Source organism: Macaca thibetana, chromosome 3 (assembly GCF_024542745.1).
Source record: "Macaca thibetana thibetana isolate TM-01 chromosome 3, ASM2454274v1, whole genome shotgun sequence".
NCBI lineage: Eukaryota > Metazoa > Chordata > Mammalia > Primates > Cercopithecidae > Macaca > Macaca thibetana.
The window spans coordinates 45,279,952-45,352,040 of record NC_065580.1 but is presented as its reverse complement, the minus strand read 5'-3'; the positions used below and the strand labels follow the sequence as shown (position 1 = coordinate 45,352,040).

Sequence of the window (72,089 nt, the reverse complement as noted above, 5' to 3'; positions counted from 1 at the left end):
GAATGTTAGACCTTCTGATTTGATGCTGATGCTCTAATTTTTCTTGTTTTTTCTTTCTTTTATTTTCCATATCTTTTTCATTTCATTCTCATTTGTGAGAAGTTTCCTCAATTTTCTTTTTTGACACTTTCCAATTTTTTATTCTCACAATTATTTAATTGTTTTGTTCATTGGCTAGTCTTTGTAATCGTGTGTGTGTGTCTATGGGTGTTTCTGCAATATTTTCTTCTATCTCTTTTGAGGATACCAGTTATAATTGTTATGATTTTCTTTTCTGCTCCCAAGGTTTGTTTGGTTTTTTTTTTTTTTTTTTGAGTTTATTGGTCCACTTCTTTCTTTTGGTTTCTGTTTTTATGTTAAAGATTTTCTTCCAATGGCTGTATTGGCTTTCTAATAATATTTAGGAGTGAACAAGTACTAAAAAGCTAATTGGAGGTTATGTGTGCTTACCTATCTTAGGGAGAGGCAGGGAGATGTGTTGACTGATGGATCTCATAATAGGATGGTGAAACAGCTATTTCAATGATAGATCTTCACATGATGCACCTCCAAATTTTGCCGTCCCTGAAGGCTATTTTACCCTTCTATTTATAGGTTTACCAGTTTACTCAGAAAATAAACTTGTGGTCCTGCTAGGGTGAAGGAAATACAGTTGACTGGCTACGTAAGAAGGGCAAAGAGATCTAGGGGTCTAAATGCATCTTACACAATCTTTCAACTATTCCTTATGTTTTCAAGACTCTAACTGCATTACCAGTTTAGAGGCATTTCCTGACATTTTTTGTGTTGTGTGGTACAATTGGATTGATTCTGAACTTCTGCATATGCTAGAATAAATTTCAGCCTTATTTGGTATTTTAAGTAAATTATCCTCATCAATATGTGTTATAGCTTCCAAAAATTTGTTGTTATGACATCTTTCCTCAGTATTTTTATATTATTTTATAGTTTTTTATATTATTTTGTCCTTTTGATCTCATTTTTGTAAAGTTTTAAGAAGCAGAAAAATTAACAATTATTCTGACTCTACCATGTTCATCTAAAGGGAAAAACCTTAAAAGCTTCCCAAGAGGAAGCATAAATTATCTACTCAGATGCCAGAAGATGATGGAATATCTTCAAAGTGCTAAGAAAAAATAAGTATCCACATCAAATGCCACACTCACAAAAGAATCATCACCCGAGAAGGCATTTTTAGGTTTACAAAGACTAAGAAATATTCGTAAACAGACCCTCAGTAAAAGAATGGTAATTGGATGCACTTCCACAGGAAAAAGAGGAAACCACACAAATGGCATGAGATACAAGAAACAAGAGTTAACACCAAGCTGGACAGGGTTTTTGTACATTTAATGATTGATTTTAAATATAGAAACTGTATTTGTGTCACAATGGTTTAAAAACCTCCAGAAAACAATAGCAATATGGGGTAATCAAGACACACTGCGGCTTCATTTTTGTTACTTTTTTTTTTTTGGACAGAACAGAAAATATACATGACTTTGTTAAAGAAAAATCATTAAGCATAAATTTTAAAAATTAAGAGTGACTACTAACAGAATTGAAAGAAAATATGCAGGTTGAGTATATCCTTTGTTGCAAACATTTGGAAACAGAATTATTTCAGATTTTAGAATTTTTTGGATTTTAGGATATTTGCATTATACTTACCAGTTCAGCATCTCTAATCCAAAAATCTGAAATCTGAAATGCCCCAGCGAGCATTTCCTTTGAGCACCATGTCAGCACTTTAAAAGTTTCAGATTTTGGAGTATTTCACATTTTGGAATTTTTGATTAGTGATACTCAACCTGTGTCACTTCTAAAACCCTGCACAAAGCACTTCTAAAGCAGCAGAGAAAATAAAGCAAAAATTTTAAGTTTTTACTCCCTAAAGCACTAATAAATAGAGAAAAATCATGTACAAAGATGACTAACAGAAAATTCAAAATAATATGATAAAAATAAGTTCAAACATAGTAGCTAATCAAAATAGTGTAAATTGCTCAAACTTGTCTACTAAAAGATTACAGATTGGATTTTTATTATTATAGTTATAAATTCTTGGCAAGAACCATGATAAAATGATGATGAAAGCTATGATATATGAATAGTAACCATAAGAAAACTAATGCAGCAATATTAATATCAGATGGCATAGAATTTAAGGCAAAACATTAATAAGCATATTATGTACAATAATAAAAGGGAAAAATTGCTAAGAAATGCTAATAATCATGACTTTGTTTGCAACTATGAACTAAGAGCCTTGGAATATACAAAGTAAAACTGGCACAACTGCAAAGAGAAATGGGTACCTCAATAATATTAGTAAGAGACTTTAAATGACCAACGTGAACTATATATTATTATATATTATATGCTACTTGCAATATTGTTTTGAACAACAAACTTAAAAAGTTTTAGCTAATAAATATGTATAGAATTGTGTGTCCAAATAAAATAGGTACACATGGAATAATAATCAAATTAACAATGCAGTAGGTCACAAAGGCAGTATTATCACATTACAAATAATTGCCTATAAGCAATAGTCTATGATAACATCCTAATCTAAATGGACATCAATAATAAAATAAATTTTAAAAAGGAATATCCTATTAAAAAAACACATATTATATCACAGTAGGAATCAGGAAATACTCTGTGACTGGCAAGATGGCCAAATAGGAACAGCTCCAGTCTGCAGCTCCCAGCAAGATCAACACAGAAGGTGGGTGATTTCTGCATTTCCAACTCAAGTACCCAGCTCATCTCATTGGGACTGGATAGACAGTGGATGCAGCCCATGGAGGGCAAGCCGAAGCATGGTGGGGCGTTGACTCACCTGGAAGTGCAAGGGGTTGGGGAACTCCCTCCCCTAGCCAAGGGAAGCCCTGAGGGACTGTGCATGAGGAACAGTGCACTCCAGCCCAGATACTATGCTTTTTCCCATGGTCTTCGCAACCCATAGACCAGATTCCCTACGTTGCCTATGACACCAGGGCCCTGGGTTTCAAGCACAAAACTGGGCAGCTGTTTGGGCAGACACCGAGCTAGCTGCAGGAGTGTTTCATATCCCAGTGGCACCTGGAACACCAGCAGGACAGAACCATTCACTCCCCTGTAAAGGGGGCTGAAGCCAGGGAGCCAAGTTGTCTAGCTCAGCGGATCCCACCCCAACAGAGTCCAGCAAGCGAAGATCTACTGGCTTGAAATTCTTGCTGCCAGCACAGCAGTCTGAAGTCAACCTGGGATGCTCGAACTTGGTGGGGGAAGGGGCGTCCACCATTACTGAGGCTTGAGTAGGCAGTTTTCCCCTTACAGTGTAAACAAAGCCGCCAGGACGTTCAAACTGGGCAGAGCCCACCTCAGCTCTGCAAAGCTGCTGTAGTCGGACTGCCTCTCTAGAGTCTTCCTCTCTGGGGATGGCATTTCTGATAGAAAGGCAGCAACCCCAGTCAGAGGCTTATCGATAAAACTCCCACCTCCCTGGGACAGAATACCTGGAGGAGGGAGTGACTGTGGGTGCAGCTTCAGCAGTTAAATATTTCTTGCTGCCAGCTCTGAAGAGAACAGTGGATCTCCCAGCACAGTGCTTGAGCTCTGCTAAGGGACAGACTGCCTCCTCAAGTGGGTCCCTGACCCCCATGCCTCCTAACTGAGTGACACCTCCCAGCAGGAGTTGATAAACACCTCATATAGGAGAGCTCCTACTGGCATCTGGCAGGTGCCACTCTGGGATGAAGCTTCCAGAAGAAGGAACAGGGCAATCTTTGCTGTTCTGCAGCCTCCGCTGGTGATACCCAGGCAAACAGGGTCTGGAGTGGACCTCCAGCAAACTCCAGAAGACCTGCAGCAGAGGGGCCTGTTAGAAGGAAAACTAACAAACAAAAGGAATAGTATTAACATCAACCAAAAGGACATCCACACCAAAACCCCATCCGAAGGTCATCAACCTCAAAGACCAAAGATAGATAAATCCATGAAAATGAGGAAAAACCTGCACAAAAGAGGCTGAAAATTCCAAAATCTAGAATGACTCTTCTCCTTCAAAGGATCACAACTCCTCACCAGCAAGAGAACAAAACTGGACAGAGAATGAGTTTGACGAATTTATAGAAGTAGGCTTCAGAAGGTGGGTATAAGCAAACTCCTCTGAGCTAAAGAAGCATGTTCTAACCCAATGCAAGGAAGCTAAGAACCTTGATAAAAGGTTATAGGAACTGCTAACTAGAATAACCAGTTTAGAGAAGAACATAAATGACCTGATGGAGCTGAAAAACACAGCATGAGAACTTCGTGAAGCATACACAAGTATCAATAGCCTAATTGATCAAGGGGAAGAAAGGATATCAGAGATTGAAGATTAAGTTAATAAAATAAAGCATGAAGACAAGATTAGAGAAAAAAGAATGAAAAGGAACAAACAAAGCCTCCAAGAAATATGGGACTATGTGAAAAGAGCAAACCTACATTTGATTGGTGTACCTGAAAGTGATGGGGAAAATGGAACCAAGTTGGGAAACACACTTCAGGTTATTATCCATAGAAATTCCCCAACCTAGAAAAACAGGCCAACATGCAAATTCAGTAAATGCAGAGAACACCACAAAGATACTCCTTGAGAAGAGCAACCCCAAGACATATAATCATCAGATTCACCAAGGTTGAAATGAAAGAAAAAATGTTAAGGGCAGCCAGAGAGAAAGGTCAGGTTACCCACAAAGGGAATCCCATCAGATTAACAGCAGATCTCTCTGCAGAAACCCTACAAGCCAGAAGATAGTAGGGGCCAATAATCAACATTCTTAAGGAAAAGAATTTTCAACCCGGAATTTCATATCCAGCCAAACTAAGCTTCATAAGCAAAGGAGAAACAAAATCCTTTACAGACAAGCAAATGCTGAGAGATTTTGTCACCATGAGGCCTGCCTTACAAGAGCTCCTGAAGAAAGCACTAAACATGGAAAGGAAAAACTGGTAGCAGCCACTGCAATAAAATACCAAATTGTAAAGACCATCGACACTATGAAGAAATTGTATTAACTAACTGGAAAAATAAACAGCTAGCATTGTAATGACAGGATAAAATTCACAAATAACAATATTAACCTTAAATGTAAATAGGCTACATACCCCAATTAAGAGACACAGACTGGCAAATCGGATAAAGAATCAAGACCCATCAGTGTGCCGTATTCAGGAGACCCATCTAACATCCAAAGACACACGTAGGCTCAAAATAAAGGGATGTAGGAATGTTTATCAAACAAATGGAAAGCTTAAAAAAAGCAGGGATTGCAATCCTAGTCTCTGATAAAACAGACTTTACACCAACAAAGATCAAAAAAAAGACAAAGAAGGGCATTACATAATGGTAAAGGGATCAATGCAACAAGAAGATCTAACTATCGTAAATATATATGCACCTAGTACAGGAGCACCCAGATTCATAAAGCAGTTCTTAGAGACTTACAAAGAGACTTAGACTCCCACACAATAATAGTGGAAGACTATAACACCCCACTGTCAATATTAGATCAATGAGACAGAAAATTAACAAGGATATTCAGGACTTGAACTCAAGTCTGGACCGAGCAGACCTAATAGACATCTACAGAACTCTCCACCACAAATCAACAGGATATACATTCTTCTCAGCACCACAACGCACTTATTCTAAAATTGATGACATAATTGGAAGTAAAACACTCATCAGCAAATGCAAAAGAACAGAAATCGTAACAAACCATCTCTCAGACCACAGTGCAATCAAATTAGAACTCAGGATTAAGAAACTTATTCATAACCACACAACTACATGGAAACTGAACAGCCTGCTTCTGAATGACTACTGGGTAAATAACGAAATTAAAGCAGAAAAGTTCTTTGAAACCGGTAAGAACAAAGATACAACATATTAAAATCTTTGGGACACAGCTAAAGTAGTGTTTAGAGGGAAATTTATTGCACTAAAAATACCTATTTAGTGCTATAAATAGGAAAGATCTAAAATCGACACCCTAACATCACAATTTAAAAAACTAGGGAAGCAAGAGCAAACAAATTCAAAAACTAGCAGAAGACGAGAAATAACTAAGATCATAAAGACATGAAAAACCCTTCAAAAAAAATCAGTGAATGCAGGAGGTAGTTTTTTGAAAAGATCAAAAAATAGATAGAGCACTAGCCAGACTAATAAAGAAGAAAAGAGAGAAGAATCAAATAGACACAATATAAAATGATAAAGGGGATATCACCACTGATACCACAGAAATACAAACTACCATCAGAGAATACTATACACCTCTATGCAAATAAACTAGAAATTCTAGAAGAAATGGTTAAGTTCCTGGACACATATACCCTCCGAAGACTAAATCAGGAAGAAGTCAAATCCCTGAATAGACCAATAACATGTTCTGAAATTGAGGCAGTAATTAATAGCCTAACAACTAAAAAAAGCCCAGGACCAGACAGTTTCACAGCTGAATCCTACCAGAGGTACAAGGAGGAGATGGTACCATTCCTTCTGAGACTATTCCAAACAATAGAAAAAGATTGCCTCCTCCCTAACTCATTTTATGAGGCCAGCATCATCTTGATACCAAAACCTGGCAGGGAAACACAAAAAAAGAAAATTTCAGGCCAATATCCCTGAAGGAACATCAATGCAATAATCTTCAATAAAATACTGGCAAATCAAATCCAGCAGCACATCGAAAAGCTTATTCACCACAATCAAGTTGGCTTCATCCCTGGGATGCAAGGCTAGTTCAACACACACAAATCAATAAATGTAATCCATCATATAAACAGAACCAGTGACCAAAAAAACACATGATTATTTCACTAGATGCAGAAAAGACATTCGATAAAATTCAATACCCTATCCATCCTTATTAAAAACTCTCAATAAACTAGGTATTCATGGAAAGTATCTCAAAATAATAAAAGCTATTTATGACAAACCCACAGCCAATATCATACTGAATGGGCAAAAGCCGGAAGCTTTACCTTTGAAAAGTGGCACAAGACAAGGGTACCCTCTCTCACCACTCCTATTCAACATAGTATTGGAAGTTCTGGCCAGGGCAGTCAGGCAAGAGAAAGAAATAAAGGGTATTCGAATAGGAAGAAAGGAAGTCAAATTGCCTCTGTTTGCAGATGACATGATTGTGTATTTAGAAAACCCCATTGTCTCAGCCCAAAATCTCCTGAAGCTGATAAGCAACTTCAGCCAAGTCTCAGGATACAAAATCAATGTGCAAAAATCACAAGCATTCCTAAACACTAAATAACAGACAAACAGAGAGCCAAATCATAAGTGAACTCCCATTCACAATTGCTACAAAGAGAATAAAATACCTAGGCATGCAACTTACAAGGGACGTGAAGGACCTCTTCAAGGAGAACTACACACCACTGCTCAAGAAAAGAAGAGAGGCCAGGCGCGGTGGCTCACGCCTGTAATCCCAGCACTTTGGGAGGCCGAGGCAGGCGGATCACGAGGTCAGGAGATCGAGACCATCCTGGCTAACACAGTGAAACCCTGTCTCTACTAAAAATACAAAAAATTAGCCGGGTGCTGTGGCGGGTGCCTGTAGTCCCAGCTACTCGGGAGGCTGAGGCAGGAGAATGGCGTGAACCCGGGAGGCGGAGCTTGCAGTGAGCCGAGATCGCGCTACTGCACTCCAGCCTGGGCGACAGAGCGAGACTCCATCTCAAAAAAAAAAAAATAAAAAATAAAAGAGGACACAAACAAATGCAAAAACATTCCATGCTAACGGATAGGAAGAATCAGTATGGTGAAAATGGCCATACTGCCCAAAGTAATTTATAGATTCAATGCTATCCCCATCAAACTACCATTGACTTTCTTCACAGAATTAGAAAAAATCTACTTCAAATTGCACATGGAACCAAAAAAGAGCTCACGTAGCCACAACAATCCTAAGCAAAAAGAACAAAACTGGAGGCATCATGCTACCAGACTTCAAACTAAACTACAAGGCTAAAGTAACCAAAACAGCATGGTACTGGTACCAAAACAGATATATAGACCAATGGAACAAAACAGAGTTCTCAGAAGCAACACCACATATCTACAACATCTGATCTTCGACAAACCTGACAAAAACAAGCAATGGGAAAAGGATTCCCTATTTAATGAATGGTGTTGGGAAAACTGGCTAAACATATGCAGGAAACTGAAACTGGATCCCTTTCTTATACCTTACACAAAATTTAACTCAAAATGGATTAAATACTTAAATGTAAGACCTACAACCATAAAAACCCTAGAAGAAAACCTAGGCAATACCCTTCAGGACATAGGTATGGGCAAAGACTTCAAGACTAAAACACCAAAAGTAATGTCAACAAAAGCCAAAGTTGACAAATGGGATCTAATTAAACTAAAGAGCTTCTGCACAGCAAAAGAAAATATCATCAGAGTGAACAGGCAACCTACAGAATAGGAGAAAATTTCTGCAATCTATCCATCTGACAAAGGGCTAATATCCAGAATCTACAAAGAACTTAAAGAAATTTACAAAAAGAAAACAACCCCATCAAAAAGTGGGCAAAGGATATGAACAGACACTTCTCAAAAGAAGACATTTATGTGGCCAACAAATATATGAAAAAAAGCTCGTTATCACTGATCATTAGAGAAATGCAAATCAAAACCACAATGAGCTACCATCTCATGTCAGAGTGGTGATCATTAAAAAGTCAGGAAACAACAGATGCTGGAGAGAATGTGGAGAAATAAGAATGCTTTTACACTGTTGGTGGGAGTGTAAATAAGTTCAACCATTGTGGAAGATAGTGTGGGGATTCCTCAAGGATCTAGAACCAGAAATACTGTTTGACCTAGCAATCCCATTACTGGGTATATACCCAAAGGGTTATAAATCATTCTGCTATAAAGACACATGCACATATAGGTATATCGCGACACTATTCACAATAGCAAAGACTTGGAATCAACCCAAATGGCCATCAATGATAGATTGGATAAAGAAAATGTGGCAAATATATACCATGGAATACTATGCAGCCATAAAAAAGGATGAGTTCATGTCCTTTGCAGGGACATGGGTGAAGCTGGAAACCATCATTCTCAGCAAACTGTCACAAGGACAGAAAAGTAAACACCACATGTTCTCACTCATAAGTGAGAGCTGAACAATGAGAACACATGGACACAGGAAGGGGAACATCACACACTAGGACCTGTCAGAGAGTGTGGGACTAGGGGAGGGATACCATTAGGAGAAATACCTAATGTAGATGATGGGTTGATGGGTGCAGCAAACCACCATGGCATATGTATACCATGAATTGCAATCTATGATCCCAAGGACAAGAATTCTGTCTTTAGGTAATAGAAGGCTGTTGCATTGAAAGCTGCCCCTTTTATTCATGTGACACAGAGTACTTCACACCTATTGGCTAGGTTATTTTCATAGATTTATTAGGCTGACCTTACAATTTATCATCCAAACCATGTTACTTATGAAAGTTAAAGGGGTGCTACTATTAATTACACCAGAACATTAGGCGTAAGTAAGCACTACAACAATTACATCAAGATGTATCCTCATCCCAGTTATTATGTTAAGTAAAAGTTAGATATAATAATGCGTTTGGAGGGTATTTTGTGTGTATGATTTCCTTGATCCCTAAAATTACAGTGTTAAAAAGATGGCACATCTCTGAAATGTGTAAAGCAAAGTGCTTATAGAACCAAACAATCCTTACTTTGTGCCACTTCTGCTCTTAAATCTTATCTGTATTACTGAACTGGTGACAGATATTGCCATTATTGGTTTATGTCTCTACCTCCATTGCTGTGCTCAAGTCAGGTAAGAGGTAGGACTAATATATTTTTTGTGGCCTAGAAGGAGCCCAATGAGTATTTTTTGAATTGAACCCATTTGAATAAAAATGAATGGAAAAGAATAGAATGATTTAGGAAGTTTCCATTTTCAGGAGCATTAATAAAGAAAGAATTATCTGTGCAAAAGATACAGTGTGTTATGTGTAGTGTACTTGTAGTAAATACAGTTCCACAGAGCACACTGACATAAAAGTGTGCAATTAAAAGAACAGCTCAGTGTATCTGAATTGAAGGTACAACATGGTGAAATAGTTAAGAGGATCAACTCTGGAGAAAAACTACTGAGGATCTGAACCTAGACTTTACTGCTGACTACTATGTAACTTTGGAAAAATTAATCTATGCATCTGTTTCTACCTATAAAATGAGACAATTTTCTCATGCAATTGTGAAAAATAAAATGTGTTATCTTCCATAAGGAACTTGAAATACTACCCAATTTATTAAAAATACTCAATAATTGGCTATAAATTTGTTATTGTTGATATTATTAAAGATGGAAACCTCACATGCACAGATCAGTAGGATATATATGTAGAAGTTATACTCAAAGATTCAGAGTACAACCTGATACGTCGTTTATTCATATAATAAACATCAACTGTTGTATTTAAATTAAATAACAATTTAAAGATGCGAATAGGACTAAATAGGCCAAAGAATTCACATGGGAAGAGCCAATCTGACTTAAATTATAATTTACAGGCTTACCCAACATGCTAAAGGCTATACCCTCTTCTTCAATTTTCTGGAAGAGTTTCAGAAGAATTGGTATTCATTTTTCTTTAAATGTTTAATAGAATTCAGCAGAGAAGCTATCAGGTCCTGGGCTTTTCTTTGAGAGGAGATTTTTTATTACTGATTTAATCTTATTACTTATAATTAGTCTGTTCAAGTTTTCTATTTATTTTTGTCTTAGTAGGTTGTATGTGTCTAGGAATTTATTTATTTTTCCTAATTTTCCAATTTGTTGACTTACAGTTATATATAATAGTCTCTAATGATCCATTTTATTTCTGTGTTATCAGTGGTAATGTGCCCTTTTCATTTTTATTTTATTTACTCTGTTGTGTTTTTCTTTTTCTCCTTGTTAGTCTAGTTAGTTGTTCATTAGTTCTCAAAATTTTATAGAAAATTGGGCCAGGTACAGTGGCTCATGTCTTTAATCCCAGTCCTTTAACAGGCCGAGTCAGGAGGATTACTTGAGCCCCATAGTTTGAAAGCAACCTGGGCAACATAGCAAGACCTTGTCTCTAATAAAAATAAAAATAAATTAGCCAGGCATGCCTGGCATGTACCTGTAGTCCTAGCTACCCAGGAGACTGAAGCAGAATAGCTTGAGGCCAGGAGTTTGAGATGGCAGTGAGCTATGAACATGCCATTGCACTCCAGCCTGGGCAATGGAGTGAGACAGCCATAGAGAAGAGAAGAGAGAAGAGAGGAAAGAGGAGAGAGAAGAGTGAGTGAGAAAGGGAGAAGGGGAGAAGAAAGGGAGAGAGGGAGAGAAAGAGAAAAAGAGAGGGAGAAAAAGAAAGAGAAAGGGAAGAAGGAAGGAAAGAAGGAAGGAAGGAAGGAAGGAAGGAAGGAAGGAAGGAAGGAAGGAAGGAAGGAAGGAAGGAAGGAAGGAAGGAAGGAAGGAAGGAAGGAAGGAAGGAAGGAAGGAAAGAAAGGAAAGGAAAGGAAAGGAAAGGAAAGGAAAGGAAAGGAAAGGAAAAGAAAGGAAAGGAAAGGGGAAGGAAAGGGAAGGGAAGGGAAGGGAAGGGAAGGGAGAAATTTTAAGAAAGTAATTCTTACAAATTCATTCTAATGAGGCTAGTGTTACCCTATACCAAAACCAGACAAGGATACACACACAAAAATAGAAACCTACAGGCAAATATGCTTGATAAATATAGATTTTTAAAAATCCTCAACAAAATTCTAGCAAACTAAATCCAGTAACACACTAAAAAATATCATTAACCATGATGAGGTAGAATTTATCCCAAGGATGTATGGATGTTTCAGCATACAAAAATCAATAAATATTATATTTTATATTAATATAATAAACAACAAAATAATATAATTATCCCAATATATACAGAAAAAGCATCTGATAAAATTTAATGTCCCTTCATAAATAAGACTCTCAATGAACTAGGTATAGAAGGAACATACCTCAACATAATAAAGGCCATATATGACAAACCCACAGCTAACATCATACTTAACAGGAAAAAGTTATAAGCTTTTCCTCTAAGAATTGGAATAAGACAGCAATGTCTACTTTCACCACTCTTATTCAACGTAGTACTGAAAGTCTTGGCTAGAACAATCAAGCAAGAGAAAATAATAAATGGCATCCAAACTGGAAAGGAGGAAGTCAATTTGTTCCTGTTTGAAGATGATATGATCTTATACATATATATTTTAAACCCTAAAAACTGTACCAAAAAACCCTTAGAACTGATAAACATATTCGGTAAAAATACAGGCTACAAAATCTACATACAAAAATGAATAGCATTTCTCTACACCAACAACTAGCAAAAAAAAGAAATTAAGAAAACAATTATATTCATAATATCCACAAAATATACCTACGAATTGATTTAACCAAAGAGGTGAAAGATCCCTATAAGAAAAACTATAAAACACTGATGAAAAAAATTGAAAAAAAACCACAAATGGAAAGACATCGTATGTTCATGGATTCAAATAATTAATATTGTGAAAATAACCATACTGACAAAAGCATTCTATAGATTCAGTTCAATCTCTGTCACAATTCTAATGAAATTCTTTATAAAAATAGAAAAAGGCAACCCTAAAATTCATAGGAAACCACAAAAGACCCCTAAATAGCCAAAGCAATTCTCAGGAAAAAGAACAAAACTGGAGGCATCACACTACCTGAATTTAAAGTATACTACGTTGTACCAAAATAGCTTGGTAGTGGCATAAAAACTGACACATAGACCAATGGAACAAAATAGAGAAACTAGAAACAGCCACTGATCTTTGACAGAGGCAACAAAAACATTCTTTGGGAAATACAGTCTCTTTAATAAATAGTGGTGGGAAAACTGAATTTCCATATGCAAAAGAATAAAACTAGACCTCTCTCATCATATTAAAAAATCAACTCAAAATGAATTAAAAACATAAATGGTTTAAGACCCCAAATTTTGAAACTACTAGAGGACAACAGAGGGGAAATATTTCAGGACATTCATCTAGGCAAAGATTTTTATGGAGAAGGCCTTAATAGCTCAGGCAACAAAAGCAAAAACAGACAAATGAGATTCTATCAAACTAAACAGCTTTTATACAGCAAAGTAAACAATGAACAGAGTAAACAATCAGTAGAAAAATATTTTCAAGTATTAATCCAACAAGGAATTAATAGCCAGAATATACAAGAAACTGAAACAACTCAGTCAATAAACAAGTACCTTGATTAAAAATCAGCAAATGAGCTGAATAAACATTTCTCAAAAGAAGAATATAAATGGCCAATAGGTATATTTAAAAAAAGTGCTCACCAACACTTATCATCAGGGAAATACAAATCAAAACCACAATAAAATATCACCTCATTCCAATTAGCATGGCTATCAACAAAAAGACAAAATACAACAAATGTTGGCAAGAATGTGGAGAAAGAAGGACCCTGATACACTCTGGTGGGAATGTAAATTAGTAAAGCCATTTTGGAAAGCTATATGGAGTTTCATCAAAAACTACAAGCAGAACTACCATATGATCCAGCACTCCCAGTACTGGCTATTTATGAAAAATAAAGGAAATCAGTATGTCAAAAAGATCTCTGAACTGAACCATGAACTGAAGCATGTTTATTGCAGTACTATTCACAATAGTCCTAGATATGAATCAAGTTAAAATTTCATCAATAAATGAATGGAAAAATGTGGTATATATACACAATGGAATACTAAGCCATAAAAAAGAATGAAATCCTGTTATTTGTAGTGTTATGGATGAGTTTGGAGAAAATGATGTTAAGTGAAATAATCCAGACACAGAAAGACAAATATCATATAGTCTCACTCATATGTGGAAGTTTAAAAAGTTGAGTTTATAGAAGTAGAGGGTACTAGAATAGTGGTTACTAGGAGTTTGAACAGATGGGATAGATAGAAATTGTCAGAGACTGGCTAATGGGACACAAAATTACATCTAGATAGGAGGAATAAATTCTATCATTCTATAGTACTTAGGGGGAGTAGAACAGAATTTACCACAATTTATTGTTTATTTTCAAATAGAAGAGTGGATTTGGAATATTCTCAACACAAAGAAACGATAAACGTTTAAGGTGATGAATATGCTAATTGCCCTGATTTTATCATTATACACTGTAAAAATGTATAAAAATATCACTGTAATCATAAATATGTACAATTATGTCAATTAAAAATAATAAAAGAAAAAGATTATGAAAATATGAAAAACATAATCTATCTTTACTTTCTATTTTCTTTTCCAACTTTCAAGGAGTAGAAATGTATTTAAAATATTTTCACATATTTATGAAGATAGGAAATAATCTTTTTATTCCCTTCTTTAGGTAGGACTCCACCATTTCACTTAAAAACAAAGAAATTGTATTTGCATCATGGAAAGAGGACAATTGGATTTTCCAAATATTTATTAATTGGGAATCAATTTAATATGTAGAAAAATATAATCTTTTTAGTGTGTATGTATAAAATGATTTAAATGTATATTTCTATAAACACTTTATGCTAAAAATGTTTACAAATTCTAACATAAAAGCTTCCTACATAAAATTACTAAAAGTAGGTTATAGGTTAAGTGTTTACAAAGAGAATTTCTAAACTCAATGATTTTTAAGCACCATCTCTCTGCTGTTTGATATTAATTTTATAGAGTTTGTCTTTAAGGAAATTTTAAGTCTGCTTCCACTCAGAACCAAGTCAATCATATACAGGATTATTGAATTCTACCATATAATAGACATTTTTCTGACTTTTGTTTGAACCTTCAGATACGAGTTGCCAATAGTCTTAAGCTGTTACATGACATGCTACCACATTTCTAGGCTACGTTTCTTTCCTTTGAACTCTGCCTCAAAATTAGGCATGTCTTTGTATTAACATTTTAATTTCATATCTGAGTCTGATACTGTGAATCGCATCAAAAATGAACCACCACACATTACATGCATCACTACACGAAGTATTAGTAGATTGTGTTCACTGCCATTTGTGTGTATGCTGGTGGGTGGGTGCTCATATATTAATCAAGAAAATGCTTTCTTTTTTTAAAAACTCCACTGATTATTTTTTCTGGCTGTTCTGTTTACCCTAAAAGTTGACATGCAGAACAGGTGCAAAACTGTAACATCAGCCATTTTCAAAGGGCATGGCAGCAGTTAAGAAGATTGAGTTTCTTACACTTTATGTCTTGTGATGTTTGTTGGTTTTTAAGCTACTGAGCTACTTTATCTGAAAACATGTCTTGTTCTATTTTCACCTTAGCCAGTGAATTCAAGTTTGCGTTATTGTTCCTTTAACATATAATTGGTATTTTATTCTCCATGAAATAAAGGGAATGATTCGTGTGCTAGAAAAAAATTATAAATATAATAAATCAACTTAATTCTTAACAGAAATGGAGAGAGAACGATGTTTCTTTCCTCCCTACCTCCCAAATCCATTGTACCATTCTGTCCTTTTTTTCTCCATGTCTCTGCCTTTTTCAGCCTTGTGTTTGGTAGTTTACTAAAGCATTCTAGTTTTGATTTGGTTAAATTTATTCCTTTGTAATCAGACCTCGGAGTATCCTGTCCGCATTTCAATAAAGACCTCACAGCAATTCAATTCTATACACAAGTATTGACTGAATATTCCTACAAACTAGACCTTGCAGTATGATAGAAAACCTTGTCCCTGTCTTGAATAAGCAGACAGTCCAGTTAGAATAATGAGTCAAATCCCTAGTGCATGCAAGAAAGTTAGTCAGAGATATGAAAATGGAGAGATCCTACTGACTCAAACTGCAGGATACTTCTAAAAGGCAGGGTGTTGAATTTCCATAGCAAAGTGTGCAGAACTGGATAGGAAGAGAGAAGTAGAGATAGCTGAAAGCGTCCTTTAGGCAGGGAGGCATACAAGAGCAGTCATGGAGGAACAGATTCCTGTGGCGTGTTCTGGGGATGATGTCACTGACTAAGGTAGAGACAGGGAGCAGTGGGAAATAAGGTTGAATGGTTTCCGTAGGGGTGTGAGTAGGAAGATGCATCAATTCTAACCAAGACCAGTAGTTTAATTAGGCATTGAAATCTGCTGCAAATCATATGTTGGAGGCATCATAGCTAAATTAAGGTAATTTTTCTATAATCTATTGTTTTACCCATGCCTCTTTTTATTATCATTAATACAAAGAACTGAGTATGTTAGGAAAAAGGGAGTTCATCACATTTTCACATTTGTTTCATATTTGAAAAATGAAAGTAATATGAATGCATTTAACAAATATAGAAGTGACACAAAAAAAGTTATGCTTTTTAAAGAGTTGTTTGTTTAATAAGGTTTTAACACGCTAAAATAAAGACATTTCTTATAAAACATGATCATTCAAACCTAGTGAAAATTTAATTCGTTGTTTTAAATAGGTTTTGGTAAAGTGATGGAAACATATTGGATTAATGGCAAAATCTATATTTAAAAGATGAAAAGTGAATTATGTTGCCATGATTTTTATCATAATTTCCAAAAACAGAAAAAAAAATAAGCAAATGAATTTAACCAAATAAATACCAGTAATTTTTTACTGTTCTCTTCATATAAGAGTACAGAGATAGAGGTGCTTGAAGAGTTTGGCTTCTCATTTCAGATCTTGCTGTGGAATCAGAGTCAATCCTATTTCTCAGTTCTACAGGAACTGACTAAGACACATTCAAATAACTGAATAAGATCTTATTGCATAATTCAATTTCTATATTCTCAGTAAAAATTTGAAAGTGAGAGATCACAAGAACAGAAATCAGTAGATAAATCTTCTTGTATCTATACTAGTTCTTCTGCTAGTTTATTGTTTTGCATTGCTTTTTTGGTTCATTTATATACAAAGAATGAGTCTAATGAAGATAAAGAGCTGGTGTTACAAAATAATACTCATGACTAGAGAAAAACATTAAGTATTATAAATGCTATTTGGGAAAAATATTTTCCGAAATTTGGCATGGATATTTTTATTTTCCATTTAACCAGCAGACTGGTTTGAGATAACACGTTAAAGATGGGCCTGCTTAATAAAATGATATATATTATTTGAAATAATTCACTATCAAAATACTGGAGCTCAGCAGGATACCATGGCTGCATTAACCCAATGTTCTTTTATGTTGAAGGGTGACTGTCATCTCATGGGCTTATTTTCTTTTACCTTGAGAAATCTGTTGTGATATTGATGGCCTATACCGATGTGATTTTTTAAAAAGATAATTGTTTTTGCTACCCATACTTACTTGACTTGCAAATATTCAGAATTTTGTTTCTAAAAGTCAGGAGCCCAGCAAAATGAAAGATGAGGTGATGTTTCTTACCCAACATATGAAGCAGATGTGTGATGCACCTCTCTAAATCTCCTGCCATGCCCTCATTTGGGCCTTAACTGGTACTTGGAGAGACACAGTGCAGGCAGCTATGCTTATAAAGATTACTCTTGCCATCATGTTTCACAGGCAGATCTCCATTAACCAGGGGCTGCTAGTACTCCGAGATCCACTTTTCTTGCTCGGCATAGTGATGTGACCAAAACAGGTTGCAATAATCCATCTCTTCAGATATCAATAGTTTCATAGATTCTTATTTTATTTCAAAGTCATAAGTAATGTTTGGAGATGCAGTTGAATCATGAATTATTTCTTCATTGAATTCAGAGAAATACACAATTAAGTATTTCGAGTCTTTTAAAATTTGTTTTGTCATATTAAAAATGTATAGGAGATTTGGTAAGTTAATATTACCAAAAGTTAAATAAAAGACATAAAAGAAGTTATGCTGTCTTTTAAGATAATAATTCTAGTTAAGACACCTGTGTTCATAATATAGTGTTCTCTGCAAAAATGAGATATGGCATGTTGACTAAAACCCTTAAAGGTAGAATTCAAAAACTGAGCCATTAAGAACTAAGGAAATCCTAACCTTAACTTCATTGTAAATTAGACCTGTCAACAAAATTATCAGGATAGCAATTTTAGAGATTATTTCTAGGTACTGATTACAGTACTTCTCTTGTAGTGAATGAAATTCTGCCCTCTCAATCAAATATTTGCCCTAAGTTCTACTTCAGGATGTTTGTATTTGGTCAACTAAAAAGATGAAGTCAAGCATTCATTTTCAATGGGACTTGAGAGTAGTATGCAATTAGAGGATTTGGAAATAGTTATGTACCTAACAAAAATTAAGGAAATCATTTACTACCAGATGAAAGACAGTATAAATGTTTCATTCTTATTTTGTCTTCCCATAAATGCATATGTCTTAGCTCTATGGGATGACATATGCAAGTTTTACTCATTGACTTTCCCCTTTCAGGTAAATAAACAGATTGCTTTTTCTATCTGAAAATCAGTGTTACATGTGTTATGAAAGAAGTTCCTATGAAAAAAGAACCAACCAAAGAGTCCTCCTCTGGGTGATTTTCTTCCATAATTTCAGTAACGACAAAAGTGTCACACTACATACCTATGCCTAGAACTAGCTATGCAGCATATCAAAGAAGTGCTATGCCACAGAACAGAGCACAGAATTTTGCATATAGTAGTCATTCCATAAATAGTTAAAATAAACTATGCAAATCTTTGCATTGCCTCTACTTGACTAAAATGAGTTTCATTATCCTACAGACTTAACCATAGGTAATAACAGCAAAGTCACTGCTATACTGGATATTCATTTCTTCTTCAATAGATTTCCACTTTACCTATTTGCCTATTTAAAATTTTGAGTTATCTAACAACCTGATAATCATATAATAAATATCACCAAAGACTGTTTTCTAAATGCACTTTGGGGCATAATTCATTGTCTTATAATGAGAAAATATCAAAACTTTGTTTGAAGACAAAAATACTACCATGTGGAACAAATAGTCCACTTGGAATTTTTATTGTCATTTAATGCCTTATGCTTTATAGGTGCAAATTCATTCTGAAGCAATGCTTGTGGAACTTTTAATATACAGTTTCAATTCTGAATAGTTGACATTGAAATAGTTCAGCTGTGTTACAGTCTTCCCTCACAGGAGAAAAGCATTGCTTAAAGACAGGCCACCCACAAAATTTTGCAGAATTAAAAGATAATCTCCCAATTGTTTCAGTCTTATCAGATTTTGCTTATGAACGCCCTAACTTTGTAGCTATAAAGAAGGTATAAGATACATATGTGTGTGTGTGTACACGCACATCCAGTGTCACACTCAAGTGAACAGAATATGTTTAAGTTTACATTTCAATGTATATGGGTGTTTTCTTAAAAATATGAAAGGTTGAAATACTTGATCAATGAATCCTGATAAATGATACAGTGTTAAATACAAATTTCATGTTCAAAACTAAAAGATCAAAAAAGTCTTCTGCCATTGTCCATGTTTTATCTGTTTTTTAAAACCGTAGGGGAAACTATATACTCTCAGGGAAAAAAATGAAGCTTTATTGCGAGAGAAATGAATGTAAGAAATAGCACTTTAAGTAGCGAAGAGATGTGAAGCATTGCAACTTCATAGCCTGCTAAGGAGCAACAGCTGTACCTAATTTCAACTTGACGTGCTTCAGATCTCATATTCATATAGGTATTTAATGATCCAAACATAATGGTCCTATATAGAATAATTACTTATATGAAGGAGCAAACGTATTCGCGTTCCTTTTTAAATGATCCTTCAAGAGAAAAACTGCACTGGATCTTTGAACAACGAATAGTCCCATTCACCAGTCCAAATGTTTGGGGTTAAATAGCTTATCTTTTGAGAGAGAATAGTAGTGCTGGGGTTACTTCTTCTTGACAGACTCTTTTTGTCTACCCTCTTCCCAGGACAGCCAGGACAATGACAAAAGGTAGAATGCCAAGCCAATCATTAAGTCATAGTGGTAGATAGTTACAAGAAATATCAGAAACAAAAGGAAATAAGGTATTTTAGAGTTGGTATATTTTGAAAACAAAGATTCGTTGCTTCGAGCTTGACTTTCCTCAGCAGGAAGACTAGTAGAAGCAGAGCTCTCAGATTCTTTTTCACTTGAAGAGCATAGTGATTGCCCGGAGCTTACTAATCCTTTATTTTCATGCCTTGCTTCTTCCATATTCTCAAGAGGTTCGCTGATTAAAATCATTGGCCCTAGAGATTTTTCCACACTACACTCTTCTGATTGGAAAATCTGGCCTATGCATCTTTCTTTTCTACTACCTGACGTCACTATTCCTGAACTTTTGGAAACCTCTTCAGGTTTAGACTCAGGATAAGGGTGCTTCTCAATATCCTGGATTTCTCTTGTTGAATTACAAATACTTTCTGATTTCGTAGAAATAGGTTGGCTAGCCATGGTAGTAATTGCATTCTCTATAGCAATTGCCTGCTCATTAGTTGACACCAAAATTTCAGTATGTTTGGAAAAAGGAGAGCTATTCCAAGGAGCTCTATTGGTGTCTGAGTTAAAAGCAGAATGCACAGTGGCATCCAAGTCTGTTTTCTTTGATAATTCTTGAACTTGCCTATGATCTCTGTTTTCTGAAAATATCATTTTGTCTGTTGGTAACATTCCCAACTGTAAATCCAGTTTTGAAGTTGCTTTTTGATATTCCGTAATGACCCGTGAGGATTCTTCCACGGATGTTATATTTTCAGTGCCACATTTCTCCTTGTCATGTGTCTTTCTAGGATTGTACGTAGACATGGTTTCTTCCTTCTCCATTTCATCTACATGTACATTACAAATACCTAAATGTGATTCCTTTTCAAAATCATTGTCATAGATTACACCTACTGTATCTCGTTGACAAAGGGTATAATGTGAATCATCATTTCTCCCTTCATGTGGATCAAACGCTGTTTCCTTTACCTCGATGGGCCTGTCACTTCGTGCTGTCTCTTGAGGTAGCTTAGCAATTACTGCTTTTTCTCTAGCAGACATGCTTTCTGGAGTACTTTCTGATGTTGTCTTAATTATATAGGCTGTACCTGCTTCTGCTTTCTCAGTAATACCATGATCAGCTAGAGAAGACAGTTCACAGCACATTGTTTCTTGGCAGGTAAACAATTCTTCCGTAGTAGCTTTCAAACTCCTCGTATTATCTCTTTTTTCGCACGTGTCTTCACAATCTGTTTGTTCTTTGATATGCTCTGTTAGATCTTTGATATGCTCTGTTATGTTTGTCTTATTCTCTCTTGCTTTTCCCTGACTTTCCAGAACATTCCAACTTTGTTTATGCTGTGTACTATTATCCTTATCTTCAGAATCAATCCCACCTGATTTTTCTTCAACTTGAAACAGATAATCATTCTTGAAAACATTTCCAGTTCTTGGTGAACAAACTTGACCAGTTATCCCTTCTGAAGCACTGCCTTCATTGGTCAAATGATGATGCTCTGGGGTTAACACAGCTTCTTCCCAACTTACATTTGCCCTTGGTGAATGAGACATGTCTGCTGTGATTGCCCGGGTGGGGATTGTGGTATCTTCGCTCAGCAGAGCAGTCAGGTCTCTGTTACTAGCTCCAATCCCTTCCACACTTATTTTAGGGTTGTCCATCTTCCTTTCTTGGTCATGTAAGATTGTTTGGACATTTTTTCTTTGCTTTTCATTAACACCTAAATATATGCTTTGTTCTTCATCATCCTTACCATTGCCATAATCTTCCTTAGAAGATCCTTCTTCTGTTGATTTGTCGAGATGTGCAGATATATCTGAATGGAGATCTCTTCTTAAACACCCCCAATCTTTTGTTTCAATTTTTTTAGCTCCTCCTTCATGCTTTTTATTAAGGTTTCCTGTCATTAGTTGATCTGAAGAGGGGCAAGGTATTTGCATTGTGCCATTGCCACGGGCTGGATTAGCATTATCATCCAGGACTTCTTTGCTGCCAGTGTGTAATTGCACTAGTTCATCACTACTAGTATCTCCCAATGATGGCCTGATTTCTCCCATATTTGAAGTAATTTCCTCTAAAGGTTGATGTGTACAGTCATTTCCTGAGGAATATTTTTCATTGCAGTAAAAATCTCCCTTTATGGAGCTTTCTGCCGATGAACTTGGAGACAGAGACCTTTGGAACAAGTCAGTGCACATTTCACCATGGATTTGCTTCTTCTCTAAACCCTCTGCTTTATTTGGAAAATTGACCGGATCTGTTGAAAATGTATTCCTTTCATCTCTGGAAGCAGTACTTCTGTTTCTTATTAAGTGTTGATTTATCTTATGGGATAAAAACAACAAAGAAATAATGACCATAAGATCATTTTGAATATGCAGTGAATTAGATAGGTTTTATTAACTCGGCTTGTAATTATCTGGTAGATTTCTTTGACTGATTTCATTTGTGGATTTCATATAAACTCTGGAAGCCAGATGTTTTGGGGAGATCCTTGTAGGCTATGACTGGGGAATGAGATTAGTAAGAAAGGGGGCCCAAATTAGTCATTCTCCTTCCCAGCTTCCAAATATCACATTGTATTATTCAACTATTCTTGCTTGTCATTGTACTTTCTCCTCACTTAGGCTATACACATTGATAGCTCCATGCTAATCAATTAGAGAGCAGCTTCCTGGGTGCCCCTTGCTGCATTTACACTTGCTGTAGGTGCCCCCATTACAGTTTCTCTTATTAATATGTTTTCTGCAAAGCCTCTGCAAACTATTAATAGCAAAACGTCACTCAAAGAAAAGTGAGGGAGTTAATGTCTCTGCAAATTCTGTTTTAATGACCCTCTGCCAACTGGTACTCAAATGTATTTGAGCTCTTCAGTGATGCCAACTGTCAGGATTTAACAGTGAGATGCCTGTTTTTTTTTTCTCCTCCTCATAACTGACATTTGCATGATCTCAATAATTATATGCAAATCTTACGTTTTCCCCTTCTTCTCACATAAGGCTCATGTTACTTGTCAACTGCACAGCTGTCTTGTAAGCCAATGCCTGTGGGTTCCACAGATTTGGTTGTATTTCCATCTATTATAGAGCTTCATTGTTTTATGCATTAACGTCAGCATGGAGCAAATTAGCATCTAAATTACAGCTCCCTGTTCATTTATTGGATGTACAATCTCAGTAACTTCTAAACAAACTTTTATATTTGAGCCTGCTCATTGTAATGAGATGTATTGGTGAAGTATGTGATTTTTCGGGACCCTTTCATTATATTCTGTGGTTTGAAAAAAATGGCGACGTTAACTTTCAGCTGGTGAGAATTCTCACAATGGGTGACAACTTTGTAGTTTCTTAAAGTTGGAGCAAAGTAAATTGCATACTTTAGTGATGCAGCTCCCATATCACTATAGAAAAGGTGGAATATGTGGGGAAATAGATGAGCTCTATTTCTTTCCTGTTTCAGCACTGACACTTGAAGAGGCAAATGTCATTTTAATCTTAGGTGATTATGAATCCATGTATTCCAATGATATGAGGTCCATCCAAATACAGTAAAGGGTAAATTGCATTATGTGACTCATTTACTCCTATTTCTTCCTTTGTGATAAAAGTGCTATCTAAACCATCCCCCTAAAAAATTCCAAATAGATTGAATGCTCACCAAGTATGAAATTTATAACAAATTTAATACTAAATTGTATAGTACTGAATTTGTTTCCTGTTTTAAAATTATGGCACAGGCTATTTTCTTTTTACTTGGTAATTTAATACTCTACAATGATATAGAACTTGGAGATTATCACAAGGATGGAATTTTTTAAAATGCTGTTACATGTAAGAATCATAGACTTATAGAGTTGGACAGGACACTAACAATCCTCTAGTCCAGCCCTCTCATTTTATAGACGAATTTGTGCTAAGTATACACTTGTCACAAAGATTAGAAATGCACATCAGGATAGTGCTACCTCTCCTGTAATTCCTACAAACTATTACTCAGAGCCGCTGGTAAATAGATAAGAAATGAATGTCATTAATTTACCACTGCAGAGACCAGAAGCAACATACAGAAATCAAAGTGCCTTGTTGATCAAGCTAGAGATGCAAGGACAGAATAGGCTGTGCTTTCACATTTGCAAATTATATTAGTTGAAGCTATTGAAAGACAGGCATTGCAGCATCTTTGAAGCAGAAATGGATTCATCTTCTCTAATACCGTGGCAACCAGAACACTTACCATCAACTCTAATTCCTTTTCATTATGTTCATCATGTTCCCTGTTTACATCTTTTACATTTTGATTACTGGCTTCCAAATCTTCCTTGTCCTCATGAGAACAAACGATTGCCGGGATAGAGGTATCTGAAAAGTTAATATAATTGTGCCTATGTAAGATTGTTTTAATTGTAGACTTTAACAAAAGAGACAAATTTGGTTTTAAAATTAATGAAGAATATTACCTGTATTCTTTGGATTCTCAAAGTTATTTTCTTCTGATGTTACTGATGATTCTTCTTTACTGTTAAATTTAAAAGAAAATGTTATATGTTTTTCTGGGACCGCATCTTCTAAGTATTTTTATTCAGGGGGAAATTCAATCAGTAACAAGCCAAATAAACATTATATAACTTTCTTATTTTCCTATATTACTTGGCATTTTTTTTAAATAAAAATGATCTTTTTGGAATGATGTAATACTAAGTATTGGTTGTAGAAAAATTTAAAAATAATTCAAACATGCCATATTTCTAAACAGAGTATGTTTCTCATATTAAAACTTATATAACCAAAGTAAAAATACATGTAAATGTAGATTATTCTATCTTCAATGGATTTCATCTTTTCAAATGAGAATGTTTTTCTCATGGCTTAATGATAACATTTTATGAACTGAAAGTCCATTTGTGGTCACGGAAATTGCTAACATTTCAATTAATTTTTTGTGTTCCAGTTTACTCAAAATTCTTCCAGTTGGACTAACATTAACTCTCTGTCCAGAAAAGCAAAAAAAAAAAAAAAAAAAAAAAAAAAAAAAAAAAAAAAAACCAAACCCACCAAAAGTAAAAGTAAGAAAGAAACAAGTGAAAAAAACTGAAAGGCAGCTAAACTTATACTCAGTTAAAAGACTTTATATATGTACTGCCACAGGCCAATTTTATAAGCAAGACTTTGGATCATTTATATGCAAGCATAGCATACACTTTCCTTCTTTAAAATGATTTGGGTTACATTTCCTTTTCTAGCACACCCTGCACACTGATTATAAAAGACAAAACCTTTTTCTTTCAAATGTAATCTATTTGTAGTTGTATTTGTGGAGTCATTAGAATTTAGATTTGTCCATGAAACTCAGTAGGAAAAATGTTGGTAAAAAAAGCCCACTTTGTGTATAGTTGTCACAAGTCAATTTATAAGAAATATTTGGCCCAGTATACACATTTTCTTGTACTGTCTCAACTGAATTTCCTTATGGTGACTGTTCTCAACCACTTTTCTGCAACAAAAGAAATCTGGAAACTTGGCAATGGCTGATGAATTTGTGTAATAAGAGTCTAGCCTTCATTGCATGAGCAGTTCTGATCCAAATCCCAGGAAGGCCAATTTTATATTCACAAATCATGAGAAATTGAAAATTCTTCCATCCTGACCATGCAAGAAGATAATTCAGTTTTATATATTTTTATGATTCATAATTTTAACTTTACTAAAAACATTATCTTTAGTGGGCCCACTTATAGAACATAATGCTTCCATATAAATATAATTTTATTAGAAAAATACACTGTTTGCATAATTGATACTGACTTAATTTATAAACCCATATTGCTTAATGAGGTCAAAAACTATGCCAAAGTTTATTTTTATGAAATCCAACAGCAGGCTGACACATCTTTCCTTCTCCATGTATATAATGTTTATGTGCTTAAAAATATATAAACCATTAAACAGCATTTATTTATTCCTGCTTCATCTCTCTTCCCATAAAAATACTGAAAGTATTATTTGTAGAAGAAAAATAATCAAGGATTGTTGGTTTTACCTAATCAAAATGCTATCTATCACTTCTCCAATTCAATTCTCTAAAACAGTTGAATTCTTAAAAAAATGATCGAGTCAAAAGGACAGGAGCCTGCTTTAACTTATTTGGTGATAAAATAAGTATTCAAGTATGTATTCTTATGTTAGTGTCTTAAAATGCAAATATAGAAATACAGGAGAAAAACTTCAAATTCAGGGACAAGTACAAAGAAAAGTAGAAATAAATGCAATTTAAATATCATATCAAATATTTATAAACAAAAACAGAAAATGTGTAACATTTCTATGGGGAAAGTAATACAATTATATCAAAGAGTGTTAAAGAAGATCCTCAAAAAGTTGATAAACATACCATGTTCATAGATAGAAAATATTATGAAGATGTCAATTCTCTCACAAATTGATCTACAAATTTTATACTAATCAAAACATCAAAACATTTTTTATAGAATTTGAAAATATTATTCTAAAAAGAAAAATAAAGGGCAAGTGATAGCTAAAATGTTTGAGAAATAGCAGGGAGGAGGAATTTTATCAGATTAAGTATTTTTAATGAAGATTTATTTATTAAGGTAGTGTTATATTGGTAGAGTCAGACAAACTAATAAGACAACATTGAGAGCTTAGAACCTTGGTATATGACAAATGGTATATCCAGAACCTTGGTAAATGACAAACATACTATGTCAGACAATAGGAAATATGGTACTTTTCAGTAAGTTGAGACAGAGAAAATGGCTACCAGTTGGATTTAGATCTTAAATGTCAAAAACCTTGAAATTCTTAGTTGAAAATATATGTGAATATCTTCTGGACCTAAGAGTAGGAAATATTTTATTAAGAAAGAAGAAAAAAAAAAGATTTAAAAAATTGGTCAGTTTAACTGTAGTAAAATTTAAAATGTTTATTAAGAGACTATGCAGTAAAAATGAAGTTACAAAGTTGGAGAAGATGCTTTCATTACACAAAATCAACACAAATAAGCATCAAGAATACATAATGAACTCCTACAAATCAACAAGAAAGCACAAACAATTCACTGTGTGTAGGGGGGCAAGGGTGCAGACATATCAGAGAAGAGGAAACACATGGTCAATAAGTACATAATGGGACGGTCAGCATTGTTAGAGAATAAATGAAATCAAGACTGCAAAGAGTTATAATTTTATGCTCATTTAATTCATAAAAAATTAAAAATATATTAATACCAAGAGTTGAAGATGACTGAAGCTGTAGGCTTTTTAAAATTTTTTTTTGAGACAACATTTTCCTCCGTCATCCAGACTAGAGTCCAGTGACGCAATCTTAGCTCACTACAACTTCACCTCCCAGGTTCTTGTGCCTCAGCCTCCCAAGTAGCTGGGATTACAGGCACAGGCACGTGACACCACATTCTAATTTGTATTTTAGTAGAGATGAGATTTCACCATGTTGCCCAGGCTAGCCTTGAACTACTAAGCTCAGGCAATCCACCTGCCTCAGCCTCCCAAAGTGCTAGGATTACAGGCATGAGCCACCACACCTGACCCCCCAGGCTTTCTTATACATTGCTGATGGGAGAATAAATAGGTAAAACCACTTTGAAAAACAATTTGACTGACATTATCTTCAAAATTCAACATTTATATAAATGATGACCACTACTTCCACTCCCAGGTGCATACCCAAGAGAAACTCTTGCATATATTACCTGAGATATCTAAAGGAATGCTCATGGTGTCATTGTTAGCTGTATAAGTCTTGAACCAACCCAAATCAACAGAATAGATACAAAACTATTAATATCACAAAAAGGAGTATGATACAGCACTCAAAATTAACACACCACAGAGACAAACAATATGGATAAATCTTAGCAATATAATTTTAAATGAACGATTCCATTCCAAAGTACAGCAGAGGACTTTTTTTTTTTTTTTTTGGAGACGGAGTCTCGCTCTGTCGCGGCCTAGGCTGGAGTGCAGTGGCCGGATCTCAGCTCATTGCAAGCTCCGCCTCCCGGGTTCACGCCATTCTCCGGCCTCAGCCTCCCGAGTAGCTGGGACTACAGGCGCCCGCCACCTCGCCTGGCTAGTTTTTTGCATTTTTTAATAGAGACGGGGTTTCACCGTGTTATCCAGGATGGTCTTGATCTCCTGACCTCGTGATCCACCCGTCTCGGCCTCCCAAAGTGCTGGGATTACAGACTTGAGCCACCGCGCCCGGCCAGGACATTCTTTTTATTAAGCTAAAAGCTACCTATATATGTAAATAAAATTACTTGTCCCTTGCTGTATACAGTTATAATATAAATTATACAGTTATAGCTATATATACCTATATATAATATTTAATATATTTATATAAATTACAGAGTTATATATAGTTAAATATAACTTTATAATATATATGGCAAGGGACAAGTAATTTTATTTACATATGTGTAGTTTTAGCTTAATAAGAATGTCCTCTGTTATAATACTTTGGAACTGTTCATTTAATATTATATTGATAAGATTTATCCATACTGTTGTATGTCTCTATGGTTTGTTATATATTATAAATTATATTTATATAGCAAGTGATAAGTAATTTTATAATAAACAATTACACTAAAAATAACTTGATTTTTATGATATTATGGCTATATCAGGTGGTGATATGGTTTGACTGTGTCCCCACCCAAATCTCATCTTGAATTGTAACTCCCACAATTCCCATGTGTCTTGGGAAGAACCCAGAGAGAGGTGACTGAATTAAGGCGGTGGGTCTTCTCTGCACCATTCTCATGATAGTAAATGAGTCTCATGAGATCTGATGTTTTTAAAAACAGGAATTTCCCTGCACAAGCTCTCTCTTTGCCCACTGCCACCTATGTAAGATGTAACTTGCTCCTCCTTGCCTTCTGCCATGATTGTGAGGTCTCACCAGTCATGTGGAACTGTGAATCCATTAAACCTCTTTCTTTTGTAAATTATAGTATGAAAACAGACTAATACAGGTGGGTCAAATTAGGGGGAAGGAATCAGGAAATGAGAATTCAGTCACTGTTTTGGGTGGTTGTTTTGCAGGTGCTTATTAATAATTTGAAATATCTAAATAGTTCAATTCTAGTTTCAAATAATTTATGAGGATAGATGGATTACTCTCTGGCCCACATTAGAGGATGTCTATTAATAAAATGCCACTCTGAAATTCAAAGTGCTAGTCATATGACTAATTACATCTAAAGAGTTGAATTCAAGAGCTTTAGAACATTTGAGAAAAAAGACAAAGAACTTGATGGTTGATGATGATAGGGCCCAGAACCATGAAAATTGTGACATGAAGAAAGTATACTTTTGAATATCTCTCATTTCCCCTTTATGTTCCTTGAGTTCTTTTTGGTAAAGGAGAGTTTCGTATTTTTCTGTATTCACAGTGGCTAACAGTGCCTGAAACATAATAGTGGCATAATAAATGCTGTTGAGTCAATAACTGCACAGCATCCTTTCCATCCTCGCTTCTCCTCTTTACCTTTTGCCAACATTACTGTGACAGTGTGCTTCTCTTATTTCCTCGTCTAATTTCAGAAAATAATCTAATATTTTAAAATATGTACATTTTTGTTTATCTTCTAAGACTTAAAGTATTACCCCTCAGAGTTCAGGACAATGTTTTCAATTATAGAGTCAATAATGAGTCAAGATTTAAACATAATTTTAAAATTATTATAATTTTAGAAATTAAAAAGTAAAAAATTAATTAATGGAACAATACTTTGTTTCCACTCTACCTTAAATTATATAATATAGTCATCTATATTATTTAATCATGGTCTCTATTTTTCTAATAGATATTTTAAAATAATCCACGTGTCATGAATTATAACAAACACTGAGAAATTGAAAATAAATATGCCCTAGTTTCTTATCTCAAGGAATCTATAATGTGAAGATGGAAATAGACATATCAACAGGTAATTATAATTACTATAAGTGATAAGTACTATAATAAACAATGGTATATGATATTCTCTTAGAAATAAGGAGAAAGGACAGAAGTTATCAGGAGACTGTTAGAGGAATCAGGAAGTTTATCTCAAAGTCACTAACATTCTGATTTAGGTTTTAGGGATGACTAGAAGTTTCCCAATTAGAGAAGAATACAGTCATTGTAGGCAGAGGGAACAACAGGTGGCCAAAGACAAGACTAAAAAAGCACAAAAGGGCCAGGTGTGGTGGCTCACACCTGTAATCACAGCACTTTGGGAGGACGAGGAGGGCGGATCACGAGGGTCAGGAGTTTGAGACCAGCCTGGTCAACATAATGAAACCTCATCTCTACTAAAGACACAAAAAATTAGCCAGGCATGGTGGTGGGTACCTGTAATCCCAACTACTTGGGAGGCTGAGGCAGGAGAATGGCATGAACCCAGGAGGTGGAGCTCGGAGCTTGTTGTGAGCTGAGATCACGCCACTGCACTCCACACTCCAGCCTGGGAGACAGAGCGAGACTCCATCTCAAAAAAAAAAAAAAAAAAAAGCACAAAAGAAAAAGTCACATCTAGAAACAATGAGATATTCAAAGGGCTGGACTCTGTTTGGGGAAAGAATGCCAAGGGGTAGAATGAGAGTTAGTTCAAGCCAGATTGTAAAGGGCTTAGCATAGCAGGCAAAATGAGGTTGAATTACTTAGGTACTTTTTAACCAGTGGCATGGGGGGTTAGGGCTAAACAGGAGAGAGACGTGGTCACATTTACATTTACCAACCTATTTCTGGAGGTAATGTACAGGAGAAACTGGATGGGATGAGCCACAATGGAGCAGAAAGACTAATCAGAGGCTCCTGAAACATTTTCAGGCACAAAATAAGGGCGAAGGGTACTATTAATGAAGAAAGAGAAAAAGAACCAAATGTGAGTTTTAATTTTTGATGTAGCATTAATATGATTTGATCAATATGCTGTACACAGATGTTTTTTAAAGCCCTTTTCTACCCAACCTCGGTCGCATTCATCAGAATTAGAAATCTACATTGTTGCCCCTTCTAAGACCTAGGCCAAGACGGTTAACTGAGGGATCCTGCACTACAGGTCAGCAAGGTCTTGAATTAGTCTGCAGATTGGTTTTGATGTTTTATGTGCTGGGTGACTTGCTTCCCAGGAGTTCATGTGGACACCTTTTTCAGGGTTCCTCCCTAATCTCTGGTACACATGTCTAGATGGTAAACCAGTAAGTTATTTCTAGGTTTTTGATTTTTATTCCAGTCGTTCACTGAGGAAAATAAAATGTTTTCTTATTCACACTAGTCACCTGGGTGACTAACATTCTAAGGAGTTCTTACCAACCTTTAGAATGCCCCCTTGGGCATTCTACTGGAGGAATTTCTAAGGAACTAGAAATCAAATTCACAGAGGAACTTTAAATTTTAATCTCAGTTGTTTAGAAGCCCTGTTACCTTGTCTCTCCCCTCTCTCATAAATACGATAGATCTCAAATACATCAACAGTTCCTAGAATTGCCTTTCATGTCAGAAACTTCAGGCCCTACCTCTGTAAAATCTAAATTAATATAGACCTGCATATGGAGGTAAAGTTGGGGCACAGAGAATGATGGTGCTAAAAATTTCCTAAAATGATTTTGATGTGAGGCCAGATTTGCAAACTCCTCGTGTAGACAACAATATATCTCCCTGCCCCACTGGATTTAGCTATGCAGACTGTTCCTTCCTAGATGATAGGCAGGTGGGAGAGTCATTCCTGTAGTTGCAATTCCTGGCCCCAAATCCAGTTCCCCTGCTTCTTACTAGTTTCATATGAGTTTAAAGCATGGTTTGCTACTATTTACATAACTCTTAAGATAATCAAGAAATAAAGGATTGTGCAGAAGCTTCTAATTTGGAGATCTATAAGGATGGAACCACCATCATTTGATGTGGAGATTTAAAAGGAAAAGCATGGGTGAAAGAAAGAGGGTAAGTTTTATTGAAGGATATGTGCTAAACTTGTAAAACTCTTCAACCAACTGGGAAGTAAAAACTAGTGTTTGTTGAATGAAAAATGCCCAGATTGACATTTTTCCTTTTTCCCTTACAGTATCATTGCACACAGGCTTGCACTGTCTTTATAAGTTAAGGTAAATTTTCCCTCACTTCAAAGAAGTGAGACATCATATTGAAATTTTATGTGATGACTTCTAATAGACATTAAATATGTGCTGAACATAACAAATTAATGTTTTCCAGGCAATAGTTACACTTGTAACATGTAGTAGCAATTTTAAATGTATAGCAATCTGTATTTATTCATTCAATCCATCATCATTTAACAGATATTTAGTGGGTGCCCACCAATTATGAAATGTTGCACTGGATTGTCACAAAAAGCAAGACGTCCCTGCCCTCAGAAGGCTCACAAGCCAATGGGGAGAGTGGACAAGTACATAAAGCAGCAGCTCCAGGGTATGACAACCGTGAGCTCCGTGACGAACAGAGTGGGGTAGGAATACCTTCTAGAAGGACATGGCCCATAAGCTGAAACCTAAATAAGAAGCCTTAGCTAGAGAAAAGAAGAGAAGCAATTCCAAGCTTAAGGCATTATATTCAAAAACCTTATAAGTAAAAAAAGAATTATTCTCAACTTGTTAAGTAATCCAAGACACAATTTAGTAAAAATGGAAGACTAAAGGCCCAGGGCACCAACCAATTGGTAGTCAACTAGCTTAAGAGACACAAATTTAAACCCAAACAGTGCCTCTCAAAATGTGGTTCACAGACCTCCTATGTGAAAATGACCTGGTACTTACTACAAATGCTGCTTCGGGGCCAGAAATCGGATCTACTGAATCAGCATCTCTGAGTGGGCAGTGGGAATCTGCATTTTAACTGGAACCTCATAGTTAGCTGAGGTGCACTAGTGCTTGTCTAACTACACATATTGAAAAAGAATATCTGCAGGCAAACACTCAGACTCCAGGAATGTGGTATACAAAGTGCCTCTTTATGTCTCAAACTTTTCCAGCAAGTTACCCACAATTATGCTACAAGCTATAGCTCTGTGCACAAAAGAATAAATGTTTGTGTATCTCATATGTACCCAGAAAAGAAGAAACACATTGAAGAATAGACCAATCATCTTCTGTGACTTACAGAATAAAATAATGAAACATCATTGGGGTAGAAATTGATGGACATTTTCAACCTATCTAATAAGAAAAAAAAAATTGTGTTTCTAAGTCAGCTATTAATCATTCAAAAATGTGAGTTCGACAGACTCTTTACCTCTGAGCCCCATGCAACTTACAGAAAGTTTATTTTATTTTTTACTCCAAATTCCTCTCAGATTTGTAAGAGACCTCACACTTGGATTGTCTCATCCCATCATTTTATAGGGAAAAGAAAACTAAAGGCCAGTTAAACAATATGGCAGAAGTCATACTAACCAACTAGTGGCAAATCCATAACTAGCTCTAAGTTTCTTAGTCATTATGTTAGTGTTCTTTCCATAAAGGGTCAATCTGTGGTGAAAAAAAAAACAAAAAAAAAACCTGCATGCAAATCTCAGTCTTTCCGGTTACTTAACACTTACTAAGTCAATTACTCACCATGTGACTTCAGTCAAGATACTTAATCAACCTCTCTGCGTCTAATTTTTCTCCAAAATCTTGCCTACTCCTAACACAGAGTAATTATTTAGCATAGTTTCCAACACATGAAAGTGTTTACTAAATTATTATTTTTATTAGGAAATGTAGTAAATGGCACACTGATCATTAATTCTAATTATCACAAAAACAAATTTATATGCTGCTTCTTTTACGCTGAGTTATCTATACTTTTAATGCTTACCATATTCTCTCATATATTTAATATGCAAGGTACTTCTAAGAGTAAAATGTGCAGTCCTTGATAGCATACTTGCTCAGCCATTTAAATATACCCTTATTATTAGAAGAGCACCCTTCAAAAAAAACTCATTAGATCTTCGGTGACCGTAACCTTTTGTTTAAAAGTATCCTCTCCAAATATAATGTACACTGGCATGATAATTTGCACCTTCTTTCATTACCCAATTGATTTATTCAGTACCAGGATTTAGGCACCATGTTAATATTACTGCAGCTTCTGGATATGTTCCACTTTTGCTTTTGGAGTTACAATTAATTTTAACACTGTCAAAATGTAGTCGTTTTTAGTATAATAATATAGTTTTTCCAAAGGTCCTATGATGTCGTTGTGCTAAAACCCCATATGTCTCTTAAAAAATGAGCAAAGCCTCTTAAAGATCTATGCCACAAAGTCTAAGTCTGATGTGATGGAATTACCCAACCAGTTAAGGTGAATGGCAGGATTAGGTTGTAAGCAGCAAAGCCTAATTCTGCTCCAAGAGGAATCAAAATGTTGGCATGAAAAGGGATCATTTCCAAAGTGAATCATGAATATTGTATTTGTGTCTCCCTAATACTCAGCCTGAAAGTGCTCAGAATTTTCTAAACAGGACCAAACTTGGAATTCTTGGGCATCACCTCTCTCTTTATGATAAACAACTAAAAACTAAATGTGAAACTACTCAAGTTCAGACCAGCCCTCTTCATTCAAAGCTTGTGATCTCATTTTTTTTCTTTCATACTCCTTCACCCCCATGAAAGAGAGGAAAATAAATGACCTTTAAAATCAGAAATAATATGAGCCTCCTTTGAGATTTTTAAAAAGTCATTCAAGAAAAGTATATCATCATTGGCACTAAGTGGACACATACAGAAATGTTTGTATGGAATAGGTTTTCCAAGGATAAATAATTATATAGTGTATTGTGGACTGTTTCTTTTCATAATATTATGTTGCAGCTTCTCTAAAAATTGACTTTCTAGAATTCTGCCATTTCATAGCCACTCATATATTGAAGAAAGGAAGAAAGTAAAGGCTTATACTTAACAATAGGCAAAATTCATAATACATTACCCAACTACTACAGCTTAATATATTTTCCTTTGGTGTTACAGTACTGGCTAGTCTTCTCTTGATCAGGAATAAAACCAAAAGCAGAAGAGAAACATTTGGTTAAAAGAGAGATCAGTGTCTAACTGTGAAGAGAAGTGCCTGAGGAAAAACAAATTTAAGGAACTATGCAGAAGGAATTAAGGATGAAAAGATGCATTAGGTTCAGTTTCTTCATAATGCCAGAAATGAAAACAAAATGAATACAGTCTGGCATGATTAACAGGCATTGAAAAAACCCAAAAAATAATCTCAAGAAAAAAAGTGAGAATTTTAAAAATGTCTTTATATTCTTCTATGCTGAATCTGGAAACTAATAACTGACACAGTAAGGTACATCGTTTTGTTTTGGTTTTGACCGAAACGTTGTTTTTTGGTGGGCATCACATTTCTTATCTATAAAGTGAAAGCTCTGGATTAGCTTAGAAGACCACAAATAGAATACACTCATGCTGACCTTTCTAACACTCATGGCAAGCACTGATAACAGATAAAGGAACTTCCTTGCTGTGGCCATACTGAGCCCCACTACTTTTCTTTTACACGGCAAGGCAGCCACTACCCATCAACCCCTTCATTGCTCAAAATGGAACCAATTTGCCTTCTCAGCTTTAATATTAAATAACATGCCTTGCAGTTTAAGAGCTCTACATCTGTATAACTAATAGGAGTATTCTGAGTATCATTTAGAGGTGTTTAATTGGAAAAATTCCTAATATTTTTCAAAAACAAAAATGCTGGTAGAATCAATTCTCCAATAAGAAATAGAGAAATGCTGAACAACAAAAGTTGTTCAATCTTTGAACTAACAGTCTATGAAGAAGGCAATCAAACTTACATTCCTGCAACAGAATTACCTACAGAATCCATGGAAAGGCATTCAAGTACTTTTTGAAGCCTATTCATATGCCATGTTATGGAAAATATGTTATGGTATAACTTTTCATCTGAGACTTTATATATTGCTTGTATTCACTTTCTTGACAATCTAAAATTGCAATATAGCCAAGGATAAATTGTCAATTAAATCATATGATCTGTATTATCAGTTTAAATTTAATACCACAGAAATCTCACGTGCAGAGTTTGTGAGCTAATCTTATATTATTTCTACTACATGTAATGGAATGGTGTATTTCCATGATATTTTGTTTATGGAAAAGAAAACCTTTACAAAAGTAAAACATTGCCAATATCTATAATTGATTAAGAAAAACAATACATTGAATATACCTATTACATAAGCTAATTTATTACTTTTAAAATGTGACTATAAACCATGTAAAACCACAAGCCCATTGGGGAAACTGTACTGAACTGCTCAAGCATTCAAGTAACTTAGAACATACCAGTATGTTTGTGACCAGATTGTTTCATTGAATTATCTTCCTCTTTGCATAAAACTGAATTGTTGCATTTCTAAAAATCTTCTCTATTTCAATATCTAAGTTAGAACATTGTCCAGTACCTCGGAGCTTGATCTTGAGAACATACTGAAAACAAAAGGTACTTTGCCTTATTGATCCAGGAAATTTCAACAGCAGACAGAAAAGCGACGGAAAAACAATCTTATTGGAGAATTCTTTGCTAAGTCTCTCTTCAAAAGTTTCTTCATTTTTTAACTCTTCAGTTCCTACCAAGGATAACCGGTCTAAATCTGCTTTGTCGTGACAAAGAGGTAGGTGGCGGTGTTTTTTCTAGCTTACCCCAAAGGAAGTAGGGAAAAAAGACATTTTAGACTTAATTCTCTGATTGGATTGGGCACCATGTGCAATTCTGTAGCTGCGTACTCTCCAAAGGGGCACTCAATTTTCAGGATCTAATGCATAACTAATTAGAATCTGGGAGGTCCAAGTGCGAACCAAAAAGCATTTAGGTTGCTTTGGAATGAGATCTAATTACAAGCAGAATTCGTATGTCATAAGTAAAAGAAGACTTACAGATAAACCTGGCCCAAAGAACTCCATTACAATCTGCCAATCATATTCAATTGAGAGAAAAATCAAATGTTTTTCAGTGATGGATACCAGAACAACTGAATATACTTCAGAGAGATACCATTTAAAAAAATGTCAAACTTATTGGCCTAAAGTCCTTATTTTACCTGCGTTCTTAAATGAAGCAATAGTCACCCTTGGAACAGGTGGGTAGCAAGAAAGTAGCGACTGTCTAGCTGAGAGTCTTGCCACCTCAGAAGTCTTATCTCCACAATTTCCTCACAACATATGCTGACAGCTTTATAACGCCTACAGCCTTCAAAAATAATCAGTGTGTTGTCATGTGTATTTTTTTCCTAGGGATACTAAATTTCAGGCGTTATTTTCTTCATAATGTTGTTAATTTTTTGTGATTGTATAAAAAATCATTATTAGAGTCATGACCACTGAGTCAACTAATCCAGTTCAACAAAACCTGTTTCTTCCATGGAATCTACAGTAAACTTCACCTAAGTCACTTGATTTGTTAAATATTGAGCTCTAACCTTCAGACTCTACTGCATTTGAATTAACATATTATTTTGAAAACAGTTGTTAAGAAAAGGTGATCTTAAATGTAAACCAATATTCTCAGTATATGTTTGGAAGGGTTTGGAGAAGGAACGAATACAGGAGGGGATGAGACTTCTGAACTTTGAAATCAAATCATTCAGAAGTGACAGCGCTCAAGAGAGGAATATCTTACCCAGTAGGGTGGCAGGTGTGAGCTCACAGCATCAAACTGCAGTGTGTGTGTGACCTGAGCATGTGTGACCTCTAATGTTCCCCAAGATGAGATGTTTTCATGTGGTTTGTTTGTTATTTTTTAAGGAGAAAAAAGTACCAAACTTCAACTTTTTTCCTAGCTTCTATCTCATTCCTGGCTCTTGACAAAGAATTTCAAATGTGTGTCAATAGCCCTCCCATTATCTGGAGAGTAAATCAGGTGAAATGATGCATAACTCAATAAAAATACTGGAAAAGCAATGCTTCAATATGTTTTATGGTAAATCATAGATTTTTACATTTGTTTAAAAAAAATCAGAAATCTTAAATAATTAGGACTAACAAAATTAAAGCATGCCAAAGCAAGTTAGAATGTTAAGATACTGCATTGTTGTGATACTTTTATTTAAATGTTAACTTTAAAAGATATGAAGTCATTTTTTAGACCCTGGGCATGTTTCTGGATTGCTATGCAGTCAAATATATGTCTAGTATTTCCTCTATGTTTTTGTTTATATTATCAGTTACTGCTTTATAGTTTTTATAAGTGGTTAGATGCCTCTATGATATGAAATCTTTTGGAATGTATACCTATTTTCAAGCAATTCCATTTTACAAACATATTTTCAAATTAGTTATTCTACTTATGTTAATCGTGCCATAAATTTATGTATCAGGAAAAATAGAAATACAGTAAATTGGATGAGTTTGCATTAAAATCCAAACAAGAACCCTATTATTACACCGGATTTGTATTTCACAGCATTTGAAAAGTTTTCTAGGCAGATTCAGTAAGTCTTAAAGCATTGTTTCTAAATTTAATGCTTTGGTGAACTTATGTCACACATTAAAGTCATCTTAATGCACCTTTTTGTCAATTCTTCACAATAGTATTACAAAAAAGAGAAGAGAGGATATATTTATAAAGCAAATGGAAAAGAACTCAATGGAAGCCTATTACACTACCTGTTGATGAGCATATAAGAGTCATTAATATGCGGATCATTGACATGATAGGCCATAATGACTCCTCCAGGGACTATCAGTCTATTGTGTCAGAGACTAGTTGGGGATTCATTAACGTGCAGATGCGTGACTTCTTAATATGCAAATTATGAATGCAAAGCATTGAGGCATACCTCACAAATGTCCACATTTTGTGTTACACATTTTCTTTGTCAACCCCTCACCCACACCTTTTGTGAACTATTTTGTTTCTTCCATCCTCTGTCACAGATTTCTTCACAAAAGAGCCTATACTGATATGGAATCTACCACTTCACATTCAGAGAACTCCTCCTCTTCAGCTCATGTTTTATTTTGTTTTTGTTGTTGTTAATGTTTTTTACTTAAGGCTGGTTTATACATACATACCACTTGCTTGCACCATTTTGACTAAACCAGTCGAATTCAGAAAAATATAAAATCTGCTTTTATATTTTTCTCCAATGTGAAATTGGTTTTTGGTTAATGACACATCAAAGTGAAGAAAGCACTTGTTTTTAAAAATGAAACGATGAAACGTGAGTAGCATAATTAGCAGTTGAGTAATTTGGACTGAAGGTGGGTGGAGAAAACATAGTGGAATGGAATACCGAAAAAGAGCAGAGAAAGGCACAAGAGAGGATACCAGAAAAAAGAATGCAATTAAATCAAGTAAGAGTATTTGATACCAATGTAACACAGTAAATGAGGAAATGGATGTAAACCACTCAATGTCTGGCATGCAGCAAGCAAGCAGGAAGCATCTGCTATTATTATTATATTGGCATTTTGTATTTATGCAAAAAAGTGAATAGACACATTCCCTTTTGAAAAAATATGAAGAAAAAACATATGGAGTAAAAGTTGTTCAGTCTTTGAACTAACAGTCTATGAAAAAGGGAATCAAACTTACATTCCTGCAACAGAATTACCTACAGAATCCATGGAAAGGTATTCAAGTACTTTTTGAAGCCTATTCATATGCCGTGTTACGGAAAATATGTTATGGTATAACTTTTCATCTGAGACTTTTTATATTGCTTGTATTCACTTTCTTGACACTTTATTATTCTAACCTGATCTAAAATACCATACAATCTTTCATTACTATTTCTCTTCTAAATTTCAGGAGATACAGATCCTTAGTTCTTTACTTGTAAACTCCATATATCCTAAACACTACCGTGGGTCTACAGAAGTCTATTTTTATTGATTATAAAATAATTATATCTCCATATAAATTAATTTGTATAATTTTTAAGTTAGCTTTAAGGTCCTCACTGTCTTGAGGAGATCCTACATAGATTTTATTTGATTAAAACCCTTTAAACATGAGGTAATATGTTTTAGAATAAATTATGCTTATTAACATGCTTATTACAAGCAGCTAATTATACTTCTTATTCTGGCTAATGTTAATTTCAATATTAAATGCCAGAAAACATCAAATAGTTACTGGAGTTCCAAGCTGCAGTGAGCTATGATCCCACCACTGCAATCCAGCCTGGGCAGCAGAGTGAGGCCCTGTCTCTTAAAGGAAAAAAAAATTATGAAAATGATATAGGAAACTTAGAAACTTAGAGTAGAGACATCATCTTATATTCACTGGAGCCACCCACTGGAGGGGATGAAGGAGGTCAGGATGAGTTTATAAGTGCCAAGATACCTTGCCCCATTGAAGGCTTTTGGGTCCCTGATTAAATGAGTAGAACTTATTACCAGAAAATCCTAAGAAGATGAAGTGAGAAGGGTTCACTAGGATGACTACCGTTGAAGATTAGTATAAGAGAAATATGGTGTTCTGGAAAGGTCAATCTCAGAACCAGATAAAAGGGGAAAGGCAAACAGCAGGTGACTGAGGAAATGGACCACACACTGGAATTGCTAAAGGAGTGAAGTGCAAGAGCCAAACTCTGCGGAGATGCAGTTATGTTGACAAGGATGGAGATCTCTGTCACACTTTTAACTTTTTTTTTTTTTTTTTTTGAGATGGAGTCTTGCTCTATCACCCAGGCTGGAGTGCAGTGGCGCAATATCCACTCACTGCAAGCTCCGCTTCCCGGGTTCACACCATTCTCCTGCCTCAGCCTCCCGTGTAGCTGGGACTACAGGCGCCCGCCACCGCGCCTGGCTTTTTTTTTTTTTTTTTTTTAATGTATTTTTAGTAGAGACGGGGTTTCACCGTGTTAGCCAGGATGGTCTCGATCTCCTGACCTCGTGATCTGCCCGTCTTGGCCTCCCAAAGTGTCACGCTTTTAACAAAGCAGCACAGGACATTAGTCAACACTTGGAAAGACACTGCTACCCAGTGGGTTTAAAGGACTCAATCCACCTATTGAATATGATACCAATTCAGAATAATATTGGATAAAGTTCAACATGTGTTCATTCAACAAGTATTTAATTTGCATTGGGCTAGAAGTTAAACTACTAGCTCAGGCTGACATTGAACAAATTCTGCCTTCATAAAGTTTACAGTCTAATGAAGGATAACCCAAAACAGCACTTTAAAATCACAGCTGTAAGCTTCCTGACTGGGGTAACATGGAGTTCTATAGAAGAAAATAATAAGAGAATGAAGTCAAACTCAGAACAGAGGTGGCCAGGGAAGGCCTCCTGGCAGAGGGAGCATTTTGTTTGAGTCCTGAGGGCTTAGTATGACTATTGAGATGAAGAAGACAGCGCAGAAGAATATTCCAGGCAGATGGAATATACTGGGGCATGGCAGTGACAGAGATATGTGTCCAACAAAAACAGGTAAAAGATGAGTGCAATTAGATCTTAGTGACAAAGATAATGATAAAAATTTTCTCTTTAACCAAACTCTAGCCAGGCTCTTCAGGGCCATGTTCTTGACTAGGCCTCAAACCTGGCCTACACAAACTACAGCCTCTCAACACAAATGGTTTTGTCCTCCTCCTTTCCCCACAATAAAAGACTTAAGCAAATACTAACATCTTTTCTAAAGCTCAAGGCCATATTTCTAGGATGACCCTAGTCATATTTAAAGTGCCTGTTTGAGAAAGCTCACGGCTGCCAAAAGAGTTTATTGTTTGTTCCAGCCAACACCTGAAGATAGGGCCCTGACCACCATTTCTTAGAGCTTTTACTAAAAAGGGCTTACAAGTGCAAATCCCTTCTCTCTGTGTTAAGATGTATACGTATGTCCTACAATTCAGTATTGTCTTTTTCCAGGGCCTGAAAGCCATTTCACTAAAATGTAATCATCAAGAAGGATAGGGTCTCTATTTCCCAGTCTGTGGAAGGATAGAATCCTAACTAGAATTTCCAGCTAACAGACTGGCTAGCCTAATCAGCATTTATAAAGACCAGTCCTTTGCAATTTTTCGGTTTTCCGACTCTATTAAGAGTCAGAAACTCACTCAGATCCTATTTGCCCCTTCTCTACTCCTTCATTCTCCCTTAAAAATACCCAGTCACCTCTGTACCAACTCAAGCGGAGTTCAGTTCATGATGGACCCACTTCCTTATTGCAATAGTGTATTACTGATTAAAATCTGTCCTTACCACTTCATTCAATGTCTTTAAAAAGAAAAATGAATTCTTCCTAAAAGTTTACTTCATTCTAAATGAAAATTAACTCTGCCACGCTGTGTGATGTACCTTTTTTCCCCAAAGACATGTTCCCTTTTCTTCCAAGTCATCACTGAAGCAGCAAAGTATATTTAATAAATAATATATAAAGCTTATCCTTTGTATCTGAATGTCCCACATCCTTAATGTTATTATTAATACTTAAAAATACTTCATGCCACATTTTCTAAAGTGTTATTTTATTTGGATTTACTTATTTTTATTTGTTTAAATAGCATTATTATTTTGGGATAGTGTGACTAGTTATAAGATTTTCATTATTTTTTAAATTATAACTCAAAACACCAGTATTTATGTCCTTGGTTTACATCAGTCATTGTCAACCTTTGTGCACACTGGAATAGTCTGGAGATCTTTTCAAAATACCAAGCCTGCAACCACCCCAGACCAATTAACTTACAGTCTTTGTAGTTGGATCTGGGTGTGGGCGCCTTATTTTTTCCCTTTGCTATGTGCAGCTAGTTTTGAAAAGCAACGGTTTACACTTCTATCTTACACTGGCTTTTACTATATGAAGGTATGGTTAATGTGAAATTAAGTCCTTTAGTAAAAATATTCTGTTAAGGTTTTCTAGAGGAGTGAGGAAGAAAGGGGCATGCATAATCAACCATGCTAACATTAATATAAATTGTATATGGATTGCACTTCTGCTACTAAGTCTGTAAAACAATTAATTTTCATTCATCATGAGGATTACCTCTCCATACTTCAGTGAATTTAAATTTACTTTTTTAACTGAAAGGAAGCCTAGATGTTGTTTTGGATAGGAAACATTAATCATTTCTATGTTAACAACTTCTGCTTATTACAAAATTGATCATGTTTATGAAGACTTAGACTTGGGCTAGCAAAATGTTTTCCAGTTGTTGTACTATGTAGTGAGTTGCCCAATTACTATAAATGCAAGTACCATAAAGTGTATCTCATAAAATAAACAATCAGAGTCTTGAGGTGAAAATAATAAAGCGACAGTTATTGAAGAAGGTAGAACTGCAATATAATGGTTTAAATGCAAGTTCATGGATAATGCTGATAGTTTAATGTGTTTATAGTTCATTATGTGTAAGAGAATATTTCATATAAAAATACCATAACCACATATATTCTGGTCTTTTCTTTCTTCCTAACATGGTATATAAGTGAAGGTACTTGCAAGATTACACTTGCCATCTTTCAGAATCATCACTTTCCAATGGTTTGCTTGATTTATACATATATCATTATATATGTCAATATACATAAAATATTGATAGATATCCTACATATATAGTATGTATATACTATATTATATATGACATATATCAAAAATGTATATTTGTGTGTATATAGCATTTTATGTTTATATAGTGATTTTTTATATATATACAGTGCTATACATGATATATGCAAGTATGTATAATGATATATATACTTGTATGTACACTTATATAAGTATATTAAGTATATACTTATACAGTATATACATATATAATTATATATGTATATATACTCTTAATTTTATAAAAAAAATTTTCTTCTTATAAGTACTAAATTACATAAACGTATCTAACTTGCATGGTACTAGAAATTAATATTCAAGTTAATCAAGACTTTTTGAAACAAAAATGATAGTTACAATGATTAAGAGATTCCAGTGGAGATGTACAGGGTGCATCTGATTTTTAAAAACTATGAAACCAATAAATACACTCATCATTAAAACCATAATTAACATAATTCATTACTTAACTATTCAGGAGTCTTTTTGGATTTTACTAGGCCTCAGATTTATCAATGAGAAAACGATTTGCCATTAATAGTTTTTCAAAGGTTTTTGTTAGTCACATGGGGACTAATACTTAGACTAATACACCATTCCTGACCTCAAAGAACTTGGGAAGAAGGTCACACGTACGAGTTCTTAAGTGCAGAAATAGGCAACATTTGACATGTACCAGATGAATGATGTAGGCGTTAAATGCCAGGCCTAGAGAAAGGAAGGATCTGGATAATTAGAGACATTAGGAAAGCCTCAAGTAAGAGGGAAAATCAAACTGGTTCTTGTGGTGGAAATGGAAGAGTAAGAGACAAGGAAAAAAATGTTTTCAAAGCAAGCAACTGGCTTGAATAGAAACTGTGAACACAAGTGGAAGTAGTGTCTACATAATGGAAAGCTCTAAAAACATATCTTTGGTTGCATTCATGTTTACCTGTAAATCAGAATCTTGTATTATTAATAGGATTGTTAAACGCCATAATGTATTGTTTTATAACTACTGCTCATCAATAGTATCAGAAACCAGGAAAGCCCTATTACAGTCACTACACTGTATTCATAAACTTGGAGGAGCTTTCTAAATATTTACATTTCAACATATTGAGGGTCCACTACTTTATTGAGATTTAATATTCTGTACTGTTCACAAATGGTTACCTAATGAGGCAGCATTAGTAGAGAAGGGTAAGGTGGTTTTGATATCAAAAGTGGCTGTAATCCTAGTTTCATCAAGGGTTACCTGAAAAGTCTGACTTTCAGTTTCTTCATCTATAACTACTTCGTGGGATTAAAGGAATACATTTCTGGAATTTAACCAAAAAATCAAAATATTTGTTCCCATCACCCCGCCTATGTTATGGCCAGCAGGATGTAGTTTCATAATTGTTTTTAAAAAATGGTGTAAATGTAATAAATGACCTTTGAAAGTAGCCTACGAATTGACTGAAGTGATTTACAATAAAATAATATTTGGATTTCTCACAAGGGAATAAAACTTATTAAAATAAAAAAATTATGAATGATAAAATATAATGTTATGGTTTGAAAAAAATAGACTGTACCTGGAGACTGCCTAGAAATGCCAACATTGTAAACATGCTGACTAAACTGATATAGAGGGCAGTGTGGCAAAGGTTCTATTTTTTCCAGACACAAAAATATCTGGTAAGTCCTTTGCTAGGTGTTAATTTCTTTGCCTATAAATTGCATCAGATGTAATAGTGACAAACAGCAACTTTTTATTTAGGAAAAGTTGTGCTCTAGAAGTAGCTATTTCATGGGAAAATGTTGCTAGAAATACTGGTAAATTAAAGAAAGTAAAAAAAGTAATCAGGGGTGAAAGCAAGTTTCATAATATGGGCACGCAGTAGCACTAGGGGTCCTGTTGAACTGAATGGGTTTCATGAGATTTGCAAGCAAATGCCTTGAATGTTCATATAATTGCCAATGTCTAAAAACTTAACTCAGTTTACCAAAGTTAACTTGGAATGAGATGTTACCAATATAGAAAATATAAAATACTAGCTAACATATGAACTCTTTGGAGAATGTCTTTTTTATATGGATTATACACACACATAAGAAAGATCAGGTTAAGTGAAAAGCTCACGTGTGCATGCGCATGTGTTTGTGTGAATATTTTTTCCACAGAAAAAAAGTGGCGCATCAAGGGTGAGTTGACCATAACTGGGCAGTATTACACTGCTCCCCATGTTTAATTTCCTAAATAAATTATCAGGTGGAATGACTGTACCAAAATTCTGTATATATTCACTGACTAGAACAAATAGCTTTTAGTTAAAATTATACATACACACACAGTCAAGAAATTTAGCATATATTCAAATAATTTCTGCTTGTAGACTCAATATTAACCTTTTTAAAACAAAGGGATACAATATAAACCAATTTAAATTTCAGTGGGTCTAAACTGCATTTTATTTTTATAACTTTATTCAACATTTCTTTTCCAGACACACTGGTAGATGTTACTGTAGCATTATTCACAATAGCAAAGTCATGTAATGAACCTAAGTGTCCACTGATGGTGGATTAAAGAAAAAGTACATATACACTATGGAATACTATGCATCCATTAAAAAGAATGAAATTGTGTCCTTTGCAACAACATGGATCCAACTGGAGGCCATTATCCTAAGTGAATTAACATAGAAATAGAAACTCAAATATTGCATGTTCTCATTTATAAGTGAGAGATATATAATGGGTACATATGGCCATACAGATGGAAACAATAGACACAAGGGACTATAGAAGTGTGAAGGGAAAGAGGGAAGCAAGGTTTGAGAAACCACCTCATGGTTACTACATTTACGATGAGTAATGGAAGTCCAAACCCCAGCCTTATGCAATAAACTCATGTAACAAACCTGCACATGGATTCTTTGAGTCTAAAATAAAATAAAAATGTAAAAAAGAAATTAATAAAGGCTAAAAAGTTATGGTCAGCATCTTATTTATACAGTTACATTCTGGAATGAAATGTTATTTTAAAATTAGGTATCTAGAAAATAGTGTAACTTTAATTCTAAATTTCTCATTATTTGTCCACAGTTTTCAAAAATTCTAATATAGTTATCTTTTTAGGTAAGGTAGAATAAACGAAGCGATCTTCTGAAGTCCTTTTAACTTTCTAATTTTGTAAAATAAAGTTTCCTTTCCTTCTCTGATTCCCAGAGGAAATATTGTAATAATAGTCCCTCTAACACCGAGAATTCAAACATAAAGAAGGCAGGGTTTGGAGAACGCCTTAGTTAGACTATTGTTGACCAACTGGGTTATTGCTGATCCATCAGTGTTGGCAGTGTATGGTCCTGGTAATAATGATATCATTCACCCCTTATGAGAATTCAGTTGATGATGGAGTTTTTCTTCTCTGGCGTATGCATTAAAACACTACAAACTTGTTTTCTAGTTAACTAATTCAGATCTCAAGGGAAAAAGTTATTGAGGTTATTTGACATGGAAAATAGAAATCTTTGAGAGAAACAATATAATTTTGCTTAATTTTAATGTATAAGGATAGGAATTCCAACATTTAATTCAACTGAAAGAGTAAATAAATGACTAAAGACAGAACAATATAAGTGGCTACGTTAAAGACATGGAACTTTCTGATAGAACACATTAGTGAAGAACATAATCTTCCCAAGAGATATGTATTAGTTTGTTCTCACACTGCTAATAAAGAGATACCTGAGACTAGGTAACTTATAAAGGAAAGAGGTTTAATGGACTTACAGTTCCTCATGACTGGGAAGGCCTCACAATCATGGCGGAAGATACAGGAGAAGCAAAGGCATGTCTTACATAACGGCAGGCAAGAGAGCTTGTGCAGCTGAATTCTCATTTATAAAACCTTCAGATCTCATGAGATTTATTCACTACCACGAGAACAGTATGGGGAAAGCTGCCCCCATGATTCAATTATCTCCACCTGGTTCCACCCTTGACACGTGGGGATTATTACAATTAAAGGTATGGTTTAGCTGAGGACACAGCCAAACCATATCAAGATGATTAAGAAGAAACTATATAACCATTTAATCTGGGTGTTTTCTGAATACTGTTAAAAGCAAAGGATAGAATTAGATGGTCTTTTCTACAAAAGGATTCAACAAAAACTGTTCAGAAATCAAGTACTGTATTAACATTGGAAACTAATTATAACTATATTTACACTAAATACTAAATACAATAAACACAATAATCTTATGCACCTACTTAAGATTATATGTGAACAATATAATCTATTTTCTGCTGCACCTAAACGTGACTTTTCAAAACTTCCATTTTTCAATTGGTAAGTACTTACAAGATTTAAGTTGTTTTAATATATTATAAAATTATTTATAAATATGAATCTTCAAAAGGTGAGGTTGATAGAATATATTTTGTATTTCAAATATAGTTTATGAAACTGAAATTTATCTTAGCAATTCTATGTGATTTGTAATTGTGTTAACACATCCACAGTAATTTTTAAAAATGAAAATCAGCTGGAAGTTATTCATACAGATTTAGAGTCAATAGGTTAGGTTTGTACCAGGGCTTAATTCTCTAAATACCATGGATGGTATTCTGATGGTGTCAATAGGCTAAGAAATGTTCTCACATAATTAGGAAAAGCATTTTCACTATTCAGTATAATTTACAAATATCAGTGGGGAGGGTATTTTAATCCTTTTTACTACTGCAAATTTCAAAAGGTGTAAATAAAAATCAAAACCATGACTACACATAGGACACCAATTACCTTACAATATTAAAATTCAATTTATAGTTGTGACAAATAGCACTGATGTACAACACAGACCATTTTCAGAGTAACTTGGTGTGTGAAGGAATTTTAGAATTTCCTAAGAGACCAATTGTTTAATGTACAATTGGTCTCTGTCCCTGAGCAATGCAGCATAAGAGTTAAATTTAGCAACTTATTTGTTTTCATCTTTTTATCATAAAATCTTTAAACAGCAGGATGGCATGATTAAGGCTTGAAAACCAGTTGTTATTTTTATTTAATAGATAAAGACACTACCATGCTAGTTAACCTAGCAAAGTTACTGAAGCAGCAGAATAGATATCTGAAAAGATTTGAGAGATATACTCTGAAAAGAGATATATTCCTTTTCATATAGTTGTGGGGTACATACAATGCTTTAAAACAGAGGAATGACCGAAATTTGATGATGTATAATGTATTTGCTTAGAAGAAGAGAATTATATAAACTTCAATTTCATCTTCTATTCATAGGCATAAAGTGATAATAAGGTGAATTGTGTGCAATAAACTCAGTTATTTAGTCCAAAAGAACCATCTTCAGAAGAGCTATCTTAAGAAAAAAACATGTCCTCAGTCTCCAATTTATGAACAGGTGATGTTCCAAAGTTTTCTTTGTGACCCAGAAGATGCTATAATTTGGAAATCATTTTCCCATAGAAGCAACGCCATAAATATTAGTCTCCCTGGCTAGTCCCCCAAGACTTATGGAACCATAACATGATTAATTTTGAAACTATTTGTTTTAGCCTGGGTCCTGGTAGCAGGAATGATAATGAGGGAAAACAGCATTTCTCCGTTAATCTTGAGCACAGTACTAGCCAAGTACTACACAGGATTGGAAACTGTGGAATTTATCACAGGAATGTCATTAATACTACCGTTTTGAGTATCTACAAAATGTCAGCAACTGGAATAGATGCTTGTATGTGTTAGCTAATGTATTCCTCATAGCAACTCTGCCAAGTAGAAATTATTATCACTATTTTATACTTGAATAAAATAGATACAAAATATAATTTTCCAAGTACAAGTAGATAGTAATTAGTTAGAATTAAAACCCCAAGGCCTTGCCTTACTTTAAAACCCTTGCTGTTTCCATTGTGCTTCAATGTTTTTGGAATTCACAACCCTCCATACACACATGTACTTCAGACCCCATGAGTCTCATACTACTACGGAACCCATATCACAACATACTTAAATCTGCCATGTACTCTGTAGTGCTCTCTGCTCTAAAATCAGGCATTTCCATTTTCTCAATCCAAACTCAAAGTGCCTCTGTGCAACTGACCTCAATGGGTATAAGATTGAGAGAGCTCCTGCCACCCTCAAGGGGTCTGCATTTAAGAAGGAAAATCTCATACACGCGTGTGCACGTGTACATACATAGATAAACATACAACACACACATACATACACACAAACACACATATATGTAAATTTTAGGCAAGGTTACAAAGTGAGGTGTCAGACTAGGGAGGATTTTTTAAGTTTGATAGGGCCCAGGGCAATCAGATCCACTTCAGATATCTTCCCTTGAGGTCTTTAACCCTGAGTTATTCCTGTTGAGGGGTTGGGGTAAAAACTTGGAATAGGGATGAGAGTCACAGTTAGCAGAACTGGAGGAAGGTGAAAAACTAAGTTGGCCCACTTCATAACGGTGCCATCTTCTTTTTTCTTCCTTTTTTATTTTCTATTTTTTTTTTTTTTTGCCAGGAGGATTTTTGGCTCAGAAATAGTGGGCCCTGCTTTATTTTTACAGGCTGCAGATGGGCTTCAGGTGGGGAGGATAGGCTCCCAGAAATCCCAGAGGATCCATTTGAGGCATGGCATTCATAGCGACTCCTTTCAGCCAGAGCGTGAGAGACACCCTGAAGGAGGATACCCTTTTGTTCCTCTTCTCTCAGAAAAGTTTCAAAACCACCCTAGGGAAAGTCTAGGATGGGATATGTACTTCCACAAAACCAGGAAGCCATGAAACCTTGGTGGACCTCCAAGGAAATGCGAAGCCAGTTGGCGCCTTGCTGTCAACCAGCTGATAGCTTCCAAACACCCTCCTGATGGGCCCTGCACAGCTGTGTTTTATGTTTCCACGTGGCCTTGCCAGAGGTCCCTCCCTTAAACAGACCCAGCTTCCACAATTAGTGTGGACTCAAAACGAGTTGGTTATGGCATACATGAGGTCCCAAAGGCCTCGTGGGGCTATTTACACCTCTTTGGACTATTTCCAGGACCCCAGATTATACTGTATGTGTAAATTAAGGAAGTCTCACAATCCAACAGCTCTGACTGAAACACATAACGTAGACATATCTTATGCCCCATTTCCCAATGCTTTTCTTGGCCTCACTTTCACAATTTTACCACCCTGAAAGATAAACCCTCTGTATTCTTAAAATTATGTTTTAGAAAGGATTTCTCTCTTTCCTATTCCTGAACGTACCTGGTTCTTTTCCTACAGTACAAAAATTAAGGACTAATCAATTTTCTCCTTTGGCCTTAAAGTCATTTAGAACTTTATTTGCATTCACCTGGCCAAGTTATAAATACCATCAAACACCTATATCATGCAGTTTCTTTACTTAAAATAATAAATTGGTTTCACTTAATAAAATACAAAACCAGATGAAGTCAACCGGTGTACCCAGCCATTAGGAACATACATTTAGCAGGCAGCGGGGAAAAAAAGCCAAGATGCTGAGAAGGGAGACCACCCCCAAGGCCAGTAAGTACACAATGTCAGCTCTAGGTCATGTATTCTAGAAAACCTCAAGTGGAAATAATTCTTATTTCATTTTTTATCTATGGCTTCTATTGTATACCCAGATAATCTGAACTTGGTTTTGCTGTTTTCTCTCTCCCCTTCATTTCTCTCTGCTTTTCAAGGCCTTTTCCCTTGGGGCCTCTACTTGTCTTCACAGGCAGCTGTCTCCAGCCACATTTTTCAGTTAGATACTGCTGCCTAACAACTCAGAACCTGACATACAGTTCTTTAGTAAACATTTGCTGAATACGTTTTGGAGCCTGAAACAAGGAAACCTATGATGTATGGAGAAATAATGCAAGTTCAAGAGTCAGGAAATTAGCTGAACAAGATTTAATAATAATAGGGACAATTATGATGTTGGGCTTTTGACAATACCCTTTTGTGTGTCTAACATGCTATATGAAAAGTTTTAAGTATATAAAGTTATTTTAATCAATGTGATGCTAGACATCATGACCCTTATTTGACAGGTGAATAAATAGGCTTTGAGCTGTGAAGTAATATGCCCACAGCCACATAGCTACTAAGTGTAAACTTTACTGAAATTAATATGCATGTCTGTTCAATCCTAAACGAATGCCTTTTTATCCCTTTTGGTCTGGTTCTTCATTTTTTCTTCTCTTAAATGTGGAAATTTTAACATTCACTAAGTTCTCGTTCGGCTTTAAGATAATTCGTATATAAGTTGACACATATCTAAAGAAAATTTACAGTTCAGTTAGTTTGCCTTGTTGATTAAAATCTCACAAGAGACAAAGGAATGGCTCTCCAAAGCTGAAAATTTAGAAGCCCTGAAAGGAAAGAGGAAAAAAACTTTGGTGCAGCTTGAGCCTTACAGTTTTTCAGACACAACCAAAAATGAAGTTACCATTGTCTTTTTACAGCAGTCAACATTTACTGATAACTTATTATGTGCCAGACCCTGTGCTAAAAGTTTATATGTATTACTTCACCAAAATCTCAACCCCTATGAGATAGAGTTATGGTTATTCTCAATTAACATATCAGAAAAACAAGCTTAACTCGCCCAAGTTCACATTGCTAGCATGCAGGAGAGCTTGGACTCAAACTCAGGTATCTTCAACTCTGAAGCCTAAAATCTTAACTTTGAGGTTACATTGTTTTGTATGCTATTTTAGCTCATTTGTCTATGTACATTTAATGTGATTTATATCAATGTCATCTTTATCATTGATTTTAAAATAAAATCCGTCAGATATATCAGAAATCTGCTTAGCTTGCTAGGATATGTGGTGATGCTTAACAAGTATCTCATGATGCATGCCTGTCAGTGCAATTAAATATCTTTGGGTCACTCTCAATCACATGCCTATGAGTTACAAGCTCTACCTCCCCCTCTCTCTACAAATTTCTTTCTGTCCAAAGTGTATAGACTATCAGGCATCAAAAGAAAATAGACAACCCACACCAATGTGGAGATTTGCAAACTCTAACATGAGAAAAATCTCCACAGAGAAAACATAATGCCTGGGTGGGTGATTGACTTAACAGAAATCCTACCTAAATGTATTCCCACATTCATTCATTCCATACTTATTAGAAGGGATTATTGACACTTTGAGAAGATACAATCTCAGGGACCCTGATAGCAAATTAACTTTTGCATTAAGAAGAATTGAAGTTAGCTGTTATTCTCTACACTAGGGCAGCCTGATTTTCATTTTAACTATAACTGATATTACACACTGTTACTAATCTATTTGCAGGTATAAAGAAAAAAAATCATACATATATGTATATATGTTCTGTTTTTACTTTCTGAAAGAAATAACCTCCAAATTAAGCTACATAGGAAGTGTAGAAATGCTCAAAAATGACCCATTTAGATTCTGTAACTATTTGGAGAGAGGAGGAGATTTTAGTAGCTATAATTTTTTGATCAAATAAGTATTAGTTCATTTTTATTTTAACCAAGTACACATTTTGTAAAATAACACCAATAAGGTGTGTTATTTTTCTCTAACCAAACTCTTCACAATAAAATCCAACTGCAATATTCATTTAGAAATTTGATAATGCTCTCTTGTGTGAGTTTTAGGAATATTTGAAACCCCATTGCATATAAATTATATCATGGAAAAGCTGTATAAATATTCTATTATGGCACATGCTGTTCTAAGGATCTGTCAGGATTTCCTTTATACACTCCATTTTGAGTGGTATATAAATCAGATGTAAAAATTCATGTTGGACTGAAACTCAGCACAAAAAGCCTCCTCCAGAGGCAAATGCTTTTTTCAAAATGTGGTTTGAATTATGTTGGTCATTTTTAAGTTACAGAAGTGCAGAAAATGTATTTGTGGTTTTGAGGGAGAGAGATTTTTTCCATTTTTATAACTCATTAGGAAACTTTACAGGCCTTCAGACCATTTTGTGGTTTAGTTCTTCTCAGGTTTTTCCCCAAAGCAATATTAAAACTTGAATGGTGTCCGCTGTGAATCCAGTGATTACTGTTCTGAATACAAATGTATGTGTGGACACATATATTTCTACGTATCTTCAACTAGGAAAAGTTCCAAAAACATCATGCCCAAGGGAGAAGATGAGGCCTATCAGCTGGCGACTCTTTGTCTTGGTATCAGTCAAGTTCGGCCTGTCAAAGAAATCAAAGGAATCCCCTAGCCAAACCACAGTTCAGTAGGTATTGCTTGTAATCTTAAAACTGCATCTTTAAATTGCAGAAAAATCCACTATGTTCAACACTGCCTCTTTTATGAGCTTTTAGACAATAATGCTGCACCTTTTCTAAATTTTGTTTTCTCTAACATATACAGCAAGTTGCAGTGTGTTTAACAGATATTCACTGATGATTAGCTTTTTTTTAAAGTATTTAATAGGTATATATTTATGCATATAAATTAGTTTGCCAAATAATGTTGAACTTATTTTGTTTGTGTAGCTAATGTGTTAGAGTAATTTCATAAACATCTAAATTATTATTTTAGCCTATGTAGAGATTATTATTAAACTGTCTCTCCTAACAGCATCAGTCAAAATCAAAGAAAGTTTAATTTAGACCAAGAAAGTTGGCCTAATTCACAAAGTTGATTAAGTCAATATTTCAAATGACTTTAAAGGAAAATGAAAATAAACATAACGTATATGTTTGAATTGCTTCCACCTATACTGCATTTAGTTTATTAATACATTGGAACAATGCATTTAGTAGTTATTATTTATCCTTTAAAGCATAATTTTTTAAAAAATTTCCCAATATCATATCTTATGCTTTGTATTAAATTCCCCTTAGAGAATTAAATCTGGGTGTCTTGATTCCAAATACAGTTCCCTTTCCTGTTTCCTATATTACACTATTTCCAGTACAGTTACCAAAATCCTTGGGTTTAGGGACGGTTAGGATGGAGCACTCAGAGGATGATCAAACATTTGCCTGTGGCTGGAGCAATGTAGACTTTCCCTCTGGGATACTGAGGAAAGAAGGGGTATCACTTCTCATGAACGTTTTATCTACTTACCTAGTGTCACAGAAATTAGCCAGCTATGTACTATCGAGACAGCTGAATGCCAGTTTTTCTTATTTTTCACATTAACAAGAGAGCAAGGTTACTAATGAGGGGTCACATCCCAAATCTCTAATCTATATAGCTGAATATCCCTATTTATATTTGGGTCATTTCTTTGTTCTGCTCCATTGACTTTTACTAAATTATACTAATTTGTGTTCCATAATGTTATCCTTGGTTATAATTAATGAAATTGTGTGTGTAACTCATATATGACTCATGTACTTATGTCTTTCTGTTAATCATTAAGGTCATTTCTTTTATAATGTAAATTAACATGTATCATTTCAAACATCCCTGTATAACTCAAACCATTATTAAGAAGTTATTTGCAGCTTTTGGGAGAAGTTTACAAATTGAAATATAGTTTTATGTTAATCAAAACTGTTTCAAAGTAAAACATAGACATTTAAAAACCACTGAAAATAAATGCACTTTAAATATCAAAGTAAATTATTTTGTATGTGAATAATCTAGATTTTAAGGTTTGAACAGGAATAATTTATAACTCATTAGGCAAGTAATATACACAGTGCACTTCTCTCCCAACCTATTGTGTTATAGCCATACCTTTTTATTATACTTTAAGTTCTAGGGTACATGTGCACAATGTGCAGGTTTGTTACATATGTATACATGTGCCATGTTGGTGTGCTGCACCCATCAACTCATCAGCACCCTTCAACTCATCATTTACACCAGGTATAACTCCCAATGCCATCCCGCCCCGCTCCCGCCTCCCCACAATAGGCCCTGGTCTGTGATGTTCCCCTTCCCATATTTTTTTCTCACATTTGTAGAAAGGATAACCCACTGCTATCATTTGAATAGCTTTGACCTTGTTAAACCCTGGCACCATTGCTTTTTACATAGCAAGCAGTATATTTTTAAAGAGTGACTTTCTTACAACACATGAAATAAAGAATAACATAAAAACTTTAAGATTATGAATAAAGTATGTAAGATATATCCTCACCTTGATTTTACCTTTAAGCAGCCTTTTATTTGTCTGTTAGGAACTTCTTTCCATGGTTTTACAGGCTCTGGCTCTTGTTCTTTCTTTTGACAAATGAATGTATAATTTGTGCCATTATTATTTGACCAAAATGTACCAACAGAAGTTTCATAACGTATACAAAACTCAACTTTACTGCCATCTTTTTGATAAGGAGGAACCAATGAAATCTTAAAGGAGAACTGGTCAGTTTCACCATCACATGAATTAGGAACATATTCTGCTAAAATGTCATAATGTGTCTGCCAGTCATCTAAAGACATTCGTACATATACTAACTTCTCAAAAGAAACATTCAAAACTCGAATAATACCCTTGATACTTGTAGACCCAGGAAGAGACTCAGTTGACTCCAGTATTGCTTTCTGTTCTTGGAGTTGTTGCATAAGATCTTCTTTTGAAGAAGGCAGGTCAAACAGTGGGGCTAAAACATATTCTTCTGTGTGGAAAATGTCCGTCCCTAAGTCAAAAGTGGTTGAAGCACTCGGTAATTCCCAGCAATCAAATTCTTTAACAGACACGAGATTGAATCCAAAGGAATCAGCAAATGAAACTCTTCTAGTACCTGAAGATGGGGTATCCAGGTATATGTCTTCAGAAGAATCAGAACCTCGTCTACTCGGTTGAGGGGAGAAACCAGGTTTGAAAGTAACTTCTTCATCTTCACAAAGAGAGTCAGATAAATTAGGAACTTCTAAAAAATTATCTTTGCTAATCTGACTAGGTACTTCAGAAGGCTCCATTGGGCTCTCTGATATCAAATAAGAGAGAACTGTTCCACTAGTAGAGGCTGACATTTGAGACACTGAGGCTTAAAATAAGTATAATGTTACAGTTGACATTGCAAAAAGAAGTCAGCTCTATAAATAGGTCCAATGGCGTGTCAACTATGCTAGCCTGCAAACTATGCTAGCCTGCCTCTAAAGGCCTTGAATATGATAGCATCCATGCTACTCCTGCCAGTATGTTTCAGATTTAACTCACAGTTTTTAAAGTTGCATTTGTTTATAAGCTAAGTTCCAAAGAGGTATTTTTAAATCATGTTCCGCTGTATTGGAAATCCTGGAACTTTAAGATAAAAATATTATTTTAATTAGTTGATGTTAAAAATGGAAATACTTGAGATTATATGCAGTATTGTATCCTGATTTTTTTCCACTTCCTTCATAAGCGTTTCTCCACACCATCAAAACCTTTTATGTAGTTTCTTTATCCTATGTATACAGTAAAACTTACGTATACTTTCCTTTATATTTAAACATTGAGATTGCTTTCACTTCTTGCCATTGTAAAAACTGTTGTGATAAACGTCTTTCTGCATAAAAGAAATGGAAATGTGGATTTTTAAAAATAAAATAAAAGTAATATCACAGTACTGAATATGTAGTTTGAACTACATTAATTCATGGAGCAGGTAAGTGCAAACAGAGGAAGATAAGAACATTTTTAGAACTAGAGAGATCCAGAGCCTACTAATAATGATACCTATCATTTTCAGGGATTTATAAATGTATAGTTTTTATTACAAAAGGGTTAAATATAAAGGTGCTGAAAGTTCTGAGGAAGGAAACATGATTCAGATGGGGAAGGTATCATTTTAAATAAAGTATGAAGGGTAGGTGGAATTTAGACATGCAAGGTTAGAGCAAGGTAGATTGTCCAAGTAGAATAAGTAGCCCAAGCAAAAACCTAGAACAAAGAAGTAATCAAATTCATTATTTTGAACATTAGTACATTCATTTTAATTAAGCCATGGGAAAATACAGACAAGATATGTGTTATTGATTTGCAAATATAAGTGGGCTAAGGTAAGCCTGACCCAGGACTTATACATTTATGTAGAATAAAACGTTCTTTTGCAAATGGCCATTTTATGCCCTCAAAGCACAAGTTGATACCATCACACCTTGAAATTTGATATGAGTTTTAAAGTATGAACAGCCTGCTTAAACTGTCACTTTTTTTTATGTCATAAAACCCAAGTTGGGGGATGATAATTTTTGTAAAAACTATAAAAATTTTAACTGCACACGATTTGACCCAGAAATGCCCCCAGCTAAAAATTTGCTCTATCAGCATAGGAAAATATACAAAGATAAATACAGATCTATGTTCATAACAGAATTGTGTGTTTAACAATCCCTACAAATCTGTTAAATGTCCCTCTTAAAAAAGCATTGGATAAATAGCATTACACCCATACAATAGAATGTTTTAGAAGGATAAAGTAGCACTTTATGTGCTAATATGGAAAGATAGGCAAGATAAATGGCTAAGTGAAAAAAAATGTGTACAGATATGTGCATAGAAAATTCCTGGAAAGATACAAAAGACAATGTTAGCAGTATTTACTTCTATCCACAAAACTTACAGATGGCAGCGGAATGGGGGCTCTATTCATTTTACTTTATAGTCTGCTGTACTGTTTGAAATGTTACACGTGAGCATGGTTTTCTTTCCAAATATCTATTAATTAAACTGAAAAAAAAAATAAAGTGTGAAAGGTGACTGACTAGGTTTTCTTTTTGAAAAGAGCCCAATAGCATAATTTCTTTCAAATGAAAACCTCATTAATGTGGTATAACTTATTAGGTAATTTCAATTGCATAAGTAGTGGATGGAGAAATTATTTTCTAAAATTATAAGTGACTATAGAGTCTTGAAGGATAAAGAAATGAAATTATTTGAGCTTTATCTCATTCACATAGCTAGAATGGGTAGTGACCACATGGATTGCTTAAGAATGGGTAATGGCTGTGGAAATGTCTGTGCCTTGCAGATTTGATGACCACAAGTAGCTGTATTTCAAGGTACCCAAAATATATTGCTATGTAGTCAAGGAAATCAGTAACAAAATGCTTTATGGAAATTAGTAAAATAGTTCATATAGCCATGTAAATAATGGGATAATGAAAATTTAAGATATAATAATGTACTGAAATATTTTAACTATCCAGGATTTAGTTAGCAAAGGAGTGGAAATGAAGACCCCTGGGTCCATTTCTTGGCTCTGCTGCTTACTAGTTGAATGACATTCTGAATATTACTCAAATGTTCTAACCCACAGTTGCCTTAATTGTCAAAGTGCACTGTTAAAAATTAAACAAGATGCTTGTTAAATGTGTCTACTACAAAACCTATAGTAATAGCACAAGTCACTATTTTAATTCTGATATATGTTTGTAAAAGGCTGATTTCTAAGATATATCAATAGATAGATGGATAGGTATGTAATCTAGCTATAGAGAATACATATATATCATTAATAAATGATTTGTAATTTGTTTTATTTTTGTCTTTTTCAAAGGCTACAGTGTGTAACACTTAGCTTTATAAGACATAATATAGCTAGACATTAGAAAATGGTCCTGTTATTTGATCTAAACTTTTCCCTTGTTAATGTGTCTCTTTACACAGAGCACTACCTTAATTTGTAGTAATCACTGCCTTTCTTTTGGAATTTATAACCTTCACATAATTGTAGACAGTTGACATGTTCCCCCTTAGTCACCACTTAGCTAAAGCAGAGTGATTTCATCTTTTTAATCTCTTCTCACATGTCAATCCTCCAGTGCTTTTTATCATTTTGTTACTCCTCTATGAACTCCTTCCAGCTTGCCTATATTTTTCTGTTAATGAGCTGCCCCCAGATGAATGCAATATTACAGATCAAGTGTCTCTGGAGCATGAAAAGAAATACTAACAGCCTCAGCCTTGTGACTTGGTGTTTGCATTCAGTTAAAATTCACATTTCCTTGCTTTATTTCCATATCACGGATTAGACCAACATCCCATTTTCTCATATCCACTACTACCTCAATTTCAACACAATTTATCACACTCTTCTTCAGCCACTAAGGTATATTGTTTTTAGAAGAGTTACAGCTTTTTCTTTCTGCTTTGTTGTTGTTGTTGTTGTTGTTGTTGTTACAAACTAAAGCTCAAGTCTCCATGCATTCCACAATTTTTGGTATTAATCAAATATTCTCAAAGGCACCATTAACAAAAAAACAGTATCAGTCAGGAACCCAGCAAATAGGAAATAGATGGCATGCTCAAATAAGATAATTCCAGGAGGGTTTATTTACAAGGGTCTATTTATAAAGTGTAAATGCAGAGAAGCCACAAGAACTAGTGTGACAAACTGGGGTCAGTTGCATCAGAGCTTTTACCATCCCTCAAGGGATAAGGGAAAGGAACACTTACCAGAACTTGAAAGCAAAGAGTGCCATAAAGAGTTTACCAACTGGAGACCTGGTCAAGGGACACAGCCAGTTGAAGACGACTTTGCCAGTGATCCAGGAGCATAAATAAACTGAATTCGTTTTTCTCCTTTTTTATGATGTCCTACCAGAGTTACTTATTGGCCAGAGGGCATGGGAACTATTATAGTTCATTCAGGTCAGTCTCCTGCAGCAGAAAACAGGGAGGAAAATGGTGAAAAGGGTGGCAAGTGGATTTGGAGGAGCAAACAGAAGATATGAGATATGAAATATATGCAAATATAATTATATATAACATATATACATATATAACTTAAAATACATATGTGTGTTCCTCTTTATTTATACATACTCCATCTCAATGCCAACTGAGTTTCTATTACCCGATCTTCTACTGTCACGGGTTCAAGAAAAAAAAGGTAAAATATCTAAGGTCTGTCAGCTCTGATCCGGTGAGAATTACAAATAAGACAGATTGAGTTTATTCACAAATGGGTAGGAAAGAATTTATCTATTTTGAAATTAATTATGACTTTGCATTTGTTTCCCATGTTAGCATAGGTTTTTGCAACCTAAAGAAACGTTTTGTCAAGAGATAGTCTGGAACTGGAGTGTTTTTTTTGTTTGTTTTTTTTGTTTTTTTCTTTTTTTTGAGACGGAGTCTCCCTTTGTCACCCAGGCTGGAGTGCAGTGGCCGCATCTCAGCTCACTGCAAGCTCCGCCTCCCGGGTTTATGCCATTCTCCTGCCTCAGCCTCCGGAGTAGCTGGGACTACAGGCACCCGCCACCTCGCCCGGCTAGTTTTTTGTATTTTTAGTAGAGACGGGGTTTCACCGTGTTAGCCAGGATGGTCTCGATCTCCTGACCTCATGATCCACCCGTCTCGGCCTCCCAAACTGGAACTGGAGTTTTTAAAACCAGAGAGAGATGTCAAAAGTCACTAGGAGAGATGTTCAAATAAGATTTTCTAAGAGGATGTTGCTTCACAGGTAATTCTGATATATAGACTTGGTTAAGATGCATGCTCTCCGGCCAGGTGCAATGGCTCATGCTAATAATCCCAGCACTTTGGGAAGCCAAGGCGGGCGGATCACAAGGTCAAGAGATTGAGACCATCCTGGCCAACATGGTGAAACCCTGTCTCTACTAAAAATAGAAAAATTAGCTGGGCATGGTGGCATGCACCTGTAGTCCCAGCTACTCAGGAGGCTGAGGCAGAATAGCTTGAACTCAGGAGGCGAAGGTTGCGGTGAGCTGAGATCGCGCCATTGCCCTCCAGCCTGAAGACAGAGTGGAGACTAGGTCTCAAAAAAAAAAAAGAAAAAGAAAAAGAAAAAAAAAGGCATGATCTCCTAGTCTGTCTGCCATAGTCAGGGGCTTAAGTTCTAGTTATGAAAACGGTTGTAGCTATTATCCCTCTACATATGTACTATGTGCTATTTTTAGTGTGGGAGGGGTGCTATAAAATGCTTTTAGAAAAAAAAGCAAGAATTGGGTAGAGCTTTAATGTCACTTAGCAATCATCTAGGCTAGTCCCTTCATATTCACATAAGAAAATATAAATTCAGAATAATGAAGGACTCCATTATCTAATGACAGAGAGCTGACTTGAACTCAGCTCTCTTGAACTCAGCTCTCTCTTGCCCTCAGTCCAATATTGTTCATATTATTCCATACATATGCCAACTTCTAGTTTCAGAATTCATAATTAACAAATTAATCATTCTTTGAAAATAGTCATTAAAATTAATCTCTTCTAGATTTCATTTATTTTTTTTAAATCAATTAACTTTTGTGAACTTTCCTTTTTCCATTTGATGAAAGATCTCCAGGGGTGTCCAGACAATTTTTCTTTGTGACAAGCTCTCTCAACCTTTTCCAGCTTATGCCCCCTTTAATAAATTTAATATCTTATACTGTTCTCTCTCTCCCTCAGAGACACTGCTATATTTCTATTTGGGAATTACTGATCTAAGTTATAAAAATGAATTATGTAATCTCTTAGAACTAAAATTAATATTTAGTATTTTAAAAGACTACTAGTGAAAGGATATCACTTCAAACATAGTTTGAGACACAGATTTGTTCTTCAGATGTCAGTCACTGAAAAGTTTTCTTTGAAAATGTTCATATCTACCAATAGGGCATGCACAGTTAAGTCAGAACAGAATGGAAACTTTGCAAGATATAGGTAATTTCTTTTTTGAGACATGGTCTTGTTCTGTTGCCCAGGCTGGAGTGCAGTGGTGTGACCATGGCTCACTGTAGCCTCGACATCCTGGGCTCAAGAAATTCTCCTGTCTTAGCCTCCCTAGAAGCTGGGACTACAAGAACATGCCAGCACACCCGGCTTTTTTTTTTTTTTTTTTTTTTTTTTTTTGGAGAGATGGGGATCTCACTATGTTGCCCAGGCTGGTCACTACATTTGTAAAGGGTTGTGTCATTTATTTCTTGAATAGTTGAATGATTCAATATAGATAATTGATCATGTTATAGCACAAGAGTTTAGCCACCAAAGGCAGCATTCAGGTTGTTTAGCTTAATTTATGAAAGATAAACTAGTATAATACTCAAGCACCAAGGGCTTATTTTATATGGATTGTATAATGTGCTTTAAATTTTGACCAAAATAAAGACATAAATATATAGTCAGAAATCTAGATCTCTAAGATGTTTAGCAAGCACACATCAGAGATAACCTCTTCATTTTGCACTTAAGAAAACTGAAATTTCAGTGGTCAAGTGGATTCTTCCTTGACATGTGTGTGATTCCAGCATTAACCCTAGAAGGAAAATATATTATAAGCTTAAAGGCAGATATCATCTAATAATATCTTAGGAAATTTTTAATTGACCCATAAAATTTATGTTCATAGTATATGCATTTTCATATTTAAAAATATAGCTAAGCGCACTGTATTAGAAGTAAGTAGGCCTAAGTTCTAGAGCCATGCTTATTGTTAAGAAACTGTGACCTTGGAAATCATTTAAGTTCTTTGTGTAAATGTCTGAATATTACTGAAAATCTCTTCAAAACTGTGAAATCTGCAGAGACATGAACCTTTTATCGTGAAAGTTGTCATTTACAGACTGTATTAAGAAAATGTGGCACATATACACCATGGAATACTATGCAGCCATAAAAAAGGTTGAGTTCATGTCCTTTGTAGGGACCTGAATGCAGCTGGAAACCATCTTCGCAAACTATCGCAAGAACAGAAAACCAAACACTGCATGTTCTCACTCATAGGTGGGAACTGAACAATGAGAACACTTAGACACAGGAAGGGGAACATTACACACCGGGGCCTGACGTGGGGTGGGGGAAGTAGGGAGGGATAGCATTAGGAGATATACCTAATGTAAATGACGAGTTAATGGGTGCGGCACACCACCATGGCACATGTATACATATGTAACAAACCTACACGTTGTGCACATGTACCTTAGAACTTAAAGTATAAGAGATTTTTTTTTTTTTTTAAAAAAGAAAGTTGTCATTTAATTGTGAAGCAAACATACATTGACTTCTACTCTGTGTCAGGCACCGTGTTAGATCCTAAGTTTACAAAGTAAGTTATAAAATATGGAATCTGTTCTCAATACCCTAGCATCTAATGGAGAGAGGGAACAACAGAAATTCTCCATCATTATGGATCTCACTTCCTTGCATTAATAGCTTTAGTTATTGATTGGGAAATCATAAACTTGGCTTTAGGGGTTCTGCCCACAGTCTCCTCTTTATTATGTTAGAATTGGACTCTTGTATCATAGACAGATTTTTACAATTTTTTATTAGCAGCCAGGGACCATCCATCACTATTCCAAAGAAGTCTGGACTTCAAAACCTGCAAATAATGACTTTTGTGACTATTTACTTTGTTGATTTTGTTAACCATTCAGTGGCAGGGACTCAAGTGCTTGCATGCTAATTGAAAACTCTCTGCTAATTTGTTTATCCCACACTTTCACTCTAGTTAGATGCATCAGCCAAGAAATACCAAGGAGTCCATACCAGAGTCAAATATCCCCTGGTATGATACAGATAGCCTAGAATCATTACTTTGTGCAATTAGGGGGAAAAGCAAAACTTAAAGTTCTATTTATGTTAATATGAATTATCAAAAGATTAATTTTAATTTAAACTTAAAATTATTATTCCTAATAATTACATTTAGACAATGTATATTTTGACTCATGTTTTGGATGCATATGTCTTTTAATTTATCTTAAGTTCACAGGTACATGTGCAGGTTTGTTATATATACATGTAAACTCATGTCCTAGGGATTTGTTGTACAGATTTTAGTCACCCAGGTATTAAGCCTAGCACTCACTAGTTATTTTTCCTGATATTCTCCCTCCTCCGAAACCCTGCCCTCTGGTAGGCCCCAGTGTGTGCTGTTCCCCTCTATGTGTCCATGTGTTCTCGTCATTTAGCTCCCACTTATAAGGGAGTACGTGCAGTATTTGGTTTTCTGTTCCTGAATTAGTTTGCTAAGGATAATGGCCTCCAGCTCTATCCACGTTCCTGCAAAGGACATGATCTCATTCTCTCCTATGGCTACATAGTATTCCATCATGTATATGTACCACATTTTCTTTATCCAGTCTACCATTGATGGCCACTTATGCTGATCCTATGTCTTTGCTATTGTGAACAGTGCCGCAATAAACATATGTGTGCATGTATCATTGTAATAGAACAATTTATATTCCTTTGGGTATGTACCCAGTAATGGTATTGCTGGGTTGAATGGTGTTGCTGTTTCTGGGTCTTTGAGGAATTGCCACACTGTTTTCCACAATAGTTGAACTAATTTATACTCCCACCAACAGTGTGTAAGCATTTCCTTTGCTCCATAGCCTTGCCAGCATCTTCTATTTTTTACTTTTTAATAATAGTCATTCTGACTGGTGTGAGATGCTGTCTTATTGTGGGTTTGATATTTATTTCTCTAACAATCAGTGATATTAAGCTTTTGTTCATATTCTTCTTGGCCACATGTTATGTCTTCTTTTGAAAAGTGTCTGTTCAGGTCCTTTGCCCACTTTTTAATGGGGTTGTTTGCTTTTATTCTGTACATTTGTTTAAGTTCTTTATTAGACCTTTGTCAGATGCATAGTTTGAAAATATTTTCTCCCATTCTGTAGATTGTCTGTTTACTCTGTTATAGTTTCTTTTGCTATACAGAAGCTCTTTAGTTTAATTGGATCCTATTTGTCAACTGTTGCTTTTGTTGCAATTACTTTTGGTGTCTTTGTCATGAAATCTTTGTCCAGAGTGGACACCAAAAGTAATTGCACCAAAAGCAACAATTGACAGATCGAACCTAATTAAACAAGAGCTTCTGCACAGCAAAAGAAACTGTCAACAGAGTAACCTACAGAATGGGAGAAAATATTTGCAAACTATGCATCTGAGAAAGATCTAACATTCAGCATCTATAAGGAACTTAAACAAATGTACAGAGTGTTTCTATGTTGAGAATGGTATTTCCCAGGTTGTCTTCCATGGTTTTTATAGTTTAGGGTTTTATATTTAAGTCTTTAATCCATCTTGAGTTAATTGTTTTATATGGTGTAAGGAAGGGGGTCCAGTTTCAAACTTCCACATATGGCTAGCCAGCACCATTTATTGAGTAGATAGTCCTTTTCCCATTGCTCGTTTTGTCTGCTTTGTCAAATATCAGATAGTTGTAGGTGTACAGCCTTATTTCTGGCTTCTCTCTTCTGTTCCATTGGTGTATGTGTCTGTTTTTGTACCAGTACCATGCTGTTTTGGTCACTGTAACCCTATACTAGAGTTTGACCCTATACTAGAGTTTCGGGTAGCATGGTGCCTTCAGCTTTGTTCTTTTCACTTAGGATTTCCTTGGTTATTTGAGCTTTGTTTTGTTTGCACATGAATTTTAAAATAGTTTTTTTCTCATTCTGTGAATAATGTAATTGGTAGGTTGATAGAAGTATCACTGAATCTGTAAATTGTTTTGGGCAGTACAGACATTTTTACAATATTGATTCTTCCTGTCCTTTAGCATGGAATGTTTTTCTGTTTGTTTGTATCATCTCTGATTTCTTTGAGCAGTGGTTTTTAGTTCTCATTATAGGGACCTTTGACCTCTCTGGTTAGCTGTATTCTTAGGTACTTGATTCTTTTTGTGGCCATTGTTAATGGGATCGCATTTCTGATTTGGCTCTCGGCATGACTGTTGTTGGTGTATAGGAATACTAGTAATCATTGTTTCTTGATTTCATATCCTGAAACTTTGCTAAAGTTGTTTATCAGCTGAAGGAGCTTTTCAGCCAAGACTATGGGGTTTTCTAGATATGGAGTTATGTTATCTGCAAACAGTGATAGTTTGACTTTTTCTCTTCCTATTTGGATGCCTTTTATTTCTCTCCCTTGCCTGATTGCCCTGGCCAGGACTTCTAATACTACGTTGAATAGGAGTGACAAGAGAGGGCATCCTTGCCTTGTGCCAGTTTTCAAGAAGAATGCTTCCAGCTTATGCCCATTCAGTATGACGTTGGCTATGGGTTTGTCATAGATGGTTCTTATTATTTTGAAGTATATTCCTTCAATACCTATGTTATTGATAGTTTTTAACATGAAAGGATGTTAAATTTTATTGAAAGTCTTTTCTGCATCTATTGAGATAATCATGTGTTTTTGACTTTAGTTCTGTTTAGATCACATTTATTGATTTGTATATGTTGAACCAACTTTGTATCTCAGGAATAAAACCTACTGAATCACGGTGGATAAGATTTTTGGTGTGTTGCTGGATTTGCTTTGCCAGTATTTTTTGAAAAGTTTTGCAACAATGTTTATCAAGGATATTGTCCTGAAGTTTTCTTTTATTGTTGTATCTCTGCCAGATTGTGGTATCAGGATAATGCTGACCTCATAGAATGAGTTAGCAGGGAGTCCTTCCTCTTCAATTGTTTGGGATAGTTTCAGCAGGAATGGTACCATTTCTTCTTTGTACATCTGGTAGAATTCAGCTGTGAAACCATCTTGATATGGTTTGGCTATTTCCCCAACCAAATCTCAACTTGAATTGCATCTCCCAGAATTCCCACTTGTTGTGGGATGGACCCAGAGGGAGGTAAATTGAATCATGGGGGCCAGTCTTTCCAGTGTTATTCTCGTGATAGTGAATAAGTCTCACGAGATCTGATGGGTTTATCAGGGGTTTCCGTTTTTGTTTCTTCCTCATTTTTCTCTTGCTACCTCCATGTAAGAAGTGCCTTTCATCTCCTACCATGATTCTGAGACCTCCCCATCCATGTGGAACTGTAAGTCCAATTAAACCTATTTTTCTTCCCAGTCTCAGGTATGTCTTTATCAGCAGTGTGAAAAGGGACTAATATAGTAAATTGGTACCAGTTGAGTGGGGCATCGCTAAAATATGTGCCAAAATGTGGAAGTGACTTTGGAACTGGTTGGAACAGTTTGGGGGGCTCGGAAGAAGACAGGAAAATGTGGGAAAGTTCAGAACTTCCTTGAGACTTGTTGAATGGCTTTGCCCAAAGTGCTGATAGCGATACAAACAATAAGGTCCAGGCTGAGTTGGTCTCAGATGAAGATGAGAAACTTGTTGTGAACTGGAGCAAAAGTGACTCTTGCTATGTTTTAGTGAAAAGTCTGGCAGCATATTGCCCCTGCCCTAGAGAGGGGTGGAACTTTGAACTTGAGAGAGATGATTTAGGTATCCAGCAGAAGAAATTTCTAAGCAGCAAAGCATTCAAGAGGTGACTTGGGCGCTGTTAAAGGCATTCAGTTTTATAAGGGAAGCGGAGAATAAAAGTTTGGAAAATTTGCAGCCTGACTATACATCAGGAAAGAGAAACCCATTTTCTGGGGAGACATTCAAGGCAGCTGCAGAAATTTGCATAAGTAGCCAGGAGCCTAATGTTAATCCCCAAGACTATGGGGAAAATGTCTCCAGGCCATGTCAGAGACCCTCACAGCACCCCTTCCCATCACAGCCCCGGAGGCCCAGGAGAAAGAAGTGGTTTGTTGGGCTGGGCCCAGGGTCCCCGTGCTGTGTGCAGCCTAGGGACTTGGTGCTCTGTGTCCCAGCCACTCCAGCCATGGATGAAAGGGGCCAACATAAAGCCTGGGCTGCAGCTTCAGAGGGTAGAAGCCCCAAGCCTTGGCAGCTTCTATGTGGTGTTGAACCTGTAGGTACACAGAAGTCAAGCATTGAGGTTTGGGAACCTTTGCCTAGATCTCAGAAGATGTATGGAAATACCTGGATGCCCAAGCAAAAGTTTGCTGCAGGGGCAGGGCCCTCATGGAGACCTCCTGCTAGGGCAGTGTGGAAGGGAAATGTAGGTTTGGAGATCCCACACAGTGTCCCCACTGGGACACTGCCTAGTGGCGCTGTGAGAAGAGGGTTACCGTCCTCCAGACCCCAGAATGATAGATCCACTGACAGCTTGCGCTGCGCACCTGGAAAAGCCACAGACACTCAACACCAGCCTGTGAAAGCAGCCTGGAGGGGGACTGTAAAATGCAAAGCAACAGCGGCAGAGCTGCCCAGTACCATGGGAACCCACCTCTTGCATCAGCGTGACCTGGATGTAAGACCTGAAGTCAAAGGAGAGCATTTTGGAGCTTTAAAATTTGATGGCCGGCCGGGCGCGGTGGCTCAAGCCTGTAATCCCAGCACTTTGGGAGGCCGAGACGGGCGGATCATGAGGTCAGGAGATCGAGACCATCCTGGCTAACACGGTGAAACCCCGTCTCTACTAAAAAATACAAAAAACTAGCCAGGCGCGGTGGCGGGCGCCTGTAGTCCCAGCTACTTGGGAGGCTGAGGCAGGAGAATGGCGTGAACCCGGGAGGCGGAGCTTGCAGTGAGCTGAGATCCGGCCACTGCACTCCAGCCTGGGCGGCAGAGCGAGACTCTGTCTCAAAAAAAAAAAAAAAAAAAAAAAAAAAAAAAAAATTTGATGGCCACACTGGATTTCAGACTTGCATGGGCTCTGTAACTCCTTTGTTTTGATCAATTTCTCCCATTTGGAATGGCAGTATTTACCCAATACCTGTATCCCTATTGTGTCTAGGAACTAACTAGCTTGCTTTTGATTTTATGGGCTCATAGGCAAAAGGGACTTGCTTTGTCTCATATGAGACTTTGGACTGTGGACTTTTGGATTAATGCTGAAATTACTTAAGACTTTGGGGGATGGTTGGGAAGGCATGATTGGTTTGAAATGTGAAGACATGAGATTTGGAGGGCCCAGGGGCAGAATGATATGGTTTGGCTGTCTCCCCACCCAAATCTCAACTTGAATTGTATCTCCCAGAATTCCCACGTGTTGTGGGATGGACCCAGGAGAAGATTATTGAATCATGGGGGCCAGTCTTACTATTATTCTTGTCATAGTAAATAAGTCTCACGAGATCTAATGGGTATATCAGGGGTTTCTGCTTTTGGTTCTTCCTCATTTTTCTCATGCTGCTGCCATGTAAGAAGTGCCTTTCACCTCCTTCCATGATTCTGAGACCTCCTCAGCCATGCGAAGCTGTAAGTCCAATTAAACCTCTTTTTCTTCTCAGTGTTGTATATGTGTTTATCATCAGCATGAAAACTGACTAATACACATCTGGACATGGACTTTTTTTGGTTGGCAGGCTATGTATTACTGATTTAATTTTAGAGCTCATTATTGGTCCATTCAGGGATTCAATTTCTTCCTGATTCAGTCTTGGGAGGGTGCATGTGTCCCGGAATTTATCAATTTCCTCTGTTTTCTAGTTTGTGGGCATAGAGGTGTTCACAATATTCTCTAATGGTTATTTGTATTTCTGTGCGGTCAGTGGTAATATCCACTTCGTCATTTCTGTTCTGTTTCTTTGTATCCTCTCTCTTTTCTTCTTTATTTTTCCAGATAGTGGTCTATTTTATTATTTTGTTCAAAAATCCAACAGGATTTGCTGATCTTTCTAACGGTTTTTCATGTCTCAATCTCCTTCAGTTCAGCTCTGATTTTGGCCATTTTTTTTTCTTCTGCTAGCTTTGGAGTTAGTTTGCTCTTGGTTCCTGTATTAGTCCATTTTCACGTTGCTGATAAAAACATACCAGAGACTGGGTAATTTATTAAGAAAAAGAGGTTTAATGGACTCACAGCTCCACATGGCTAGTTAGGCCTCACGGTCATGGTGGAAGGTGAAAAGCATCTTAAACAGTGGCAGACAAAAGAGAATGAGAGCCAAGTAAAGGGGAAACCCCTTATAAAACCATCAGATCTAATGAGACTAATCCACTACTATGAGGACACTAGTAGTGAATCACCTTCATTATTCAATTATCTCCCATGGGGTCCCTCCCATGACGTGTGAGAATTATGGGAGCTACAATTCAAGATGAGATTTGGGTAGGGACACAGCCAAACCATATCATTCTGCCCCATCCCCTCCCAAATCTCATGTCCTCACATTTCGAAACCAGTCATGCCTTCCCAACACTCCTTTCAAGTCTTAACTCATTTCAATATTAACTCAAAATTCCACAGTCCAAAGTCTCACCTGAGACAAGGAAAGTCCATTCCACCTATGAGCCTGTAAAATCAAAAGTAAGTTAGTTACTCACAAGATACAATGGGGATACAGGCAATGGGTAAATACACCCATTGCAAATGGGAGAAATTGGCCAAAATTTAACAGGCTACAGGCTGAATGCAATTTCAAAATCCAGTGAGGCAGCTAAATCTTAAATCTCTGAAATGATCCTCTTTGACTCCATGTCTCACATCCAGGTCACATTGATACAAAAGGTGGATTCCCTTGATCTTGGGCAGCTCTGTCCTTGTGACTTTCCAAGGTATAGCCCTCCCTCCTGGCTGCTTTCACGGGCTAGAGTTGAGTGTTGGTGGCTTTTCCAGGTGCATAGTGCAAGCTGCTTCTGGATCTATCATTCTGGGGTCTGGTGGATAGTAGCCCTCTTCTCACAGCTCCACTAGGCAGTGCCCCAGTGGGGACTCTTTGTGGGGGCTCTGATCCCACATTTCCCTTCTACACTGCTCTAGCAATGATACCCTATGATGGTCCCTCCCCTGCAGCAAACTTCTGCCTGGACATCCAGGCAATTCCATACATCCTCTGAAATCTAGCAAAAGTTCACAAACCTCAATTTTTGACTTCTGTGGACCCACAGGCTCAACACCACGTGGAAGATGCCAAAGCTTTAGACTTGCACCCTCTGAAGCCATGGACCAAGCTGTACCTTAGCCCCTTGTAAGCCATGCCTAGAGCAGCTGGGATGCAGGGCACTGAGTTCCTAGGCTGCAAACCACAGGGGGGCACTGCCCTGGTCCATGAAATCATTTTTTTTCTCCTAGGCCTCCAGGCCTATGATGGAAGGTGCTGCCACAAAGGTCTCTGACATGCCCTGGAGACACTTTCTCCATAGTCTTAGTGATTAACATTTGGCTTCCCATTAGTTATGCAAATTTCTGTAGCCAGCTTGAATTTCTCCTCATGAAATGTGTTTTTCTTTTCTATCACATTATCGGGGTGCAAATTTTCTGAACTTTTTTTTTTCAGATGGAGTCTCACTCTGTCACCAGGCTGGCATGCAGTAGCAATCTTTGCTCACTGCAACCTCTGACTCCTGGTTCAAGCGATTCTCCTGCCTCAGGCTCCTGAGTAGCCGGGATTACAGGTGCATGCCACCACACCCAGCTAATTTTTGTGTTTTTAGTAGAGACAGGGTTTCACCATGTTGGCCAGGATAGTCTCGATCTCTTGAACTCGTAATCCGCTCACTTCAGCCTCCCAAAGTGCTGGGATTACAGGCATGTGCCACCGTGCCTGACTCCAAAGTCACCTCTCAAATGCTTTGCTGCTTAAATATTTCTTCCACCAGATAACCTAAATCCTCTCCCTCAAGTTCAAAGTTCCACAAATCCCCAGGGCAAAGGCAAAATGCTGCCAGTCTCTTTGCTAAAACATAGCAAGAGTCACTTTTACTCCAGTTCCCAACAAGTACCTCGTCTTCATCTGAGACCACCTGAACCTGGATTTAATTGTCCATATCATTATCAGCATTTTGATCAAAGCCATTCAATAAGTTTCTAGGAAGGTCCAAACTTTTCCACATTTTCCTGTCTTCTTCTGAGCTCTTCAAAATTTTCCACCCTGTGCC

At 35.9% G+C, this 72,089-nt stretch overlaps 1 protein-coding gene across 1 annotated transcript; it reads right to left on the bottom strand.

The window, feature by feature from the left end:
• Positions 1 to 16,290: 16,290 nt before the first annotated feature.
• On the bottom strand, positions 16,291 to 56,512 carry PPP1R3A (protein phosphatase 1 regulatory subunit 3A). Its single transcript, XM_050782630.1, has 4 exons — positions 55,667 to 56,512; positions 24,485 to 24,543; positions 24,262 to 24,386; positions 16,291 to 22,352 (listed from the first exon to the last, which is right to left on the bottom strand). The coding sequence occupies exons 1-4, from the start codon at positions 56,500 to 56,502 to the stop codon at positions 19,935 to 19,937; spliced, it is 3,438 nt and encodes a 1,145-aa protein (XP_050638587.1). The 5' UTR covers positions 56,503 to 56,512; the 3' UTR covers positions 16,291 to 19,934.
• Positions 56,513 to 72,089: the final 15,577 nt, after the last annotated feature.

Bases quoted from the DNA above. Each gene is read 5' to 3' on its own strand.
- PPP1R3A (XM_050782630.1), bottom strand. From the start codon at position 56,502: ATGTCAGCCTCTACTAGTGGAACAGTTCTCTCTTATTTGATATCAGAG. The intron at 24,544-55,666 runs GTGAGGATATAT...TAAATTTAACAG, and splicing joins TGCTTAAAGGTAAAATCAAG to TAAAGAAGAATCATCAGTAA. The intron at 24,387-24,484 runs GTAATATTCTTC...TTAACTTTTCAG, and splicing joins TGAGAATCCAAAGAATACAG to ATACCTCTATCCCGGCAATC.